Source organism: Rhinolophus sinicus, chromosome 11, assembly GCF_057876585.1.
Source record: "Rhinolophus sinicus isolate RSI-liver-muscle chromosome 11, RSI-T2T, whole genome shotgun sequence".
Classification (NCBI taxonomy): domain Eukaryota; kingdom Metazoa; phylum Chordata; class Mammalia; order Chiroptera; family Rhinolophidae; genus Rhinolophus; species Rhinolophus sinicus.
Window position 1 is genome coordinate 27563279 of NC_142511.1, and position 69102 is coordinate 27632380.

Genomic DNA, 69102 nt, shown 5'->3' on the forward strand with positions numbered 1-69102 from the left:
GGTTGGTATGATGGTTAGGGTGAGGGAGAGAAATGGGTCAGGCTTTGCCTTTTATTTACAGCCTTGTGTACCTCTAGACTCGCAACACTGTTAGGGCCACGGTTACCTGGAGGGTAGGGGAAAGGATTGAACGTTCCTTAGTGTCAGTCTGAGGGATGGGAGAGTGTTCCGCTACTGCCTGTATCCAGGTACACGTTAATGTTCTGTTGAGGGTTAGGAACTCGGTTAACCCGAGGGTGAACAGGGTTGGTGTGTTAGTTAAAATGACGGTGAGGGTATGGACAGTGTGGACTTTCGGATAACAGCCACGTAGGTTCGGAGCTGTATTTGAAACTTGGTCAGCGTGAGGGAAGTTAAAGTTTGGTATGTTGGTTAGGGTGAGGGTGAGTGACAGGACAGTGTTCAGGTTCTCCTTACACCCCGGTGCTTCATTAGGCTCGGAAGACTCTTAGGGCCACGGTAGGCGGGAGGTTGTAGGAAAGGATTGAACGTTGGTTAGTTGAGGCTGAGGGATGGGACATGTTTCAGCTACAGCGTGCATCCACGTATACATTAAAGTTCAGGTGAGGGTTAAGAAATCGGTAGCCAGAGTGTGAGACAGGGTTGGCGTGTTAGTTAAAGTGACGGTGTAGGTTTGGACAGTGTAGGGTTTTGGATAATGGCCATGTACGTTCGAAACAGTATTTAAACTTTGGTCAGCGTGAGGGAAGTTAAAGGTTGGTGTGCTGTTTAGGGTGAGGGTGAGTGTTGGGACAGTGTTCAGGTTCGGCAGTGTTCAGGTTCGGCTTACAGCACGGTGCACGTTCAGGCTCCTAAGACCCTCAGGTCCACGGTTAGCGTGAGGTTATGGGAAAGGATTGAATGTTGGTTACTGTGAGGCTGAGGCATGGGACATGTTTCAGCTACTGCCTCCACACAGGTATACATTAAGGTTCGGGTTAGTGTTAGTGCCTTCGTTAGCCCGAGTGTGAGAGAGTGTTGGTGTGTTACAGAGAGTGTGAGGGTTCAGACATTGTACGGGTTTGGAAAACAGCCGAGTATACGTTTAGGATCGGAAGAGTGTTAGAGCCTCGGCACGGTAAGGAAAAGGTTGGTATGCTTGATATGCTGAGGGTGAGGGATGGAACTGTGTTCGGCTGCTGCCTACAGTCAGGTATACATTTAGGTTCGGAGCAGTGTTTGAGCCACGTTCACCCCAACGGAAGTTAAAGTTGGTATGTTGGTTAGGGTGAGGGTGAGGGATGGGTCAGTGTTCGGGTCCTGCTTACAACCAGGTGTACGATTAGGTTCAGAACACTGTTAGGATCACTGTTAGCTGGAGGTTATGGCAAAGGATTTTATGTTGGTTAGTGTGAGGATTAGGGAACGGACAGGGTTCGGCTACTGCCTTCAGACAGGTTTACTTAAGGTTCGGGTGAGTGTTAGCTCCTAGGTTAGCCCAAGGGTGAGACAGGGTTGGTGTGTGTTAAAGTGAGAGTGAGGGTTGAGACAGGCAGAGTTTAGTATAACAGCCAAGAGTACGTTCAGGGTCCGATGAGTGTTAGAGCCTTGGTTACCGGGAGGGTAGCGTAAAGTTCATATATTGGTTTAGTTGAAGGTGAGGAATGGAACTTGTTCAGAATTTGGCTACCACCAGGTATACATTTACATTCGGAACAGTGTATGAGCCGCAGTAACTGTGAGGCAACTCAAAGGTTGGTATGATGGTTAGGGTGATGGAGAGACATGGGACAGGCTTCGCCTTTTATTTACAGCCTTGTGTACCTCTAGACTCGCAACACTGTTAGGGCCACGGTAACCTGGAGGGTAGGGAAAAGGATTGAACGTTCCTTAGTGTCAGTCTGAGGGATGGGAGAGTGTTCCGCTACTGCCTGTAAGCAGGTACACGTTAATGTTCGGTTGAGGGTTAGGAACTCGGTTAACTCGAGGGTGAACAGGGTTGTTGTGTTAGTTCAAATGACGGTGAGGGTTTGGACAGTGTAGATTTCAGATAACAGCCACGTAGGTTCGGAGCAGTATTTGAAACTTGGTCAGCGTGAGGGAAGTTAAAGGATGGTATGTTGGTTAGGGTGAGGGTGAGTGATGGGACAGTGTTCAGGTTCTGCTTACAGCCAGGTGCAAGTTTAGGCTCCTAAGACTCTTAGGTCCACGGTTGGCGGGAGGTTGTGGGAAAAGATTGAATGTTGGTTAGTGTGAGGCTGAGGCATGGGACAGGTTTCATCTACTGCGTGCATCCACATATACATTAAGTTCAGGTATAATTTAGGAATTCGGTAGCCAGAGGGTGAGACAGGGTTGGTGCGTGTTAAACTGAGAGTGGGCGTTCGGACATGCAGAGTTTAGTATACCTGCCAAGTTTACGTTTAAGATCCGATGAGTGTTAGATCCTCGGTTACCGCGAGGGTAGGGTAAAGTTCATATGTTGGTTTAGTTGAGGGTGATGAATGGAACCTTGTTCGGACGTTGGCTACAACCAGGTATACATTTATGTTCGGAACAGTGTTTGAGCTGCAGTAACCGTGAGGCAACTTAATGGTTGGTATGATGGTTAGGGTGAGGGAGAGAAATGGGTCAGGCTTTGCCTTTTATTTACAGCCTTGTGTACCTCTAGACTCGCAACACTGTTAGGGCCACGGTTACCTGGAGGGTAGGGGAAAGGATTGAACGTTCCTTAGTGTCAGTCTGAGGGATGGGAGAGTGTTCCGCTACTGCCTGTATCCAGGTACACGTTAATGTTCGGTTGAGGGTTAGGAACTCGGTTAACCCGAGGGTGAACAGGGTTGGTGTGTTAGTTAAAATGACGGTGAGGGTATGGACAGTGTGGACTTTCGGATAACAGCCACGTAGATTCTGAGCGGTATTTGAAACTTGGTCAGCGTGAGGGAAGTTATAGGATGGTATGTTGGTTAGGGTGAGGGTGAGTGACGGGACAGTGTTCAGGTTTTGCTTACAGCCAGATGCACGTTTAGGCTCCTAAGATTCTTAGGTCCACGGTTGGCGGGTGGTTGTGAGAAAACATTGAATGTTGGTTAGTGTGAGGCTGAGGCATGGTACAGGTTTCAGCTACTGCCCCAGACAGGTATACATTAAGGTTCGGGTCAATGTTAGGGCCTTGGTTAGCCCGAGTGTGAGAGAGTGTTGATGTGTTACAGAGAGGGTGAGGGTTCAGACATTGTACGGGTTTGGGAAACAGCCGAGTATAAGTTTAGGATCGGAAGAGTGTTAGAGCCTCGGTTATCACCACGGTAAGGAAAAGGTTGGTATGCTTGATATGCTGAGGGTGAGGGATGGAACTGTGTTCGGCTGCTGCCTACAGTCAGGTATACATTTAGGTTCGGAGCAGTGTTTGAGCCACGTTCACCCCAACGGAAGTTAAAGTTGGTATGTTGGTTAGGGTGAGGGTGAGGGATGGGTCAGTGTTCGGGTCCTGCTTACAACCAGGTATACGATTAGGTTCAGAACACTGTTAGGATGACTGTTAGCTGGAGGTTATGGCAAAGGATTTTATGTTGGTTAGTGTGAGGATTAGGGAACGGACAGGGTTCGGCTACTGCCTTCAGACAGGTTTACTTAAGGTTCGGGTGAGTGTTAGCTCCTAGGGTAGCCCAAGGGTGAGACAGGGTTGGTGTGTGTTAAAGTGAGAGTGAGGGTTGGGACAGGCAGAGTTTAGTATAACAGCCAAGAGTACGTTTAGAGTCCGATGAGTGTTAGAGCCTCGGTTACCGCGAAGTTAGCGTAAAGTTCATATATTGGTTTAGTTGAAGGTGAGGAATGGAACTTGTTCAGAATTTGGCTACCACCAGGTATACATTTACATTCGGAACAGTGTATGAGCCGCAGTAACCGTGAGGCAACTTAAAGGTTGGTATGATGGTTAGGGTGATGGAGAGACATGGGACAGGCTTCGCCTTTTATTTACAGCCTTGTGTACCTCTAGACTCGCAACACTGTTAGGGCCACGGTAACCTGGAGGGTATAGGAAAGGATTGAACGTTCCTTAGTGTCAGTCTGAGGGATGGGAGAGTTTCGGCTACTGCCTGTAAGCAGGTACACATTAATGTTCGGTTGAGGGTTAGGAACTCGGTTAACCCGAAGGTGAACAGGGTTGTTGTGTTAGATCAAATGACGGTGAGGGTTTGGACAGTGTAGATTTCAGAAACAGCCACGTAGGTTCGGAGCAGTATTTGAAACTTGGTCAGCGTGAGGGAAGTTAAAGGATGGTATGTTGGTTAGGGTGAGGGTGAGTGATGGGACAGTGTTCAGGTTCTGCTTACAGCCAGGTGCAAGTTTAGGCTCCTAAGACTCTTAGGTCCACGGTTGGCGGGAGGTTGTGGGAAAAGATTGAATGTTGGTTAGTGTGAGGCTGAGGCATGGGACAGGTTTCATCTACTGCGTGCATCCACATATACATTAAGTTCAGGTATAATTTAGGAATTCGGTAGCCAGAGGGTGAGACAGGGTTGGTGCGTGTTAAACTGAGAGTGGGCGTTCGGACATGCAGAGTTTAGTATACCTGCCAAGTTTACGTTTAAGATCCGATGAGTGTTAGATCCTCGGTTACCGCGAGGGTAGGGTAAAGTTCATATGTTGGTTTAGTTGAGGGTGATGAATGGAACCTTGTTCGGACGTTGGCTACAACCAGGTATACATTTATGTTCGGAACAGTGTTTGAGCTGCAGTAACCGTGAGGCAACTTAATGGTTGGTATGATGGTTAGGGTGAGGGAGAGAAATGGGTCAGGCTTTGCCTTTTATTTACAGCCTTGTGTACCTCTAGACTCGCAACACTGTTAGGGCCACGGTTACCTGGAGGGTAGGGGAAAGGATTGAACGTTCCTTAGTGTCAGTCTGAGGGATGGGAGAGTGTTCCGCTACTGCCTGTATCCAGGTACACGTTAATGTTCGGTTGAGGGTTAGGAACTCGGTTAACCCGAGGGTGAACAGGGTTGGTGTGTTAGTTAAAATGACGGTGAGGGTATGGACAGTGTGGACTTTCGGATAACAGCCACGTAGGTTCGGAGCTGTATTTGAAACTTGGTCAGCGTGAGGGAAGTTAAAGTTTGGTATGTTGGTTAGGGTGAGGGTGAGTGACAGGACAGTGTTCAGGTTCTCCTTACACCCCGGTGCTTCATTAGGCTCGGAAGACTCTTAGGGCCACGGTAGGCGGGAGGTTGTAGGAAAGGATTGAACGTTGGTTAGTTGAGGCTGAGGGATGGGACATGTTTCAGCTACTGCGTGCATCCACGTATACATTAAAGTTCAGGTGAGGGTTAAGAAATCGGTAGCCAGAGTGTGAGACAGGGTTGGCGTGTTAGTTAAAGTGACGGTGTAGGTTTGGACAGTGTAGGGTTTTGGATAATGGCCATGTACGTTCGAAACAGTATTTAAACTTTGGTCAGCGTGAGGGAAGTTAAAGGTTGGTGTGCTGTTTAGGGTGAGGGTGAGTGTTGGGACAGTGTTCAGGTTCGGCAGTGTTCAGGTTCGGCTTACAGCACGGTGCACGTTCAGGCTCCTAAGACCCTCAGGTCCACGGTTAGCGTGAGGTTATGGGAAAGGATTGAATGTTGGTTACTGTGAGGCTGAGGCATGGGACATGTTTCAGCTACTGCCTCCACACAGGTATACATTAAGGTTCGGGTTAGTGTTAGTGCCTTCGTTAGCCCGAGTGTGAGAGAGTGTTGGTGTGTTACAGAGAGTGTGAGGGTTCAGACATTGTACGGGTTTGGAAAACAGCCGAGTATACGTTTAGGATCGGAAGAGTGTTAGAGCCTCGGCACGGTAAGGAAAAGGTTGGTATGCTTGATATGCTGAGGGTGAGGGATGGAACTGTGTTCGGCTGCTGCCTACAGTCAGGTATACATTTAGGTTCGGAGCAGTGTTTGAGCCACGTTCACCCCAACGGAAGTTAAAGTTGGTATGTTGGTTAGGGTGAGGGTGAGGGATGGGTCAGTGTTCGGGTCCTGCTTACAACCAGGTGTACGATTAGGTTCAGAACACTGTTAGGATCACTGTTAGCTGGAGGTTATGGCAAAGGATTTTATGTTGGTTAGTGTGAGGATTAGGGAACGGACAGGGTTCGGCTACTGCCTTCAGACAGGTTTACTTAAGGTTCGGGTGAGTGTTAGCTCCTAGGGTAGCCCAAGGGTGAGACAGGGTTGGTGTGTGTTAAAGTGAGAGTGAGGGTTGGGACAGGCAGAGTTTAGTATAACAGCCAAGAGTACGTTTAGAGTCCGATGAGTGTTAGAGCCTCGGTTACCGCGAGGGTAGCGTAAAGTTCATATATTGGTTTAGTTGAAGGTGAGGAATGGAACTTGTTCAGAATTTGGCTACCACCAGGTATACATTTACATTCGGAACAGTGTATGAGCCGCAGTAACCGTGAGGCAACTTAAAGGTTGGTATGATGGTTAGGGTGATGGAGAGACACGGGACAGGCTTCGCCTTTTATTTACAGCCTTGTGTACCTCTAGACTCGCAACACTGTTAGGGCCACGGTAACCTGGAGGGTATAGGAAAGGATTGAACGTTCCTTAGTGTCAGTCTGAGGGATGTGAGAGTGTTCGGCTACTGCCTGTAAGCAGGTACACGTTAATGTTCGGTTGAGGGTTAGGAACTCGGTTACACCGAGGGTGAACAGGGTTGGTGTGTTAGTTAAAATGACGGTGAGGGTATGGACAGTGTGGACTTTCGGATAACAGCCACGTAGATTCGGAGCGGTATTTGAAACTTGGTCAGCGTGAGGGAAGTTATAGGATGGTATGTTGGTTAGGGTGAGGGTGAGTGACGGGACAGTGTTCAGGTTCTGCTTACAGCCAGATGCACGTTTAGGCTCCTAAGATTCTTAGGTCCACGGTTGGCGGGAGGTTGTGAGAAAACATTGAATGTTGGTTAGTGTGAGGCTGAGGCATGGTACAGGTTTCAGCTACTGCCTCCAGAAAGGTATACATTAAGGTTCGGGTCAATGTTAGGGCCTTGGTTAGCCCGAGTGTGAGAGAGTGTTGGTGTGTTACAGAGAGTGTGAGGGTTCAGACATTGTACGGGTTTGGAAAACAGCCGAGTATACGTTTAGGATCGGAAGAGTGTTAGAGCCTCGGTTATCACCACGGTAAGGAAAAGGTTGGTATGCTTGATATGCTGAGGGTGAGGGATGGAACTGTGTTCGGCTGCTGCCTACAGTCAGGTATACATTTAGGTTCGGAGCAGTGTTTGAGCCACGTTCACCCCAACGGAAGTTAAAGTTGGTATGTTGGTTAGGGTGAGGGTGAGGGATGGGTCAGTGTTCGGGTCCTGCTTACAACCAGGTGTACGATTAGGTTCAGAACACTGTTAGGATCACTGTTAGCTGGAGGTTATGGCAAAGGATTTTATGTTGGTTAGTGTGAGGATTAGGGAACGGACAGGGTTCGGCTACTGCCTTCAGACAGGTTTACTTAAGGTTCGGGTGAGTGTTAGCTCCTAGGTTAGCCCAAGGGTGAGACAGGGTTGGTGTGTGTTAAAGTGAGAGTGAGGGTTGAGACAGGCAGAGTTTAGTATAACAGCCAAGAGTACGTTCAGGGTCCGATGAGTGTTAGAGCCTTGGTTACCGCGAGGGTAGCGTAAAGTTCATATATTGGTTTAGTTGAAGGTGAGGAATGGAACTTGTTCAGAATTTGGCTACCACCAGGTATACATTTACATTCGGAACAGTGTATGAGCCGCAGTAACTGTGAGGCAACTTAAAGGTTGGTATGATGGTTAGGGTGATGGAGAGACATGGGACAGGCTTCGCCTTTTATTTACAGCCTTGTGTACCTCTAGACTCGCAACACTGTTAGGGCCACGGTAACCTGGAGGGTAGGGAAAAGGATTGAACGTTCCTTAGTGTCAGTCTGAGGGATGGGAGAGTGTTCCGCTACTGCCTGTAAGCAGGTACACGTTAATGTTCGGTTGAGGGTTAGGAACTCGGTTAACTCGAGGGTGAACAGGGTTGTTGTGTTAGTTCAAATGACGGTGAGGGTTTGGACAGTGTAGATTTCAGATAACAGCCACGTAGGTTCGGAGCAGTATTTGAAACTTGGTCAGCGTGAGGGAAGTTAAAGGATGGTATGTTGGTTAGGGTGAGGGTGAGTGATGGGACAGTGTTCAGGTTCTGCTTACAGCCAGGTGCAAGTTTAGGCTCCTAAGACTCTTAGGTCCACGGTTGGCGGGAGGTTGTGGGAAAAGATTGAATGTTGGTTAGTGTGAGGCTGAGGCATGGGACAGGTTTCATCTACTGCGTGCATCCACATATACATTAAGTTCAGGTATAATTTAGGAATTCGGTAGCCAGAGGGTGAGACAGGGTTGGTGCGTGTTAAACTGAGAGTGGGCGTTCGGACATGCAGAGTTTAGTATACCTGCCAAGTTTACGTTTAAGATCCGATGAGTGTTAGATCCTCGGTTACCGCGAGGGTAGGGTAAAGTTCATATGTTGGTTTAGTTGAGGGTGATGAATGGAACCTTGTTCGGACGTTGGCTACAACCAGGTATACATTTATGTTCGGAACAGTGTTTGAGCTGCAGTAACCGTGAGGCAACTTAATGGTTGGTATGATGGTTAGGGTGAGGGAGAGAAATGGGTCAGGCTTTGCCTTTTATTTACAGCCTTGTGTACCTCTAGACTCGCAACACTGTTAGGGCCACGGTTACCTGGAGGGTAGGGGAAAGGATTGAACGTTCCTTAGTGTCAGTCTGAGGGATGGGAGAGTGTTCCGCTACTGCCTGTATCCAGGTACACGTTAATGTTCTGTTGAGGGTTAGGAACTCGGTTAACCCGAGGGTGAACAGGGTTGGTGTGTTAGTTAAAATGACGGTGAGGGTATGGACAGTGTGGACTTTCGGATAACAGCCACGTAGGTTCGGAGCTGTATTTGAAACTTGGTCAGCGTGAGGGAAGTTAAAGTTTGGTATGTTGGTTAGGGTGAGGGTGAGTGACAGGACAGTGTTCAGGTTCTCCTTACACCCCGGTGCTTCATTAGGCTCGGAAGACTCTTAGGGCCACGGTAGGCGGGAGGTTGTAGGAAAGGATTGAACGTTGGTTAGTTGAGGCTGAGGGATGGGACATGTTTCAGCTACAGCGTGCATCCACGTATACATTAAAGTTCAGGTGAGGGTTAAGAAATCGGTAGCCAGAGTGTGAGACAGGGTTGGCGTGTTAGTTAAAGTGACGGTGTAGGTTTGGACAGTGTAGGGTTTTGGATAATGGCCATGTACGTTCGAAACAGTATTTAAACTTTGGTCAGCGTGAGGGAAGTTAAAGGTTGGTGTGCTGTTTAGGGTGAGGGTGAGTGTTGGGACAGTGTTCAGGTTCGGCAGTGTTCAGGTTCGGCTTACAGCACGGTGCACGTTCAGGTTCCTAAGACCCTCAGGTCCACGGTTAGCGTGAGGTTATGGGAAAGGATTGAATGTTGGTTACTGTGAGGCTGAGGCATGGGACAGGTTTCAGCTACTGCCTCCACACAGGTATACATTAAGGTTCGGGTTAGTGTTAGTGCCTTCGTTAGCCCGAGTGTGAGAGAGTGTTGGTGTGTTACAGAGAGTGTGAGGGTTCAGACATTGTACGGGTTTGGAAAACAGCCGAGTATACGTTTAGGATCGGAAGAGTGTTAGAGCCTCGGCACGGTAAGGAAAAGGTTGGTATGCTTGATATGCTGAGGGTGAGGGATGGAACTGTGTTCGGCTGCTGCCTACAGTCAGGTATACATTTAGGTTCGGAGCAGTGTTTGAGCCACGTTCACCCCAACGGAAGTTAAAGTTGGTATGTTGGTTAGGGTGAGGGTGAGGGATGGGTCAGTGTTCGGGTCCTGCTTACAACCAGGTGTACGATTAGGTTCAGAACACTGTTAGGATCACTGTTAGCTGGAGGTTATGGCAAAGGATTTTATGTTGGTTAGTGTGAGGATTAGGGAACGGACAGGGTTCGGCTACTGCCTTCAGACAGGTTTACTTAAGGTTCGGGTGAGTGTTAGCTCCTAGGTTAGCCCAAGGGTGAGACAGGGTTGGTGTGTGTTAAAGTGAGAGTGACGGTTGAGACAGGCAGAGTTTAGTATAACAGCCAAGAGTACGTTCAGGGTCCGATGAGTGTTAGAGCCTTGGTTACCGCGAGGGTAGCGTAAAGTTCATATATTGGTTTAGTTGAAGGTGAGGAATGGAACTTGTTCAGAATTTGGCTACCACCAGGTATACATTTACATTCGGAACAGTGTATGAGCCGCAGTAACTGTGAGGCAACTTAAAGGTTGGTATGATGGTTAGGGTGATGGAGAGACATGGGACAGGCTTCGCCTTTTATTTACAGCCTTGTGTACCTCTAGACTCGCAACACTGTTAGGGCCACGGTAACCTGGAGGGTAGGGAAAAGGATTGAACGTTCCTTAGTGTCAGTCTGAGGGATGGGAGAGTGTTCCGCTACTGCCTGTAAGCAGGTACACGTTAATGTTCGGTTGAGGGTTAGGAACTCGGTTAACTCGAGGGTGAACAGGGTTGTTGTGTTAGTTCAAATGACGGTGAGGGTTTGGACAGTGTAGATTTCAGATAACAGCCACGTAGGTTCGGAGCAGTATTTGAAACTTGGTCAGCGTGAGGGAAGTTAAAGGATGGTATGTTGGTTAGGGTGAGGGTGAGTGATGGGACAGTGTTCAGGTTCTGCTTACAGCCAGGTGCAAGTTTAGGCTCCTAAGACTCTTAGGTCCACGGTTGGCGGGAGGTTGTGGGAAAAGATTGAATGTTGGTTAGTGTGAGGCTGAGGCATGGGACAGGTTTCATCTACTGCGTGCATCCACATATACATTAAGTTCAGGTATAATTTAGGAATTCGGTAGCCAGAGGGTGAGACAGGGTTGGTGCGTGTTAAACTGAGAGTGGGCGTTCGGACATGCAGAGTTTAGTATACCTGCCAAGTTTACGTTTAAGATCCGATGAGTGTTAGATCCTCGGTTACCGCGAGGGTAGGGTAAAGTTCATATGTTGGTTTAGTTGAGGGTGATGAATGGAACCTTGTTCGGACGTTGGCTACAACCAGGTATACATTTATGTTCGGAACAGTGTTTGAGCTGCAGTAACCGTGAGGCAACTTAATGGTTGGTATGATGGTTAGGGTGAGGGAGAGAAATGGGTCAGGCTTTGCCTTTTATTTACAGCCTTGTGTACCTCTAGACTCGCAACACTGTTAGGGCCACGGTTACCTGGAGGGTAGGGGAAAGGATTGAACGTTCCTTAGTGTCAGTCTGAGGGATGGGAGAGTGTTCCGCTACTGCCTGTATCCAGGTACACGTTAATGTTCGGTTGAGGGTTAGGAACTCGGTTAACCCGAGGGTGAACAGGGTTGGTGTGTTAGTTAAAATGACGGTGAGGGTATGGACAGTGTGGACTTTCGGATAACAGCCACGTAGATTCTGAGCGGTATTTGAAACTTGGTCAGCGTGAGGGAAGTTATAGGATGGTATGTTGGTTAGGGTGAGGGTGAGTGACGGGACAGTGTTCAGGTTCTGCTTACAGCCAGATGCACGTTTAGGCTCCTAAGATTCTTAGGTCCACGGTTGGCGGGAGGTTGTGAGAAAACATTGAATGTTGGTTAGTGTGAGGCTGAGGCATGTTACAGGTTTCAGCTACTGCCCCAGACAGGTATACATTAAGGTTCGGGTCAATGTTAGGGCCTTGGTTAGCCCGAGTGTGAGAGAGTGTTGATGTGTTACAGAGAGGGTGAGGGTTCAGACATTGTACGGGTTTGGGAAACAGCCGAGTATAAGTTTAGGATCGGAAGAGTGTTAGAGCCTCGGTTATCACCACGGTAAGGAAAAGGTTGGTATGCTTGATATGCTGAGGGTGAGGGATGGAACTGTGTTCGGCTGCTGCCTACAGTCAGGTATACATTTAGGTTCGGAGCAGTGTTTGAGCCACGTTCACCCCAACGGAAGTTAAAGTTGGTATGTTGGTTAGGGTGAGGGTGAGGGATGGGTCAGTGTTCGGGTCCTGCTTACAACCAGGTATACGATTAGGTTCAGAACACTGTTAGGATGACTGTTAGCTGGAGGTTATGGCAAAGGATTTTATGTTGGTTAGTGTGAGGATTAGGGAACGGACAGGGTTCGGCTACTGCCTTCAGACAGGTTTACTTAAGGTTCGGGTGAGTGTTAGCTCCTAGGGTAGCCCAAGGGTGAGACAGGGTTGGTGTGTGTTAAAGTGAGAGTGAGGGTTGGGACAGGCAGAGTTTAGTATAACAGCCAAGAGTACGTTTAGAGTCCGATGAGTGTTAGAGCCTCGGTTACCGCGAAGGTAGCGTAAAGTTCATATATTGGTTTAGTTGAAGGTGAGGAATGGAACTTGTTCAGAATTTGGCTACCACCAGGTATACATTTACATTCGGAACAGTGTATGAGCCGCAGTAACCGTGAGGCAACTTAAAGGTTGGTATGATGGTTAGGGTGATGGAGAGACATGGGACAGGCTTCGCCTTTTATTTACAGCCTTGTGTACCTCTAGACTCGCAACACTGTTAGGGCCACGGTAACCTGGAGGGTATAGGAAAGGATTGAACGTTTTTTAGTGTCAGTCTGAGGGATGGGAGAGTTTCGGCTACTGCCTGTAAGCAGGTACACGTTAATGTTCGGTTGAGGGTTAGGAACTCGGTTAACCCGAAGGTGAACAGGGTTGTTGTGTTAGATCAAATGACGGTGAGGGTTTGGACAGTGTAGATTTCAGATAACAGCCACGTAGGTTCGGAGCAGTATTTGAAACTTGGTCAGCGTGAGGGAAGTTAAAGGATGGTATGTTGGTTAGGGTGAGGGTGAGTGATGGGACAGTGTTCAGGTTCTGCTTACAGCCAGGTGCAAGTTTAGGCTCCTAAGACTCTTAGGTCCACGGTTGGCGGGAGGTTGTGGGAAAAGATTGAATGTTGGTTAGTGTGAGGCTGAGGCATGGGACAGGTTTCATCTACTGCGTGCATCCACATATACATTAAGTTCAGGTATAATTTAGGAATTCGGTAGCCAGAGGGTGAGACAGGGTTGGTGCGTGTTAAACTGAGAGTGGGCGTTCGGACATGCAGAGTTTAGTATACCTGCCAAGTTTACGTTTAAGATCCGATGAGTGTTAGATCCTCGGTTACCGCGAGGGTAGGGTAAAGTTCATATGTTGGTTTAGTTGAGGGTGATGAATGGAACCTTGTTCGGACGTTGGCTACAACCAGGTATACATTTATGTTCGGAACAGTGTTTGAGCTGCAGTAACCGTGAGGCAACTTAATGGTTGGTATGATGGTTAGGGTGAGGGAGAGAAATGGGTCAGGCTTTGCCTTTTATTTACAGCCTTGTGTACCTCTAGACTCGCAACACTGTTAGGGCCACGGTTACCTGGAGGGTAGGGGAAAGGATTGAACGTTCCTTAGTGTCAGTCTGAGGGATGGGAGAGTGTTCCGCTACTGCCTGTATCCAGGTACACGTTAATGTTCGGTTGAGGGTTAGGAACTCGGTTAACCCGAGGGTGAACAGGGTTGGTGTGTTAGTTAAAATGACGGTGAGGGTATGGACAGTGTGGACTTTCGGATAACAGCCACGTAGGTTCGGAGCTGTATTTGAAACTTGGTCAGCGTGAGGGAAGTTAAAGTTTGGTATGTTGGTTAGGGTGAGGGTGAGTGACAGGACAGTGTTCAGGTTCTCCTTACACCCCGGTGCTTCATTAGGCTCGGAAGACTCTTAGGGCCACGGTAGGCGGGAGGTTGTAGGAAAGGATTGAACGTTGGTTAGTTGAGGCTGAGGGATGGGACATGTTTCAGCTACTGCGTGCATCCACGTATACATTAAAGTTCAGGTGAGGGTTAAGAAATCGGTAGCCAGAGTGTGAGACAGGGTTGGCGTGTTAGTTAAAGTGACGGTGTAGGTTTGGACAGTGTAGGGTTTTGGATAATGGCCATGTACGTTCGAAACAGTATTTAAACTTTGGTCAGCGTGAGGGAAGTTAAAGGTTGGTGTGCTGTTTAGGGTGAGGGTGAGTGTTGGGACAGTGTTCAGGTTCGGCTTACAGCACGGTGCACGTTCAGGCTCCTAAGACCCTCAGGTCCACGGTTAGCGTGAGGTTATGGGAAAGGATTGAATGTTGGTTACTGTGAGGCTGAGGCATGGGACATGTTTCAGCTACTGCCTCCACACAGGTATACATTAAGGTTCGGGTTAGTGTTAGTGCCTTCGTTAGCCCGAGTGTGAGAGAGTGTTGGTGTGTTACAGAGAGGGTGAGGGTTCAGACATTGTACGGGTTTGGAAAACAGCCGAGTATACGTTTAGGATCGGAAGAGTGTTAGAGCCTCGGTTATCACCACGGTAAGGAAAAGGTTGGTATGCTTGATATGCTGAGGGTGAGGGATGGAACTGTGTTCGGCTGCTGCCTACAGTCAGGTATACATTTAGGTTCGGAGCAGTGTTTGAGCCACGTTCACCCCAACGGAAGTTAAAGTTGGTATGTTGGTTAGGGTGAGGGTGAGGGATGGGTCAGTGTTCGGGTCCTGCTTACAACCAGGTATACGATTAGGTTCAGAACACTGTTAGGATCACTGTTAGCTGGAGGTTATGGCAAAGGATTTTATGTTGGTTAGTGTGAGGATTAGGGAACGGACAGGGTTCGGCTACTGCCTTCAGACAGGTTTACTTAAGGTTCGGGTGAGTGTTAGCTCCTAGGTTAGCCCAAGGGTGAGACAGGGTTGGTGTGTGTTAAAGTGAGAGTGAGGGTTGGGACAGGCAGAGTTTAGTATAACAGCCAAGAGTACGTTTAGAGTCCGATGAGTGTTAGAGCCTCGGTTACCGCGAGGGTAGCGTAAAGTTCATATATTGGTTTAGTTGAAGGTGAGGAATGGAACTTGTTCAGAATTTGGCTACCACCAGGTATACATTTACATTCGGAACAGTGTATGAGCCGCAGTAACCGTGAGGCAACTTAAAGGTTGGTATGATGGTTAGGGTGATGGAGAGACATGGGACAGGCTTCGCCTTTTATTTACAGCCTTGTGTACCTCTAGACTCGCAACACTGTTAGGGCCACGGTAACCTGGAGGGTATAGGAAAGGATTGAACGTTCCTTAGTGTCAGTCTGAGGGATGTGAGAGTGTTCGGCTACTGCCTGTAAGCAGGTACACGTTAATGTTCGGTTGAGGGTTAGGAACTCGGTTAACCCGAAGGTGAACAGGGTTGTTGTGTTAGATCAAATGACGGTGAGGGTTTGGACAGTGTAGATTTCAGAAACAGCCACGTAGGTTCGGAGCAGTATTTGAAACTTGGTCAGCGTGAGGGAAGTTAAAGGATGGTATGTTGGTTAGGGTGAGGGTGAGTGATGGGACAGTGTTCAGGTTCTGCTTACAGCCAGGTGCAAGTTTAGGCTCCTAAGACTCTTAGGTCCACGGTTGGCGGGAGGTTGTGGGAAAAGATTGAATGTTGGTTAGTGTGAGGCTGAGGCATGGGACAGGTTTCATCTACTGCGTGCATCCACATATACATTAAGTTCAGGTATAATTTAGGAATTCGGTAGCCAGAGGGTGAGACAGGGTTGGTGCGTGTTAAACTGAGAGTGGGCGTTCGGACATGCAGAGTTTAGTATACCTGCCAAGTTTACGTTTAAGATCCGATGAGTGTTAGATCCTCGGTTACCGCGAGGGTAGGGTAAAGTTCATATGTTGGTTTAGTTGAGGGTGATGAATGGAACCTTGTTCGGACGTTGGCTACAACCAGGTATACATTTATGTTCGGAACAGTGTTTGAGCTGCAGTAACCGTGAGGCAACTTAATGGTTGGTATGATGGTTAGGGTGAGGGAGAGAAATGGGTCAGGCTTTGCCTTTTATTTACAGCCTTGTGTACCTCTAGACTCGCAACACTGTTAGGGCCACGGTTACCTGGAGGGTAGGGGAAAGGATTGAACGTTCCTTAGTGTCAGTCTGAGGGATGGGAGAGTGTTCCGCTACTGCCTGTATCCAGGTACACGTTAATGTTCGGTTGAGGGTTAGGAACTCGGTTAACCCGAGGGTGAACAGGGTTGGTGTGTTAGTTAAAATGACGGTGAGGGTATGGACAGTGTGGACTTTCGGATAACAGCCACGTAGGTTCGGAGCTGTATTTGAAACTTGGTCAGCGTGAGGGAAGTTAAAGTTTGGTATGTTGGTTAGGGTGAGGGTGAGTGACAGGACAGTGTTCAGGTTCTCCTTACACCCCGGTGCTTCATTAGGCTCGGAAGACTCTTAGGGCCACGGTAGGCGGGAGGTTGTAGGAAAGGATTGAACGTTGGTTAGTTGAGGCTGAGGGATGGGACATGTTTCAGCTACTGCGTGCATCCACGTATACATTAAAGTTCAGGTGAGGGTTAAGAAATCGGTAGCCAGAGTGTGAGACAGGGTTGGCGTGTTAGTTAAAGTGACGGTGTAGGTTTGGACAGTGTAGGGTTTTGGATAATGGCCATGTACGTTCGAAACAGTATTTAAACTTTGGTCAGCGTGAGGGAAGTTAAAGGTTGGTGTGCTGTTTAGGGTGAGGGTGAGTGTTGGGACAGTGTTCAGGTTCGGCAGTGTTCAGGTTCGGCTTACAGCACGGTGCACGTTCAGGCTCCTAAGACCCTCAGGTCCACGGTTAGCGTGAGGTTATGGGAAAGGATTGAATGTTGGTTACTGTGAGGCTGAGGCATGGGACATGTTTCAGCTACTGCCTCCACACAGGTATACATTAAGGTTCGGGTTAGTGTTAGTGCCTTCGTTAGCCCGAGTGTGAGAGAGTGTTGGTGTGTTACAGAGAGTGTGAGGGTTCAGACATTGTACGGGTTTGGAAAACAGCCGAGTATACGTTTAGGATCGGAAGAGTGTTAGAGCCTCGGCACGGTAAGGAAAAGGTTGGTATGCTTGATATGCTGAGGGTGAGGGATGGAACTGTGTTCGGCTGCTGCCTACAGTCAGGTATACATTTAGGTTCGGAGCAGTGTTTGAGCCACGTTCACCCCAACGGAAGTTAAAGTTGGTATGTTGGTTAGGGTGAGGGTGAGGGATGGGTCAGTGTTCGGGTCCTGCTTACAACCAGGTGTACGATTAGGTTCAGAACACTGTTAGGATCACTGTTAGCTGGAGGTTATGGCAAAGGATTTTATGTTGGTTAGTGTGAGGATTAGGGAACGGACAGGGTTCGGCTACTGCCTTCAGACAGGTTTACTTAAGGTTCGGGTGAGTGTTAGCTCCTAGGTTAGCCCAAGGGTGAGACAGGGTTGGTGTGTGTTAAAGTGAGAGTGAGGGTTGAGACAGGCAGAGTTTAGTATAACAGCCAAGAGTACGTTCAGGGTCCGATGAGTGTTAGAGCCTTGGTTACCGCGAGGGTAGCGTAAAGTTCATATATTGGTTTAGTTGAAGGTGAGGAATGGAACTTGTTCAGAATTTGGCTACCACCAGGTATACATTTACATTCGGAACAGTGTATGAGCCGCAGTAACCGTGAGGCAACTTAAAGGTTGGTATGATGGTTAGGGTGATGGAGAGACACGGGACAGGCTTCGCCTTTTATTTACAGCCTTGTGTACCTCTAGACTCGCAACACTGTTAGGGCCACGGTAACCTGGAGGGTAGGGAAAAGGATTGAACGTTCCTTAGTGTCAGTCTGAGGGATGGGAGAGTGTTCCGCTACTGCCTGTAAGCAGGTACACGTTAATGTTCGGTTGAGGGTTAGGAACTCGGTTAACTCGAGGGTGAACAGGGTTGTTGTGTTAGTTCAAATGACGGTGAGGGTTTGGACAGTGTAGATTTCAGATAACAGCCACGTAGGTTCGGAGCAGTATTTGAAACTTGGTCAGCGTGAGGGAAGTTAAAGGATGGTATGTTGGTTAGGGTGAGGGTGAGTGATGGGACAGTGTTCAGGTTCTGCTTACAGCCAGGTGCAAGTTTAGGCTCCTAAGACTCTTAGGTCCACGGTTGGCGGGAGGTTGTGGGAAAAGATTGAATGTTGGTTAGTGTGAGGCTGAGGCATGGGACAGGTTTCATCTACTGCGTGCATCCACATATACATTAAGTTCAGGTATAATTTAGGAATTCGGTAGCCAGAGGGTGAGACAGGGTTGGTGCGTGTTAAACTGAGAGTGGGCGTTCGGACATGCAGAGTTTAGTATACCTGCCAAGTTTACGTTTAAGATCCGATGAGTGTTAGATCCTCGGTTACCGCGAGGGTAGGGTAAAGTTCATATGTTGGTTTAGTTGAGGGTGATGAATGGAACCTTGTTCGGACGTTGGCTACAACCAGGTATACATTTATGTTCGGAACAGTGTTTGAGCTGCAGTAACCGTGAGGCAACTTAATGGTTGGTATGATGGTTAGGGTGAGGGAGAGAAATGGGTCAGGCTTTGCCTTTTATTTACAGCCTTGTGTACCTCTAGACTCGCAACACTGTTAGGGCCACGGTTACCTGGAGGGTAGGGGAAAGGATTGAACGTTCCTTAGTGTCAGTCTGAGGGATGGGAGAGTGTTCCGCTACTGCCTGTATCCAGGTACACGTTAATGTTCGGTTGAGGGTTAGGAACTCGGTTAACCCGAGGGTGAACAGGGTTGGTGTGTTAGTTAAAATGACGGTGAGGGTATGGACAGTGTGGACTTTCGGATAACAGCCACGTAGATTCTGAGCGGTATTTGAAACTTGGTCAGCGTGAGGGAAGTTATAGGATGGTATGTTGGTTAGGGTGAGGGTGAGTGACGGGACAGTGTTCAGGTTCTGCTTACAGCCAGATGCACGTTTAGGCTCCTAAGATTCTTAGGTCCACGGTTGGCGGGAGGTTGTGAGAAAACATTGAATGTTGGTTAGTGTGAGGCTGAGGCATGGTACAGGTTTCAGCTACTGCCTCCAGAAAGGTATACATTAAGGTTCGGGTCAATGTTAGGGCCTTGGTTAGCCCGAGTGTGAGAGAGTGTTGGTGTGTTACAGAGAGTGTGAGGGTTCAGACATTGTACGGGTTTGGAAAACAGCCGAGTATACGTTTAGGATCGGAAGAGTGTTAGAGCCTCGGTTATCACCACGGTAAGGAAAAGGTTGGTATGCTTGATATGCTGAGGGTGAGGGATGGAACTGTGTTCGGCTGCTGCCTACAGTCAGGTATACATTTAGGTTCGGAGCAGTGTTTGAGCCACGTTCACCCCAACGGAAGTTAAAGTTGGTATGTTGGTTAGGGTGAGGGTGAGGGATGGGTCAGTGTTCGGGTCCTGCTTACAACCAGGTGTACGATTAGGTTCAGAACACTGTTAGGATCACTGTTAGCTGGAGGTTATGGCAAAGGATTTTATGTTGGTTAGTGTGAGGATTAGGGAACGGACAGGGTTCGGCTACTGCCTTCAGACAGGTTTACTTAAGGTTCGGGTGAGTGTTAGCTCCTAGGTTAGCCCAAGGGTGAGACAGGGTTGGTGTGTGTTAAAGTGAGAGTGAGGGTTGGGACAGGCAGAGTTTAGTATAACAGCCAAGAGTACGTTCAGGGTCCGATGAGTGTTAGAGCCTTGGTTACCGCGAGCGTAGCGTAAAGTTCATATATTGGTTTAGTTGAAGGTGAGGAATGGAACTTGTTCAGAATTTGGCTACCACCAGGTATACATTTACATTCGGAACAGTGTATGAGCCGCAGTAACCGTGAGGCAACTTAAAGGTTGGTATGATGGTTAAGGTGATGGAGAGACATGGGACAGGCTTCGCCTTTTATTTACAGCCTTGTGTACCTCTAGACTCGCAACACTGTTAGGGCCACGGTAACCTGGAGGGTAGGGAAAAGGATTGAACGTTCCTTAGTGTCAGTCTGAGGGATGGGAGAGTGTTCCGCTACTGCCTGTAAGCAGGTACACGTTAATGTTCGGTTGAGGGTTAGGAACTCGGTTAACTCGAGGGTGAACAGGGTTGTTGTGTTAGTTCAAATGACGGTGAGGGTTTGGACAGTGTAGATTTCAGATAACAGCCACGTAGGTTCGGAGCAGTATTTGAAACATGGTCAGCGTGAGGGAAGTTAAAGGATGGTATGTTGGTTAGGGTGAGGGTGAGTGATGGGACAGTGTTCAGGTTCTGCTTACAGCCAGGTGCAAGTTTAGGCTCCTAAGACTCTTAGGTCCACGGTTGGCGGGAGGTTGTGGGAAAAGATTGAATGTTGGTTAGTGTGAGGCTGAGGCATGGGACAGGTTTCAGCTACTGCCTCCAGACAGGTATACATTAAGGTTCGGGTCAATGTTAGGGCCTTGGTTAGCCCGAGTGTGAGAGAGTGTTGATGTGTTACAGAGAGGGTGAGGGTTCAGACATTGTACGGGTTTGGGAAACAGCCGAGTATAAGTTTAGGATCGGAAGAGTGTTAGAGCCTCGGTTATCACCACGGTAAGGAAAAGGTTGGTATGCTTGATATGCTGAGGGTGAGGGATGGAACTGTGTTCGGCTGCTGCCTACAGTCAGGTATACATTTAGGTTCGGAGCAGTGTTTGAGCCACGTTCACCCCAACGGAAGTTAAAGTTGGTATGTTGGTTAGGGTGAGGGTGAGGGATGGGTCAGTGTTCGGGTCCTGCTTACAACCAGGTATACGATTAGGTTCAGAACACTGTTAGGATGACTGTTAGCTGGAGGTTATGGCAAAGGATTTTATGTTGGTTAGTGTGAGGATTAGGGAACGGACAGGGTTCGGCTACTGCCTTCAGACAGGTTTACTTAAGGTTCGGGTGAGTGTTAGCTCCTAGGGTAGCCCAAGGGTGAGACAGGGTTGGTGTGTGTTAAAGTGAGAGTGAGGGTTGGGACAGGCAGAGTTTAGTATAACAGCCAAGAGTACGTTTAGAGTCCGATGAGTGTTAGAGCCTCGGTTACCGCGAGGGTAGCGTAAAGTTCATATATTGGTTTAGTTGAAGGTGAGGAATGGAACTTGTTCAGAATTTGGCTACCACCAGGTATACATTTACATTCGGAACAGTGTATGAGCCGCAGTAACCGTGAGGCAACTTAAAGGTTGGTATGATGGTTAGGGTGATGGAGAGACATGGGACAGGCTTCGCCTTTTATTTACAGCCTTGTGTACCTCTAGACTCGCAACACTGTTAGGGCCACGGTAACCTGGAGGGTATAGGAAAGGATTGAACGTTCCTTAGTGTCAGTCTGAGGGATGGGAGAGTTTCGGCTACTGCCTGTAAGCAGGTACACGTTAATGTTCGGTTGAGGGTTAGGAACTCGGTTAACCCGAGGGTGAACAGGGTTGTTGTGTTAGTTCAAATGACGGTGAGGGTTTGGACAGTGTAGATTTCAGATAACAGCCACGTAGGTTCGGAGCAGTATTTGAAACTTGGTCAGCGTGAGGGAAGTTAAAGGATGGTATGTTGGTTAGGGTGAGGGTGAGTGATGGGACAGTGTTCAAGTTCTGCTTACAGCCAGGTGCAAGTTTAGGCTCCTAAGACTCTTAGGTCCACGGTTGGCTGGAGGTTGTGGGAAAAGATTGAATGTTGGTTAGTGTGAGGCTGAGGCATGGGACAGGTTTCATCTACTGCGTGCATCCACATATACATTAAGTTCAGGTATAATTTAGGAATTCGGTAGCCAGAGGGTGAGACAGGGTTGGTGCGTGTTAAACTGAGAGTGGGCGTTCGGACATGCAGAGTTTAGTATACCTGCCAAGTTTACGTTTAAGATCCGATGAGTGTTAGATCCTCGGTTACCGCGAGGGTAGGGTAAAGTTCATATGTTGGTTTAGTTGAGGGTGATGAATGGAACCTTGTTCGGACGTTGGCTACAACCAGGTATACATTTATGTTCGGAACAGTGTTTGAGCTGCAGTAACCGTGAGGCAACTTAATGGTTGGTATGATGGTTAGGGTGAGGGAGAGAAATGGGTCAGGCTTTGCCTTTTATTTACAGCCTTGTGTACCTCTAGACTCGCAACACTGTTAGGGCCACGGTTACCTGGAGGGTAGGGGAAAGGATTGAACGTTCCTTAGTGTCAGTCTGAGGGATGGGAGAGTGTTCCGCTACTGCCTGTATCCAGGTACACGTTAATGTTCGGTTGAGGGTTAGGAACTCGGTTAACCCGAGGGTGAACAGGGTTGGTGTGTTAGTTAAAATGACGGTGAGGGTATGGACAGTGTGGACTTTCGGATAACAGCCACGTAGGTTCGGAGCTGTATTTGAAACTTGGTCAGCGTGAGGGAAGTTAAAGTTTGGTATGTTGGTTAGGGTGAGGGTGAGTGACAGGACAGTGTTCAGGTTCTCCTTACACCCCGGTGCTTCATTAGGCTCGGAAGACTCTTAGGGCCACGGTAGGCGGGAGGTTGTAGGAAAGGATTGAACGTTGGTTAGTTGAGGCTGAGGGATGGGACATGTTTCAGCTACTGCGTGCATCCACGTATACATTAAAGTTCAGGTGAGGGTTAAGAAATCGGTAGCCAGAGTGTGAGACAGGGTTGGCGTGTTAGTTAAAGTGACGGTGTAGGTTTGGACAGTGTAGGGTTTTGGATAATGGCCATGTACGTTCGAAACAGTATTTAAACTTTGGTCAGCGTGAGGGAAGTTAAAGGTTGGTGTGCTGTTTAGGGTGAGGGTGAGTGTTGGGACAGTGTTCAGGTTCGGCAGTGTTCAGGTTCGGCTTACAGCACGGTGCACGTTCAGGCTCCTAAGACCCTCAGGTCCACGGTTAGCGTGAGGTTATGGGAAAGGATTGAATGTTGGTTACTGTGAGGCTGAGGCATGGGACATGTTTCAGCTACTGCCTCCACACAGGTATACATTAAGGTTCGGGTTAGTGTTAGTGCCTTCGTTAGCCCGAGTGTGAGAGAGTGTTGGTGTGTTACAGAGAGTGTGAGGGTTCAGACATTGTACGGGTTTGGAAAACAGCCGAGTATACGTTTAGGATCGGAAGAGTGTTAGAGCCTCGGCACGGTAAGGAAAAGGTTGGTATGCTTGATATGCTGAGGGTGAGGGATGGAACTGTGTTCGGCTGCTGCCTACAGTCAGGTATACATTTAGGTTCGGAGCAGTGTTTGAGCCACGTTCACCCCAACGGAAGTTAAAGTTGGTATGTTGGTTAGGGTGAGGGTGAGGGATGGGTCAGTGTTCGGGTCCTGCTTACAACCAGGTGTACGATTAGGTTCAGAACACTGTTAGGATCACTGTTAGCTGGAGGTTATGGCAAAGGATTTTATGTTGGTTAGTGTGAGGATTAGGGAACGGACAGGGTTCGGCTACTGCCTTCAGACAGGTTTACTTAAGGTTCGGGTGAGTGTTAGCTCCTAGGTTAGCCCAAGGGTGAGACAGGGTTGGTGTGTGTTAAAGTGAGAGTGAGGGTTGGGACAGGCAGAGTTTAGTATAACAGCCAAGAGTACGTTCAGGGTCCGATGAGTGTTAGAGCCTTGGTTACCGCGAGGGTAGCGTAAAGTTCATATATTGGTTTAGTTGAAGGTGAGGAATGGAACTTGTTCAGAATTTGGCTACCACCAGGTATACATTTACATTCGGAACAGTGTATGAGCCGCAGTAACCGTGAGGCAACTTAAAGGTTGGTATGATGGTTAGGGTGATGGAGAGACATGGGACAGGCTTCGCCTTTTACTTACAGCCTTGTGTACCTCTAGACTCGCAACACTGTTAGGGCCACGGTAACCTGGAGGGTATAGGAAAGGATTGAACGTTCCTTAGTGTCAGTCTGAGGGATGTGAGAGTGTTCGGCTACTGCCTGTAAGCAGGTACACGTTAATGTTCGGTTGAGGGTTAGGAACTCGGTTAACCCGAAGGTGAACAGGGTTGTTGTGTTAGATCAAATGACGGTGAGGGTTTGGACAGTGTAGATTTCAGAAACAGCCACGTAGGTTCGGAGCAGTATTTGAAACTTGGTCAGCGTGAGGGAAGTTAAAGGATGGTATGTTGGTTAGGGTGAGGGTGAGTGATGGGACAGTGTTCAGGTTCTGCTTACAGCCAGGTGCAAGTTTAGGCTCCTAAGACTCTTAGGTCCACGGTTGGCGGGAGGTTGTGGGAAAAGATTGAATGTTGGTTAGTGTGAGGCTGAGGCATGGGACAGGTTTCATCTACTGCGTGCATCCACATATACATTAAGTTCAGGTATAATTTAGGAATTCGGTAGCCAGAGGGTGAGACAGGGTTGGTGCGTGTTAAACTGAGTGGGCGTTCGGACATGCAGAGTTTAGTATACCTGCCAAGTTTACGTTTAAGATCCGATGAGTGTTAGATCCTCGGTTACCGCGAGGGTAGGGTAAAGTTCATATGTTGGTTTAGTTGAGGGTGATGAATGGAACCTTGTTCGGACGTTGGCTACAACCAGGTATACATTTATGTTCGGAACAGTGTTTGAGCTGCAGTAACCGTGAGGCAACTTAATGGTTGGTATGATGGTTAGGGTGAGGGAGAGAAATGGGTCAGGCTTTGCCTTTTATTTACAGCCTTGTGTACCTCTAGACTCGCAACACTGTTAGGGCCACGGTTACCTGGAGGGTAGGGGAAAGGATTGAACGTTCCTTAGTGTCAGTCTGAGGGATGGGAGAGTGTTCCGCTACTGCCTGTATCCAGGTACACGTTAATGTTCGGTTGAGGGTTAGGAACTCGGTTAACCCGAGGGTGAACAGGGTTGGTGTGTTAGTTAAAATGACGGTGAGGGTATGGACAGTGTGGACTTTCGGATAACAGCCACGTAGATTCTGAGCGGTATTTGAAACTTGGTCAGCGTGAGGGAAGTTATAGGATGGTATGTTGGTTAGGGTGAGGGTGAGTGACGGGACAGTGTTCAGGTTCTGCTTACAGCCAGATGCACGTTTAGGCTCCTAAGATTCTTAGGTCCACGGTTGGCGGGAGGTTGTGAGAAAACATTGAATGTTGGTTAGTGTGAGGCTGAGGCATGGTACAGGTTTCAGCTACTGCCTCCAGACAGGTATACATTAAGGTTCGGGTCAATGTTAGGGCCTTGGTTAGCCCGAGTGTGAGAGAGTGTTGATGTGTTACAGAAAGGGTGAGGGTTCAGACATTGTACGGGTTTGGGAAACAGCCGAGTATAAGTTTAGGATCGGAAGAGTGTTAGAGCCTCGGTTATCACCACGGTAAGGAAAAGGTTGGTATGCTTGATATGCTGAGGGTGAGGGATGGAACTGTGTTCGGCTGCTGCCTACAGTCAGGTATACATTTAGGTTCGGAGCAGTGTTTGAGCCACGTTCACCCCAACGGAAGTTAAAGTTGGTATGTTGGTTAGGGTGAGGGTGAGGGATGGGTCAGTGTTCGGGTCCTGCTTACAACCAGGTATACGATTAGGTTCAGAACACTGTTAGGATGACTGTTAGCTGGAGGTTATGGCAAAGGATTTTATGTTGGTTAGTGTGAGGATTAGGGAACGGACAGGGTTCGGCTACTGCCTTCAGACAGGTTTACTTAAGGTTCGGGTGAGTGTTAGCTCCTAGGGTAGCCCAAGGGTGAGACAGGGTTGGTGTGTGTTAAAGTGAGAGTGAGGGTTGGGACAGGCAGAGTTTAGTATAACAGCCAAGAGTACGTTTAGAGTCCGATGAGTGTTAGAGCCTCGGTTACCGCGAAGGTAGCGTAAAGTTCATATATTGGTTTAGTTGAAGGTGAGGAATGGAACTTGTTCAGAATTTGGCTACCACCAGGTATACATTTACATTCGGAACAGTGTATGAGCCGCAGTAACCGTGAGGCAACTTAAAGGTTGGTATGATGGTTAGGGTGATGGAGAGACATGGGACAGGCTTCGCCTTTTATTTACAGCCTTGTGTACCTCTAGACTCGCAACACTGTTAGGGCCACGGTAACCTGGAGGGTATAGGAAAGGATTGAACGTTCCTTAGTGTCAGTCTGAGGGATGGGAGAGTTTCGGCTACTGCCTGTAAGCAGGTACACGTTAATGTTCGGTTGAGGGTTAGGAACTCGGTTAACCCGAAGGTGAACAGGGTTGTTGTGTTAGATCAAATGACGGTGAGGGTTTGGACAGTGTAGATTTCAGAAACAGCCACGTAGGTTCGGAGCAGTATTTGAAACTTGGTCAGCGTGAGGGAAGTTAAAGGATGGTATGTTGGTTAGGGTGAGGGTGAGTGATGGGACAGTGTTCAGGTTCTGCTTACAGCCAGGTGCAAGTTTAGGCTCCTAAGACTCTTAGGTCCACGGTTGGCGGGAGGTTGTGGGAAAAGATTGAATGTTGGTTAGTGTGAGGCTGAGGCATGGGACAGGTTTCATCTACTGCGTGCATCCACATATACATTAAGTTCAGGTATAATTTAGGAATTCGGTAGCCAGAGGGTGAGACAGGGTTGGTGCGTGTTAAACTGAGAGTGGGCGTTCGGACATGCAGAGTTTAGTATACCTGCCAAGTTTACGTTTAAGATCCGATGAGTGTTAGATCCTCGGTTACCGCGAGGGTAGGGTAAAGTTCATATGTTGGTTTAGTTGAGGGTGATGAATGGAACCTTGTTCGGACGTTGGCTACAACCAGGTATACATTTATGTTCGGAACAGTGTTTGAGCTGCAGTAACCGTGAGGCAACTTAATGGTTGGTATGATGGTTAGGGTGAGGGAGAGAAATGGGTCAGGCTTTGCCTTTTATTTACAGCCTTGTGTACCTCTAGACTCGCAACACTGTTAGGGCCACGGTTACCTGGAGGGTAGGGGAAAGGATTGAACGTTCCTTAGTGTCAGTCTGAGGGATGGGAGAGTGTTCCGCTACTGCCTGTATCCAGGTACACGTTAATGTTCGGTTGAGGGTTAGGAACTCGGTTAACCCGAGGGTGAACAGGGTTGGTGTGTTAGTTAAAATGACGGTGAGGGTATGGACAGTGTGGACTTTCGGATAACAGCCACGTAGGTTCGGAGCTGTATTTGAAACTTGGTCAGCGTGAGGGAAGTTAAAGTTTGGTATGTTGGTTAGGGTGAGGGTGAGTGACAGGACAGTGTTCAGGTTCTCCTTACACCCCGGTGCTTCATTAGGCTCGGAAGACTCTTAGGGCCACGGTAGGCGGGAGGTTGTAGGAAAGGATTGAACGTTGGTTAGTTGAGGCTGAGGGATGGGACATGTTTCAGCTACTGCGTGCATCCACGTATACATTAAAGTTCAGGTGAGGGTTAAGAAATCGGTAGCCAGAGTGTGAGACAGGGTTGGCGTGTTAGTTAAAGTGACGGTGTAGGTTTGGACAGTGTAGGGTTTTGGATAATGGCCATGTACGTTCGAAACAGTATTTAAACTTTGGTCAGCGTGAGGGAAGTTAAAGGTTGGTGTGCTGTTTAGGGTGAGGGTGAGTGTTGGGACAGTGTTCAGGTTCGGCAGTGTTCAGGTTCGGCTTACAGCACGGTGCACGTTCAGGCTCCTAAGACCCTCAGGTCCACGGTTAGCGTGAGGTTATGGGAAAGGATTGAATGTTGGTTACTGTGAGGCTGAGGCATGGGACATGTTTCAGCTACTGCCTCCACACAGGTATACATTAAGGTTCGGGTTAGTGTTAGTGCCTTCGTTAGCCCGAGTGTGAGAGAGTGTTGGTGTGTTACAGAGAGTGTGAGGGTTCAGACATTGTACGGGTTTGGAAAACAGCCGAGTATACGTTTAGGATCGGAAGAGTGTTAGAGCCTCGGCACGGTAAGGAAAAGGTTGGTATGCTTGATATGCTGAGGGTGAGGGATGGAACTGTGTTCGGCTGCTGCCTACAGTCAGGTATACATTTAGGTTCGGAGCAGTGTTTGAGCCACGTTCACCCCAACGGAAGTTAAAGTTGGTATGTTGGTTAGGGTGAGGGTGAGGGATGGGTCAGTGTTCGGGTCCTGCTTACAACCAGGTGTACGATTAGGTTCAGAACACTGTTAGGATCACTGTTAGCTGGAGGTTATGGCAAAGGATTTTATGTTGGTTAGTGTGAGGATTAGGGAACGGACAGGGTTCGGCTACTGCCTTCAGACAGGTTTACTTAAGGTTCGGGTGAGTGTTAGCTCCTAGGTTAGCCCAAGGGTGAGACAGGGTTGGTGTGTGTTAAAGTGAGAGTGAGGGTTGGGACAGGCAGAGTTTAGTATAACAGCCAAGAGTACGTTCAGGGTCCGATGAGTGTTAGAGCCTTGGTTACCGCGAGGGTAGCGTAAAGTTCATATATTGGTTTAGTTGAAGGTGAGGAATGGAACTTGTTCAGAATTTGGCTACCACCAGGTATACATTTACATTCGGAACAGTGTATGAGCCGCAGTAACCGTGAGGCAACTTAAAGGTTGGTATGATGGTTAGGGTGATGGAGAGACATGGGACAGGCTTCGCCTTTTATTTACAGCCTTGTGTACCTCTAGACTCGCAACACTGTTAGGGCCACGGTAACCTGGAGGGTAGGGAAAAGGATTGAACGTTCCTTAGTGTCAGTCTGAGGGATGGGAGAGTGTTCCGCTACTGCCTGTAAGCAGGTACACGTTAATGTTCGGTTGAGGGTTAGGAACTCGGTTAACTCGAGGGTGAACAGGGTTGTTGTGTTAGTTCAAATGACGGTGAGGGTTTGGACAGTGTAGATTTCAGATAACAGCCACGTAGGTTCGGAGCAGTATTTGAAACTTGGTCAGCGTGAGGGAAGTTAAAGGATGGTATGTTGGTTAGGGTGAGGGTGAGTGATGGGACAGTGTTCAGGTTCTGCTTACAGCCAGGTGCAAGTTTAGGCTCCTAAGACTCTTAGGTCCACGGTTGGCGGGAGGTTGTGGGAAAAGATTGAATGTTGGTTAGTGTGAGGCTGAGGCATGGGACAGGTTTCATCTACTGCGTGCATCCACATATACATTAAGTTCAGGTATAATTTAGGAATTCGGTAGCCAGAGGGTGAGACAGGGTTGGTGCGTGTTAAACTGAGAGTGGGCGTTCGGACATGCAGAGTTTAGTATACCTGCCAAGTTTACGTTTAAGATCCGATGAGTGTTAGATCCTCGGTTACCGCGAGGGTAGGGTAAAGTTCATATGTTGGTTTAGTTGAGGGTGATGAATGGAACCTTGTTCGGACGTTGGCTACAACCAGGTATACATTTATGTTCGGAACAGTGTTTGAGCTGCAGTAACCGTGAGGCAACTTAATGGTTGGTATGATGGTTAGGGTGAGGGAGAGAAATGGGTCAGGCTTTGCCTTTTATTTACAGCCTTGTGTACCTCTAGACTCGCAACACTGTTAGGGCCACGGTTACCTGGAGGGTAGGGGAAAGGATTGAACGTTCCTTAGTGTCAGTCTGAGGGATGGGAGAGTGTTCCGCTACTGCCTGTATCCAGGTACACGTTAATGTTCGGTTGAGGGTTAGGAACTCGGTTAACCCGAGGGTGAACAGGGTTGGTGTGTTAGTTAAAATGACGGTGAGGGTATGGACAGTGTGGACTTTCGGATAACAGCCACGTAGATTCTGAGCGGTATTTGAAACTTGGTCAGCGTGAGGGAAGTTATAGGATGGTATGTTGGTTAGGGTGAGGGTGAGTGACGGGACAGTGTTCAGGTTCTGCTTACAACCAGATGCACGTTTAGGCTCCTAAGATTCTTAGGTCCACGGTTGGCGGGAGGTTGTGAGAAAACATTGAATGTTGGTTAGTGTGAGGCTGAGGCATGGTACAGGTTTCAGCTACTGCCTCCAGACAGGTATACATTAAGGTTCGGGTCAATGTTAGGGCCTTGGTTAGCCCGAGTGTGAGAGAGTGTTGATGTGTTACAGAGAGGGTGAGGGTTCAGACATTGTACGGGTTTGGGAAACAGCCGAGTATAAGTTTAGGATCGGAAGAGTGTTAGAGCCTCGGTTATCACCACGGTAAGGAAAAGGTTGGTATGCTTGATATGCTGAGGGTGAGGGATGGAACTGTGTTCGGCTGCTGCCTACAGTCAGGTATACATTTAGGTTCGGAGCAGTGTTTGAGCCACGTTCACCCCAACGGAAGTTAAAGTTGGTATGTTGGTTAGGGTGAGGGTGAGGGATGGTTCAGTGTTCGGGTCCTGCTTACAACCAGGTATACGATTAGGTTCAGAACACTGTTAGGATGACTGTTAGCTGGAGGTTATGGCAAAGGATTTTATGTTGGTTAGTGTGAGGATTAGGGAACGGACAGGGTTCGGCTACTGCCTTCAGACAGGTTTACTTAAGGTTCGGGTGAGTGTTAGCTCCTAGGGTAGCCCAAGGGTGAGACAGGGTTGGTGTGTGTTAAAGTGAGAGTGAGGGTTGGGACAGGCAGAGTTTAGTATAACAGCCAAGAGTACGTTTAGAGTCCGATGAGTGTTAGAGCCTCGGTTACCGCGAGGGTAGCGTAAAGTTCATATATTGGTTTAGTTGAAGGTGAGGAATGGAACTTGTTCAGAATTTGGCTACCACCAGGTGTACATTTACATTCGGAACAGTGTATGAGCTGCAGTAACCGTGAGGCAACTTAAAGGTTGGTATGATGGTTAGGGTGATGGAGAGACATGGGACAGGCTTCGCCTTTTATTTACAGCCTTGTGTACCTCTAGACTCGCAATACTGTTAGGGCCACGGTTACCTGGAGGGTAGGGGAAAGGATTGAACGTTCCTTAGTGTCAGTCTGAGGGATGGGAGAGTGTTCCGCTACTGCCTGTAAGCAGGTACAAGTTAATGTTTGGTTGAGGGTTAGGAACTCGGTTAACCCGAGGGTGAACAGGGTTGTTGTGTTAGTTCAAATGACGGTGAGGGTTTGGACAGTGTGGACTTTCGGATAACAGCCACGTAGTTTCGGAGCGGTATTTGAAACTTGGTCAGCGTGAGGGAAGTTAAAGGATGGTATGTTGGTTAGGGTGAGGGTGAGTGATGGGACACTGTTCAGGTTCTGCTTACCCTGCTGTGCTTCGTTAGGCTCGGAAGACTCTTAAAGCCACGGTAGTAGGGAGGTTATAGGAAACGATTGAACCTTGGTTAGTTGAGGCTGAGGGATGGGACATGTTTCAGCTACTGCGTGCATTCACATATACATTAAAGTTCAGCTGAGGGTTAGGAATTCGGTAGCCATAGGGTGAGACAGGGTTGGTGTGTTAGTTAAAGTGACGGTGAGGGTTTGGACAGTGTAGGGATTCGGATAACGGCCAAGTACGTTCGAAACAGTTTTCAAACTTTGGTCAGCGTGAGGGAAGTTAAAGGTTGGTATGTTGTTTAGGGTGAGGGTGAGTGTTGGGACAGTGTTCAGGTTCTGCTTACAGCCAGGTGCACGTTTAGGCTCCTAAGACTCTTAGGTCAACGGCTAGCGGGATGTTATGGGGAAGGATTGAATATTGGTTAGTGTGAGGTTGAAGCAAGGGACATGTTTCAGCTACTGCCTCCAGCCATGTATACATTAAGCTTCGGGTCAGGGTTAGGGCCCCGGTTAGCCCGAGTGTGAGAGAATGTTGGTGTTTTAGTTACACAGCGTGAGGGTTCAGACATTGTACGGGTTCGGAAAACAGCCAAGTATACGTTTAGAGTGCGATGAGTGTTAGAGTCTCGGTTACCGCGAGGGTAGGGAAAAGGTCAATTATTGGTTTAGTTGAGGGTGAGGAATGGAACTTGTTCGGATGGTGCCTACAACCAGGTATACATTTATGTTCGGAACAGTGTTTGAGCCACTGTAACCTTGATGCAACTTAGGGTCGGTATGATGGTTAGGGTGAGGGAGAGAAATGGGACAGGCTTGCCTTTTATTTACAGCCTTGTGTACCTCTCGACTCGCAACACGTTTAGGGCCACGGTAACCTGGAGGGTATGGGAAAGGATTGAACGTTCCTTAGTGTCAGTCTGATGGATGGGAGTGTGTTCGGCTACTGCCTGTATCCAGGTACACGTTAATGTTCAGTTGAGGGTTAGGAACTCGGTTAACCCGAGGGTGAACAGGGTTGGTGTGTTAGTTCAAATGACGGTGAGGGTTTGGACAGTGTGGACTTTCGGATAACAGCCACGTAGGTTCGGAGCGGTATTTGAAACTTGGTCAGCGTGAGGGAAGTTAAAGTTTGGTATGTTGGTTAGGGTGAGGGTGAGTGACGGGACAGTGTTCAGGTTCTGCTTACAGCCAGATGCACGTTTAGCCTCCTAAGACTCTTAGGTCCAAGGTTGGCGGGAGGTTGTGGGAAAAGATTGAATGTTGGTTAGTGTGAGGCTGAGGCATGGGACAGGTTTCAGCTACTGCGTGCATCCACGTATACATTAAAGTTCAGGTTAGGGTTAGGAATTCGGTAGCCACAGGGTGAGACTGGGTTGGTGTGTTAGTTCAAGTGACGGCGAGGGTTTGTACAGTGTAGGGTTTCGGATAACAGCTAGGTAGATGCGGAACAGTTTTCAAACTTTGGTAACGTGAGGGAAGTTAAAGCTTGGTATGTTGTTTAGGGTGAGGGTGAGTGTTGGGACAGTGTTCAGGTTCTGCTTACAGCCAGATGCACGTTTAGCCTCCTAAGACTCTTAGGTCCAAGGTTGGCGGGAGGTTGTGGGAAAAGATTGAATGTTGGTTAGTGTGAGGCTGAGGCATGGGACAGGTTTCACCTACTGCCTCCAGCCAGGTATACATACAGGTTCGGGTCATTGTAGGGCCCCGGTTAGCCCGAGTGTGAGAGAGTGTTGGTGTGTTAGTTACAGAGAGGGTGAGGTTTCCGACATTGTACGGGTTCGGAAAACAGCCAAGAATACGTTTAGGATCAGAAGAGTGTAGAGCCACGGTTATCGCCACGGTAAGGAAAAGGTTGGTATGCTTGATATGTTGAGGGTGATCGATGGAACTGTGTTTAGCTGCTGCCTACAGTCAGGTATACATTTAGGTTCGGAGCAATGTTTGAGCCACGTTCACCCCAACGGAATTAAAGTTGGAATGTTGGTTAGGGTGAGGGTGAGGGATGGGTCAGTGTTCGGGTTCTGCTTACAACCAGGTGTACGTTTAGTTTCAGAACACTGTTAGGATCAATGTTAGCTGGAGGTTATGGCAAAGGATTTTATGTTGGTTAGTGGGAGGATTAGGGAACGGACATGGTTCGGTTACTGCCTTCAGACAGGTTTACATTAAGGTTCGGGTGAGTGTTAGCGCCTAGGTTAGCCCAAGGCTGAGACAGGGATGGTGGGTGTTAAAGTGAGAGTGAGGGTTCGGACCGGCAGACTTTAGTATAACAGCCAAGTTTAGAGTCCGATGAGTGTTAGAGCTTCGGTTACCACGAGGATAGGGAAAATTCATATATTTCTTTAGTTGAAGGTGAAGAATGGAACCTTGTTCAGACGTTGGCTACAACCATGTATACATTTATGTTCGGAACAGTGTTTGAGCCGCTGTAATCTTGATGCTACTTAAGGTCGGTATGATGGTTAGGGTGAGGGAGAGAAATAGGACAGGCTTGCCTTTGATTTACAGCCTTGTGTACCTCTAGACTCGCAACACTGTTAGGGCCACGGTTACCTGGAGGGTAGGGGAAAGGATTGAACGTTCCTTAGTGTCAGTCTGAGGGATGGGAGAGTGTTCCGCTACTGCCTGTATCCAGGTACACGTTAATGTTCGGTTGAGGGTTAGGAACTCGGTTACACCGAGGGAGAACAGGGTTGGTGTGTTAGTTAAAATAACGGTGAGGGTATGGACAGTGTGGACTTTCGGATAACAGCCACGTAGGTTCGGAGCGGTATTTGAAACTTGGTCAGCGTGAGGGAAGTTATAGGATGGTATGTTGGTTAGGGTGAGGGTGAGTGACGGGACAGTGTTCAGGTTCTGCTTACAGCCAGATGCACGTTTATGCTCCTAAGATTCTTAGGTCCACGGTTGGCGGGAGGTTGTGAGAAAACATTGAATGTTGGTTAGTGTGAGGCTGAGGCATGGTACAGGTTTCAGCTACTGCCTCCAGACAGGTATACATTAAGGTTCGGGTCAGTGTTAGGGCCTTGGTTAGCCCGAGTGTGAGAGAGTGTTGATGTGTTACAGAGAGGGTGAGGGTTCAGACATTGTACGGGTTTGGGAAACAGCCGAGTATACGTTTAGGATCGGAAGAGTGTTAGAGCCTCGGTTATCACCACGGTAAGGAAAAGGTTGGTATGCTTGATATGCTGAGGGTGAGGGATGGAACTGTGTTCGGCTGCTGCCTACAGTCAGGTATACAATTAGGTTCGGAGCAGTGTTTGAGCCACGTTCACCCCAACGGAAGTTAAAGTTGGTATGTTGGTTAGGGTGAGGGTGAGGGATGGGTCAGTGTTCGGGTTCTGCTTACAACCAGGTGTACGTTTAGGTTCAGAACACTGTTAGGATCACTGTTAGCTGGAGGTTATGGCAAAGGATTTTATGTTGGTTAGTGTGAGGATTAGGGAACGGACAGGGTTCCGCTACTGCCTTCAGACAGGTTTACTTAAGGTTCGGGTGAGTGTTAGCTCCTAGGTTAGCCCAAGGGTGAGACAGGGTTGGTGTGTGTTAAAGTGAGAGTGAGGGTTGGGACAGGCAGAGTTTAGTATAACAGCCAAGAGTACGTTTAGAGTCCGATGAGTGTTAGAGCCTCGGTTACCGCGAGGGTAGCGAAAAGTTCATATATTGGTTTAGTTGAAGGTGAGGAATGGAACTTGTTCAGAATTTGGCTACCACCAGGTGTACATTTACATTCGGAACAGTGTATGAGCCGCAGTAACCGTGAGGCAACTTAAAGGTTGGTATGATGGTTAGGGTGATGGAGAGACATGGGACAGGCTTCCCCTTTTATTTACAGCCTTGTGTACCTCTAGTCTCGCAACACTGTTAGGGCCACGGTTACCTGGATGGTAGGGAAAGGATTGAACGTTCCGTAGTGTCAGTCTGAGGGATGTGGGACTGTTCGGCTACTGCCTGTATGCAGGTACACGTTAATGTTCGGTTGAGGGTTAGGAACTCGGTTACACCGAGCGTGAACAGGGTTGTTGTGTTAGTTCAAATGACAGTGAGGGTATGGACAGTGTAGATTTCAGATAACAGCCACATAGGTTCGGAGCAGTATTTGAACCTTGGTCCGCATGAGGGAAGTTAAAGGTTGGTATGTTGGTTAGGGTGAGGGTGAGTGATGGGACAGTATTCAGGTTCTGGTTACAGCCAGATGCGTGTTTAGGCTCCTAAGACTTTACGTCCACGGTTGGCGGGAGGATGTGGGAAGGATTGAATGTTGGTGAGGGTGAGGCTATGGGATGCGAAATGTTTCAGCTACTGCGTGCATCCACGTACACATTAAGTTCTGGTAAGTGTTAGGAATTCGGTAGCCTAAGTGTGGGACAGGGTTGGTGTGTGTTAAAGTGATAGTGACGGTTCGGACAGGCAGAGTTTAGTATACTAGCCAAATTATGTTTAAGGTCCGATGAGTGTTAGAACCTCGGTAACCGCGAGGGTAGGGTAAAGTTCATATGTTGGTTTAGTTGAGGGTGATGAATGGAACGTTGTTCGGACGTTGGCTACAACCATGTATACATTTATGTTCGGAACAGTGTTTGAGCTGCAGTAACCGTGAGGCAACTTAATGGTTGGTATGATGGTTAGGGTGAGGGAGAGAAATGGGAAGGGTGAGGGTTCGCCTTTTATTTACAGCCTTGTGTACCTCTGGACTCCCAGCATTGTTAGGGCCATGGTTACCAGGAGGGTATGGCAAAGGATTGAATGTTGGTTAGTGTCAGTGTGAGGGTTCGACTACTGCCTGTATCCAGGTACACGTTATTGTTCGGTTGAGTGTAGGAACTCGGTTAACCCGAGGGTGAACAGGGTTGGTGTGTTACTTCATATGACGTTGAGTGTTTGTACAGTGTAGAGTTTTGGATAACAGCCAAGTAGGTTACGAACAGTATTTGAAACTTGGTCAGCGTTAGGGAAGTTAACGGATGGTATGTTGGTTAGGTGAGGGTGAGTGATGGGACAGTGTTCAGGTTCTGCTTACAGCCAGTGCATCTTTAGTCTCGGAAGACTCTTAGGGCCACGGTTAGCTGGAGGTTATGGAAAAGGATTGAATGTTGGTTAGTGTGAGGCTGAGGGATGGGACATTTTTCAGCTATTGCGTGCATCCAGATATACATTATAGTTTAGGTGAGGATTAGGAATTCGGTAGCCAGAGTGTGAGACAGGTTTGGTGTGTTAGTTAAAGTGGCGGTGAGTGTTTGGACAGTGTTGGGTTTCGGATAACAGCCAAGTAGGTGCGGAACAGTATTTAAACTTTGGTCAGCGTGAGGGAAGTTAAAGGTTGGTATTTTGTTTAGGGTGAGGGTGAGTGTTGGGAGAGTTTTCAGGTTCTGCTTACAGACAGGTGCACGTTTAGGCTCCTAAGACTCTTAGATCCACGCTTAGAGGGAGGTTATGGGGAAGGATTGAATATTGGTTAGTGTGAGGTTGAGGCATGGTACATGTTTCAGCTACTGCCTCCAGCCCGGTATACATTTAGTTTCGGAGCAGTGTTAGAGCCACATTCACCCCAACGGAAGTTAAAGGTAGGTGTGTTGGTTAGGGTGAGGGTGAGGCATGCGACAGTGTCCAGGGTCTGTTTACAGGCAGCTGTACATTTAGGGTCAGAACACTCTAGGGCCACGGTTACTGGGATGGTATGGTACAGGTTTTTATGTTGGTTAGTATGAGGCTGGGGGACAGGACATGGTTCGGCTACTGCCTGCAGCCAGGTGTAGATTAATCTTCGGTTCCGTGTTAGGGCCTCGGTTAGCCCGAAGTTGGGGACAGTGTTGACGTGTTAGTTAAAGTGAGGATGAGTGTTCAGACGCGGTACGGTTTGGATAACAGCCAAGCATACGTTTAGGTTCAGAACTGTTTTAGAGCCTCAGTTACTGCGACGGTAGGTTAAGGTTCTTATGTTCGTTAAGTGTAGGGTGAGGAATGGAACTGTGTTCGGATGTTGCCTACAGCCTGGTATACATTTAGGTTCGGAACAGTGTTTGAGCCATGGTAACCGTGAGAGAAGTAAAAGGTTGGTATGATGCTTAGGGTTAGGGTGAGAAATGGGACAGGGTTCGCCTTTTGCTTACAGCCTTGTGTACGTCTAGGCTCAGAACACTGTTATGGCCATGGTTAGCTGGAGGGTATGGGAAAGGATTGAATGTTGGTTAGTGCCAGTCTGAAGGATGGGAGAGTGTTCGGTTACTGCCAGTATCCAGGTATACATTAAGGTTTGGGTGAGGGTTAGGAACTCTAACCCGAGGGTGAACAGAGTTGGCGTGTTAGGTAAAGTAACGTCGAGTGTTTGGACAGTGTAGAGTTTTGGATAACCTCCAAGTAGTTTCAGAACAATACTTGAACCTTGGTCAGCGTGAGGGAAGTAAAAGTTTAGTATGTTGGTTAGGGTGAGGGTGAGTGATGGGACAGGGTTCTGGTTCTTCTTACAGCCATGTGTACGTTTAAGCTCGGAAGACATTTAGGGTCACGCATAGCGGGAGGTTATGGGAAAGGATTGTACGTTGGTTAGTGTGAGTCTGAGACATGGGTCATGTTTCGACTACTGCCTGTAGCCATGGATACATTAAGTTTCAGTTCAGTGTCAAGGCCTCGGTTAGCCCTAATTTGGGGATAGTGTTGACTTGTTAAAGTGAGCATGATGGTTTGGACAAGGTATGGATTCAGAAATCAACCAAGTATAACTTTAGGGTTGGAAATGTGTTAGAGCCACGGTTACCGTGAGGGTAGGGAAAAGGTTCATATGTTGTTTAAGTTGACGGTGAGGGATGGATCTGAGTTCGGCTTTTGCCTACAACAAGATACACATTTAGGTTCAGAACAGTGTTTGAGCCATGGTAACCGTGAGGGAAGCACAAGGTTGGTATGATGGTTAGGGTGCGGGTGAGGAAAGGGACGGTGTTCCCCAGTAGCAGCACACCACCCACGCCAGAGACATGGCGTGCGGAGAAGGCGGTGAGCAGGCGGGAGGCGCAGCGCTGGCGGAGCCGGCCAGCGGGGAGATGCTCGCCTCCCGAGCAGATCACGTGAAGGGCATGCGCTCACGGGGCAGGCCAGGAGCATGCTCTTGGGGTGCTTTGAGACGGGTCCCAGCATCTAAGGCCATATCACTCTGAATGCGCCAGATCTCGTCTGATCTCAGAAGCTAAGTAGGGTTGAGCCTGGTTAGTACTTGGATGCGAGACCGCCTGAGAATACCAGGTGCTGTAGGCGTTTGCTCGACTCTCCCTTTGCGCTGCCGCTGAAGCTTGGCTCCCTGTGAACACCTGCTGACCCTTCCCCTCTGCAGCTGCCCAGCCAACCGAAGGTCCCCCTGGGCAGGGGCGGGTCAGCTGCCCTGTACTACAAGCTCGCAGCCCGGCTCGCACGCCAGGCCTTTCGTCCACGTCTCTCGCCAAACCCAGTCCTCAGTCCTCTTCGCTACCGCCATCCGACAGCCCGCCGCCCTTCGCTGTACCTCGGTTGCCGCCGCCGCACCATCACCGCGCTCCCCACACCCGCCACCAGCGCTGCCCTTGCCCCCGCCCCCGCGTCCGCCATCGCTGCACTCCCTCACCTCCAGCCTCTGATATCCCCGACTCCACCGCCAACACTGCCTTCTTCTCCGATACCGCCGCAACTGGCGACATCACCGCCACGCGCCCAGCGGCCGGCGACACAGCCACCAACGCCGCCGCCGCCATCGCCGACCTCACAACCATTCTGCGCTGCTGCCGCTGCCGCCATCGCTGCTCTCGATCTGCCCCAATTCTGCCGCCGCCACCACCATCACTGTGCTTCCTATCCACGCCGTCAGCGCTGCCCTCGCCCCCAGCCCCGCCACCACCATTACCACACTCCCACAATGTCCCGCCTCAGCGGTCCCGCCTCCGCCTCAAGCACCACCTGATTCCCCGCTACCACCGCAGCAGGCTCCATCATCGCCGCCCTGCGCACCAGCGCCCACCATCAAAGCCTCCATTGTCACTGCCACAATTGACGACCACGCCACCCTCCACTGTCGCCACCGCCACTGCCGCCGTGGGCTCCTCCCACAACTCCCAGTCGCAGGGCTGCCTGCTGGTGCAGTCCTCAAGCAGTCTTCGGGGTGAGGTTGGGGGTGAGCCTGGTGGCAGTAGTGGGGCAGGGAGTACAGCGGTCTGGGTCTGGGGAGTCCCAGAATGCCAGAATTCCACGACTTCTGGAACCATCAGGGAAGTGGCCGTGTCCCGTGGAGCCACGGGTGTCATGAAGGGGCCTCACTGCCAGCCAGGATTAGTCCGCCGCCCACGCCAGTGGAATTTGGAGGAGGCGGGGAGCAGGACATGGGGTGAGGGGCTGGCGTGGGGCCCAGGATTGTGATGAAGGGCAGCTGCAGACTGGAGCTGCTGCACCCTGGTGGCGAGAGTGGCTCTCCCTGGCTTTGGGCCAGTGTGTGGGGTCGGCCAGGGCCAGGGCCAGGGTACGGCATGCCTAGGGCTGGAGGGGATGCAGAAGACCCTGCCACCCCCTAGGTGGTCCTGAGAGGGGGGGACAGCACAGCAGCAAGGGGGGTGTGCGGTTGCGGTGATGGGGGTGGGGATGAGAGGAGTTGGGGTGGGGGGAGGGATAAAATCCATTCGGGGACGGGGGAGTCCCAGGATGCCAGGGCGCCCAAGCATCTGTCCCAGTCAGGGAAGTGACTGAGGCCACTGGAGCCACAGGGGGGCAAAGGGGCCTCTCTCCGGGCCAGGAGTAACCCTTCGCCCTCCTCAGCGGCATGCGGAGAAGGCGGGGAGCAGGAAGGAGGCGCGCAGGGAGACATGCTCGCCACCCCAGCAGCCCAGGAGCACGGCGCGCGCTCAGGAGGCAGGCCAGGAGCAGGCTCTTGGAGAGCCAGGAGCCGGGTCCCAGCGTGTAAGGCCATACCACCCTGCACAAGCCAGATCTCATCTGATCTCGGAAGCTAAGCAGGGTCGGGCCTGGTTAGTACTTGGATGGGAGACCGCCTGGGAACTCCTGAAGGCCTTTGCTCGCCTCTCCTTTTGCATCGCCGCCCCGGAGTGGCTCCCTCCGAACCCCTGCCGCCCCTTGCCCCTCTGCAGCCGCACAGCCAGCCGAAGGTCCCCCAGGCCAGAAGCCGGTCAGCCGCCCGGCACTGCAAGCTCGCAGTCACGGCTGCAAACCAGGCCCAGCGGTCAGGGCGCCCCCCCACACCCTCTTCTTAGTCCTGTTCACTGTGGCAGGCCGTCAGCCTGCAGCAGTTAGCCGAGCCTGTGTCTCTGCCGGCAGGCATCTCTCCCCACACTCCCGCGCGCACCCTCCCTTATCTCTCAAGAGCCAAGAGCCTTCCCTCCCGCTGTTCCAGGTCGCCCCAACAAAGAGCACAAAGAGCCAGCCGGGACAAACCAGGGAACGGAGGGAGCAGCACTCCAACACACCGCACGCCCTCGGACTAGAGGAGAGACCACCACAAGGGGAAGTGCAGGCACACAGACACAACCCTCACAACCAGGGTGACTAGGGGCTGCGACTCTCCTCGGGCGGGGGGTGTTCCCTGGGAGAGGCTCAGAGCCCACTGGCCCTCCCGCCCGGCCCGGGGGCTTCAAGGGTGACTTTCAATGCCCAGGCACTGCCTCCTTAGTGGAGCCCAGCCTCGGGCACTACCACACTTCAGTTGAGAAGCTGCCACTTCAAAACAGCCTCAGTGGGTCTGTCCCAGCCCGTGTGCCACTTGTGCGTCCCTCCCGCCCTCCCGCACCCCATGTCTCTCTGACTCTGTGACGTGCCTGTTGGGCTCTGGCTCTCGCTCAGGAGCTCTCTCCCCACGTGCCAGCCCCCTCTTTCTCTGTCTCTGTCCATGTCTCTCTGTATGTCCAGTTACATACATGTACAAATACGTGTATGTTTCCATCTCGCTCCCTTTCTCCTCCTCTCGTTCTGTCTGTGGGTCCCTGTCCTGCGGGGACTCTAGTCCCTCTACCCGCACAAGAACGCAGGATATGGCGAGGCCAAGAAGGAACACCCACAGAGCCACAGATAGGGGGCTCATAGCACCATGTCTCACGGGAGGCTGGCTCAGAGTATACCGGTCCACCGGTCCCCCTTCTCCCAGTCCCCGGTCCCCCAATCCCCACGTCCCACCATCAGCCCGGTCGCCCCGTCCCCCTGTCTCCCAGATCACCGGTCCGCCAGTCCCACGGTACCCCGGTCCGCTGGTCTCCTGTCTCCCGGTCCCCTGTCCCCTGTTCCCCCGGTCCCCTGGTTCCCCATGCCCCTGTCTCCTGGTCCCTCCATCCCCCAGTTACCATCCCCAGATCCCCCTTTTTCCCGGTCACCCAGGTCGCCGCATCCCCCCATCCCGACGGTCCGCCTCTCCCCCTTCCCCCGGTCCCCCCGACACACCGGTCCCCTCATCCAACCGTACCACAATCTCCCCGACACCCGGTCCCCCGTCTCCCGTTCCCCCAGTCCCCCGGTTACCCTGCCACTCGTCTCCCGGTCCCTCCGACACCGGTGCCCCAGTCCCCCCGTCTCCAGGTTCCTCGCTCTCCTGGTCCCCCCATCCTCCCGTCCACCGGTCTCGCGGTCCCCCGGTCTCAGGGTCCCCCCGTCCCCCCTTCCCCCGGTCTCCCATTCCCCCGGTCTCCCGGTCCCCCCGTCCCCCGGTCTCCCCGTCTCCCCGTCTACCCGTCCCACCGGTCCCCCCATCCCCCAGTCCCCCGGTGTATCCGTCCCCCGATCCCCGGTCCCCCATTCCCCGGGTCTCTCCGACCCCCGTCCACACGTTCCCTCCGGTCTCCCCGTCTACCCGTCCCCCGTCCCCCCAGTCTCCCCGTCCAACGGTCCCCCGGTCCCCCCGTCCCCCGATCCCCCGGTCTCCACGTCCCCCGGTCTCCCCGTCTCTCCATCCCCCCGTCCCCCCGGTCCCCCGGTCCCCCCGTCCCCCTTCCCCCGGTCACCCCATCTCCCCATCCCCCCGTCCCCCAATCACCCCGGTCCCCCGTCCCCCCAGTACCACCGTCCCCCCGTCCCCCCATCCCCCGGTCTCCCCGTCCCCTGGTCCCCCGTTCCCCCTGTCCCCTGGTCTCCCCATCCCCCCGTCCCCCCGGTCTCCCCATCTACCCGTCCCCCGATCCCCCGGTCTGCCCATCCCCCGGTACCCCAGTCCCCCGGTCCCCCCGTTCCCCCTGTCCCCCGGTCTCCCCGTCCCCCCAACCCCCGGTCTCCCCGTCTACCCGTCCCCCGATCCCCCGGTCTGCCCGTCCCCCGGTACCCCAGTCCCCCGGTCCCCCCGTTCCCCCGGGCCCCCGGGCCCCCCGGTCCCCCGGTCCCCCCGTCCCCCTTCCCCCGGTCTCCCCGTCTCCCCATCTCCCCGTCCCCCCGGTCCACCAGTCCCCCGGTCCCCCCGTGCCCAGGTCTCCCCGTCTCCCCGTCTCCTCGTCCCCTGGGTACCCCCAACCACCGGTCCCCCAGTGTCCCCGTCCCCCAGTCCCCCAGTCTCTCTGTCTCCCGGTCCCAGTTCCCCCCGTCCCCCCGTCCCCCGGTCTCCCCGTCTCACGGTCCCCCCTGTCCCCCTGTCCCCTCGGTCTCTCTGTCTCCCCGTCCCCCCATCCCTCGGACTCCCCATCTCCCCGTCCCCCCGTCCCCCCATCCCTCGGTCTCCCCGTTTCCCCGTCCCCCCGGTCCCCCATTCCTCCGGTCCCCCGGTCTCCCCGTCCCCCAGTCCCCCGGTCCCCCGTTCCCACCGTCCACCGGTCCCCCCGTCCACCCGTCCTCAAGTCCCCCCGGTCTCCCCGCCTCCCCGTCCCCCGGTTCCCCCGTCCACCGGTCCCCCCGTCCCCCGGTCTCCCCGTCTCCCCGTCTCACCGTACCCCCCGTCCCTCCGTCCCCCGGTCCCCAGGTATCCCCGTCCGCCCGGTCCCCTGTCCCCTGGTCTCCCGGTCCCCTGGTCCCCCGGTCCCCCAGTCCCCCGGTCTCCCCATCTCCCCGTCTTCCCGTCCCCTCGTCCCCCAGATCCCCCGGTCCCCCTGTCCCCGGGACCCCTGACTCCCCATTTCCCCTTCTCCCAGTCCCCCCGATCTCCCCGTCCCCCAGTGCCCCCGTCCCCCGGTCTCCCAGTCTCCCCGTCTCCCCGTCCCCCCAATCCCCACGTCCCCCGGTCCCGCTGTCCCCCCTACACCGGTCTCTCCGTCTCCTAGTCTCCCCGTCTCCCTGGTCCCCCCGTCCCTGGTCACCCGGTCTCCATGTCTCCCTGGTACCCCGTCCCATGGTCCCTCGGTTCCCCCGTCCCCCCTTCCCCCGGTCTCCACGTCCCCCCGTCCCCTGGTGGTCCCCCGATCTCCTTGTCCCCCGTTCCCCAAAGTCCCCCCGTCCTCCCGGTCCCCCTTCCCCCCCGTCCCCCCGTCCCCCGGTCCCCCGGTCCCCCCGTCCCCGGGTCTCCCCGTCACCCTGTCCCCCCGTGCCACAGTTCCCCGGTACCCCAATCCCCCGGTCCCCCCGTCCCCTGTCCCCCCGTCCGCCGTCCCAAGGTACCCCCGTCCCCCGGTCCCCCGGTCTCCACGTCCCCCTGGTCCCCCGTACCATGGTCCCTCGTTTCCCACATCCCCCCTTCCCCCCGGTTTCCCGGTCTCCCTGTCCACCCGTCCCCACGTTCTCCCCTTCCCCCGGTCCACCGGTCCCCCCGTCACCCGGTCCCCATGTCCTCCCTACCCTGGTCTCTCCGTCTCCCAGTTTCCCCGTACCCCTGGTCCCCCCGTCCCCTGGTCCCCCGGTCTCCACGTCCCCCTGGTCCCCCGTACCATGGTCCCTCGTTTGCCACATCCCCCCTTCCCCCGGTCTCCCCGTCTCCCCGTCTCCCTGTCTCACCGGTCCACCCATCCCCCAGTCCCCCGGTGTACCCGTCCCCCGATCCCCGATCCCCCATTCCCTGGTCTCCCAGTCCCCCCGTCCCCCCATCCCCCGGGTTCCCCGTCTCCCCGTCTCGCCGTCCCCCCGTCCCCCCGTCCCCCGGTGGTACCCGGTCCGCCCGTCCCCCAGGCCTCCGGTCTCCCCATCCCCCGGTCACCCGATCCCCCTTCCCCCGTCTCCCCATCTCCCCGTGTCCCCGTACCTCCAATCCCCCTATCCCCCGGTCTCCCCGTTACCCCATCTCCCCGTCCCACCGGTCTCTCCGTCTACACGTCCCCCGATCCCCCGGTCTGCCCATCCCCCGGGACCCCAGTCCCCCGGTCCCCCCGTCCCCCGGTCTCCCCGTCTCCCAGTCCCTGCGTCCCCCCGTCCCCCGGTCCCCCCGTCCCCATTCCCCCGGTCTCCCCGTCTCCCCATGTACCCGTCCCCCCGGTCACCCAGTGCCCCGGTCACCCCTTCTCCCGGTCCCCCCTTCTCCCCGTCCCCCGGTCCCCCCGTCTCCCCGTCCCTGGTCCCCCCGTCCCCCGGTGGTCCCCCGGTCTCCCCGGCTACCGGTCCCCCGTTCTCCCCGTCCACCGGTCTCCCCGTCTCCCCGTGTCCCCGTCCCCCCAGTCCCCCCGTCCCCCCGTTCCCCCGGTGCCCCGGTCCCCCCGTCCCCCGGTCCCCCTTTCTCCCCGTCCCCCGGTCCCCTCGGTCTGCCCGTCCCACGGTCCCCAGCTCCACCCATTCCCCCGTCTCCCGGTCTCCCCGTCCCCCCGTCCCCTGGTGGTCCCCCGATCTCCCTGTCCCCCGTTCCCCACAGTCCCCCCGTCCTCCCGGTCCCCCTACCCTCCTGTCCACCCGTCCCCCGGTACCCCAGTCCCCCTGTTCCCCGGTCTCCCCGTCTCTCCGTGTCCCCATACCCTCGTTCCACCGTTCCCCCGGTTCCCCCGTCCTCCGGTCTCCCCGTGCCCCCATACCCCGTCCCCCGGTCCCCGGTCTCCCCCTGTCCTCGTCTCGCCGTCCCCCCGGGCTCCCAGTCCCCCCATCCCCCTGGTCCCCCTTCCCCCCGGTCCACACATACCCAGGTACCCCAGTCCCCCCGTCCCCCCGGTCTCCACGTCTCTCCGTCTCCCCGTCCCCCCGGTCCCCCCGTCACCCGGTCCCCCCGTCCTCCGGTCTCCCCATCCCCCGGTCCCCCGGTCCCCCGTCCCCTGGTCTCCCCATCTCCCCGTTTCCCCCTCCCCTGGTCCCCCCGTCCCCAGGTGGTCCCCCGGTCTCCCCGTCCCCCGGTCCTCCGTTCCCCCCCATCCACCGGTCGCCCCGTCTCCCCGTCTCCCCGTCCCCCCGTCTCCCGTTCTCCACGTCTCCCCATCTCCCCGTGCCCCCGGTCTCCCCGTCCCCCCGGTTCCCCCAGTCCCCCCATCCTCCCTGTCCCCCTTCCCCCCGTCCACACGTCCCCCGGTCCCCCAGTCGCCCCGTCACCCAGTCTCTCCGTCTCTCCATCTCCCGTCCCCGCGGTCCCCCCGTCCCCCGGTCTCACTGTCCCCCTGTCCCCCCGTCCTCCGGTCTCCCCATCCCCCGGTCCCCCGGTCCCCCCGTCCCCTGGTCTCCCCATCTCCCCGTCTCCCCATCCCCCGGTCCCCCCGTCCCCAGTTGGTACCCCGGTCACCCGTTCCCCCCATCCACCTGTCGCCCCGACTCCCCGTCTCCCCATCCCCCCGGTCCCCCGGTCTCCAGGTTCCCCCGTCCCCCGGTCCCCCCGTTCCCCCTGTGCACCGGTTGCCCCGACTCCCCGTCTCCCCGTCCCCCCGGTCCCCCTGTCTCAGGTCCCTCGTTCCCCAGGTCCCCCCGTCCCCCGGTCTCCCCATCCCCCATTTGCCCCTTCCCCCCGGTCTCCCCGTCTCCCCATCCCCACGTCCCCCGGTCTCCCGTTCCCCCGGTCTCCCAGTCTCCCATTCTCCCCGTCCCCCGTCCCCCCGGTCCGCCGTCCCCCCCCCGTCCCTCTGTCCCCCGGTCCCCAGGTCTCCCCGTCCGCCTGGTCCCGCCGTCCCCTGATCTCACGGTCCCCCGGTCCCCCGGTCCCCCGGTCCCCCCGTCTCCCCGTCTCCCCCTCTCCCCGTCCCCCCGTCCCCCAGATCCCCCGATCCCCCCCGTCTCCGAGTCCCCCTGACTCCCCGTTTCCCCTTCCCCCCTGTCCACCCGATCTCCCCGTCCCCCAGTCCCCCCGTCCCGCGGTCTCCCCGTCTCCCCGTCTCCCTGTCTCCCCGTACCCCCGGTCCCCCCGTCCCCCGGTCCCCCAGTCCCCCCGTCCCCCGGTCTCCCCATCTCCCCGTCCCCCCATCCCCCCGTCCCCCCGGTTTCCCCGTCTCCCTATCCCCCCGTACCACCGTCCCCCCCGGTCTCCCCGTCTCCCCGTCTCCCCGTCCCCCCGGTCCCCCCGTCCCCCGGTCCCCATGTCCTCCCTACCCCGGTCTCTCCGTCTCCCATCTCCCCGTACCCCTGGTCCCCCCGTCCCCTGGGCCCCCGGTCTCCACCTCCCCCTGGTCCCCCGTCCCATGGTCCCTCCTTTCCCCCGTCCCCCCTTCCCCCCGGTTTCCCCGTCTCCCCGTCCACCCGTCCCCGCGGTCTCCCCTTCCCCTGGTCCACCGGTCCCCTGGTCCATTCGTCCCCCAGTCTCCCCGTCTCCCGGTCTCCACATCCCCCCATCCCCCCTGTCTGCCCGTCCCCCCGTCCCCCCGGTCCCCCTGTCCTCCGGTCCCCCAGTCCCACCTTCCCCCGGTCTCCCCGTCCCCCGGTCTCCCGGTCCCCCCGTCCGCCGGTCTCCCCATTTCCCCGTCTCCCTGTCCCCCCGGCCCCCCGGCCCCGGGTCTCCCCGTCACCCTGTCCCCCCGTCCCACAGTTCCCCGGTCCCCCAATCCCCCGGTCCCCCCTTACCCTGTCCCCCCGTCCGCCGTCCCAAGGTACCCCCGTCCCCCGGTCCCCCCGTCCCCAGTCCCCCTGTCCCCCCGTACCCCCGGCCCCCGGTCTCCCCATCCCCCCGTCCCCCATCACCCCGTCCCCCGTCCTCCGGTCTCCCGGTCACCCCGTTCCACCGGTACCCCGTCACCTGTTCCTCTGTCGCCCGGTTCCCGGTCCCCCCGCCCCCTGGTCCCCCGTCCCCGCGTCCCACCGTCCCACGGTCCCTGGTCTCCCCGTCCCCCCGTCCCGCCTGTCTCCCCGTCCCCCTGTCCACCGGTCTCCCGGTCACCCCGTCCCACGGTCCCCTGTCCCCCGTCCCCCCATCCCCCCATCCCCCGGTCCCCCTGTCCCCCGGTCCGACCGACCCTCGTCCCCCCGTCCATTCCATCCCCTGGTTTCCCTGTCCCCCCGTCCCCGTCCCAAAGTCTCCCCGTACCCCCCTGTACCCCCGGTCCCCCGTCCCCACTGTCCACCCTTCCCCTGGTCCACTTGTCACCCTGTATCCCCGACCACCGTCCTTCTGTCCCCCCGTCCCCCGGTCCCCCCTTCTCCCGTCTCGCTGTCCCCCCGTCCCCCTGTCCCCTGGTGGTCCCCCGGTCTCCCCATCCCCCGTTCCCCACAGTCCCCCGGTCCTCTCGGTCCCCCTTCCCCCCTGTCCACCCGTCCCCCGGTACCCCAGTCCCCCTATCGCCCCGTCTCCCCGTCCCCCCGGTCCCCCGTCCCCCGGTCTCCCCTTCCCCCGTACCCCCGGTCGCTCGGTCCCCCGGTCCCCCCGTCCCCCGGTCCCCCGGTCTCCCCCTGTCCTCGTCTCCCCGTCCCCCCGGGCCCCCAGTCCCCCCATCCCCCCGGTCCCCCTTCCCCCCGGTCCACCCATACCCCGGTACCCCAGTCCCCCCGTCCCCCCGGTCTCCCCGTCTCCCCGTCTCCCCGTCCCCCCGGTCCCTCCGTCCCCCGGTCCCCATGTCCTCCCTACCCCGGTCTCTCCGTCTCCCAGTCTCCCCGTATCTCTGGTCCCCCGTCCACTGGTCCCCCGGTCTCCACGTCCCCCTGGTCCCCCGTCCCATGGTCCCTCATTTCCCCCATCCCCCCTTCCCCCCGGTTTCCCCGTCTCCCCATCCACCGGTCCCCGCGGTCTCCCCTTCCCCCGGTCCACCGGTCACCTGGTCCATTCGTCCCCCGGTCTCCCCATCTCCCCGTCTCTCCATCCCGCCGGTCCCCCCGTCTCCCGGTCTCCCCATCCCCCCATCCCCCCATCCCCCCTGTCTCCCCGTCCCCCTGTCCCCCTGGTCCCCCTGTCCCACCGTCCCCCGGTCTCCCCGTCTCCTGGTCCCACCTGTCCCCCGTCCCCTCAGTCTCTCCGTCTCCCCGTCCCCCATTCCCCCATCCCTCGGTCTCCCCGTCTCCCCGTCCGCACTTACCCCCGGCCCCCGTTATCCCTGTCTCCCCGTTTCCCCATCACCCCGGTCCCCCATTCCTCCGGTCCCCCGGTCTCCCCGTCCCCCAGTCCCCCGGTCCCCCGTTCCCCCCATCCTCCAGTCCCCCTGTCCACCCATCCCCACGTCCCCCCGGTCTCCCCGTCCCTTGGTCCCCCGGTTCCCCCGTCCCCCGTTCTCCACGTCTCCCCGCCTCCCCGTCCCCCAGGTCCCCCCGTACCCCGGTCTCCCCGTCTCCCAGTCTACCCGTCCCACGGTCTCCCCGTCCCCCCGTCCCCCCGGTCCCCTCGTCCCACGGTCCTCCGGTCCCCCCATCCCCCGGTATCCCCGTCTCCCGTATCCCCGTCCGCCCGGTCCCCCCGTCCCTTGGTCCCCCTTCTACCCTTCCCCCGGTCCGCCCCTTCTCCCCGTCTCCCCATCCCCCCGTCCCCCCTGTCTCCCCGTCTCCCATTCCCCACAGTCCCCCCGTCCTCCCGGTCCCCCTTCCCCCCTGTCCCCCGGTCTCCCCGTATCTCCGTCTCCCCATACCCCCGTTCCCCCGTTCCCCCGGTTCCCCCGTCCCCCGGTCCCCCTTCCCCCCGGTCCACCCATACCCCGGTACCCCAGTCCCCCGTCCCCCCGGTCTCCACGTCTCCCCGTCTCCCCGTCCCCCTGGACCCCCGTCCCCCGGTCCCCATGTCCTCCCTACCCCGGTCTCCCCGTCTCCCAGTCCCCCCTGTTCTCAAGTCCCCCCGGTCTCCCCGTCCCCCCGGTCCCCCCTTCCCCCGGTCTCCCCGTCTCCCCGTCTCTCCATCCTGCCAGTCCCCCCGTCTCCCGGTCTCCCCATCCCCCCATCCCCCTGTCCCCCCTGTCTCCCCGTTCCCCCGTCCCCCCGGTCCCCCTGTCCTCCGGTCCCCCAGTCCCACCGTCCCCCAGTCTCCCCGTCTCCCCGTCCTCCAGGTCCTCCCGTCACCCGGTCCCCCCGTCCCCCTGTCCTCCCGTCCACCGGTCTCTCCGTCCTATGTTCTCCCCGTCCCCCGGTCCCCCCCGTCCCCCGGTCTCCCCTTCTCCCCATCCCCCCGTCACCCCAGTCCCCCGTCCCCCGGTCTCCCCGCGTCCCCCGGTCTCCCCGTCTCCCCGTCTTCCAGTCCCCTCTGTTCTCAAGTCCCCCCTGTCTCCCCGTGCCCCCAGTCCCCCCTTCCCCCGGTCTCCCCTTCTCCCCATCCCTCCGTGACCGCAGTCTCCCCATCCCCCGGTCTCCCGTGTCCCCGTCTCCCCGTCCCCCCGTCCCCCGTCCCCCTGTGCCCGGTCTCCCCATGTCCCCGTCTCCCCGTCCCCCCAGTCCCCCCAGTCCCCCACGTCCCCCCGGTCCCCTTCCCCCGGTCCACCCATCCCCCCGGTCCCCCCGTCCCTCGGTCCCCTCATCTCCCCGTCTCACGTTCGCACGGTCCCCCGGTCCCCCTGTCCCCCAGTCTCCCCGACCCCCGTCTCCCCGTCCCCCCGGTCCCCCATACCCCCAGTCCCCCCATACCCCGGTTCCCCGGTCCCCTCGTCACCCGGTCTCCCCGACTCCCCGTCTCCCTGTCCCACCGGTCCCCCCATCCCCCAGTCCCCCGGTGTACCCGACCCCCGATCCCCGGTCCTCTGGTCTCCCCATCCCCCCTTCCCACCGGTCCCCCATCCAACCGCTCCCCCATTCCCCGGTCCCCTGGTCCTCCCTTCCCCCGGTATCCACGTCTCCCAGTCTCCCCGTCCCCCTGGTCCCCCCGTCCCCCGGTCCCCCGGACTCCCTGTGCCCCGGTCCCCCGATCCGCCCGTCCCCCGGTTTCCCGTTCCCCCGTCCCCCCGTCCCCTCGGTCTCCCCTTCTCCCCATCCCCCCATCACCCTTATATCCCCTTCCCCCGGTATCCCCGTGACCCCGTCTTCCCGACCCCCGGTCCCCCCGTCCCCTGGTCTCCCCGTTCCCCCTTTACGGAGGTGCTTAGGTTGAAGTTGAGGGATGTACAGGATTCGGGTTCACCCTACAAGCACGTATATATTTATGATCCGGTCTGTGTTAGGATCTCAGTTAGGGCTAGGTTTAGGGTATGGGTTAGGGATAGGGTTAGGGTTAGTGTTAGGACTAGGGTTAGGACTAGGGCTAGGGCTAGGGCTAGGGCTGGGGCCGGGGTCGGGGTCGGGGTCGGGGTCGGGTCGGGTTAGGGGTCGTGGTCAGGGTCAGGTTCAGGGTCAGGGTGACGGTCAGGGTCAGGGTTTAGGGTCAGGGTCAGGGACAGGGTAAGGGTCAGGCTTTAGGGTCAGGGTCAGGGTCAGGGTCAGGGTCGGGGTCGGGCTGGGAGTCCGGTCGGGGTCGGGTCGGGTTTGGGGTCGGGGTCGGGTTCGGGTTCGGGTTCGGGTTAGGGTTAGGGTTCGGGTTCGGGTTCGGGTTAGGGTTAAGGTTAGGGTTTGTGTTAGGGCTAGGGCTAGGGCTAGGGCTAGGGCTGGGGTCGGGGTCGGGGTCGCGGTTGGGATCGGTTCGCGTTAGGGGTCGGGTCAAGGTCAGGGTCAGGGTCAGGGTCAGGGTCAGGGTCATGGTCAGGGTCAGGGTTTAGGGTCAGGGTCGGGATCAGGTTCGGGGTCAGGGTCGGGGTCTGGGTCGGGGTCGGGGTCGGATCAGGGTCGGGGTTGTGGTCGGGGTCGGGGTCGGGTCGGGATCAGGGTCAGGGTTTAGGGTCAGGGTCAGGGTCAGGGTCAGGGTCAGGGTTCGGGTTCAGGTTAGGGTTAGGGTTAGGATTAGGGTTAAGGTTCGGGTTAGGGATAGGGTGAGGGTTAGGGTTAGGTTTAGGGTTAGGGCTAGGGCTAGGGCTAGGGCTTGGGCTGGGGTCGGGGTCCGGGTCGGGGGCGGGGGCGGGGTCGGGGTCGGGGTCGGGTCGGGTTAGGGGTCGGGGTCAGGGTCAGGGTCAGGGTCAGAGTCAGCATCAGGGTCAGGGTTTAGGGTCAGGGTCAGGGTCAGGGTCCGGGTTTAGGGTCAGGGTCGGGTTCGGGGTTGGGGTAGGGGTCCTGTTCGGGGTCTCGGTCGGGGTCAGGGTTCGGGTTCGGATTCGGGTTAGGGTTAGGGTTCGGGTTCGGTTTCGGGTTAGGGTTAGAGTTAGGGTTTGGGTTAGGGCTAGGGCTAGGGCTAGGGCTAGGGCTAGGGCTAGGTCCGGGGCCTGGGTCGGGATTGGGGTCGATTCGCGTTAGGGGTCGGGGTCAAGGTCAGGGTCAGGGTCAGGGTCAGGGTCAGGGTCAGGGTCAGGGTTTAGGGTCAGGGTGGGGATCAGGGTCAGGGTCAGGGTCGGGGTCGGATCGGGGTCGGGGTTGTGGTCGGGGTCGGGTCGGGATCAGGGTCAGGGTTTAGGGTCAAGGTCAGGGTCAGGGTCAGGTTCAGGGTTCGGGTTCGGGTTAGGGTTAGGGTTAGGGTTAGGGTTGGGTTTAGGGATAGGGTTAGGGTTAGGGTTAGGTTTAGGGTTAGGGCAAGGGCTAGGGCTAGGGCTTGGGATGGGTTCGGGGTCCGGGTCGGGGTCGGGGTCGGGGTCGGGGTCGGGGCCGGGTCGGGTTAGGGGTCACGGTCAGGTTCGGGGTCAGAGTCTGGGTCGGGGTCGCGTTCGGGTTCGGGTTAGGGTTAGGGTTCGGTTTAGGGTTCAGGTTCGGGTTCGGGTTAGGGTTAGAGTTAGGGTTTGTGTTAGGGCTTGGGCTAGGGCTAGGGCTAGGGCTTGGGTCGGGGTCGGGGTCGGGGTTGGGGTCGGTTCGCGTTAGGGGTCGGGGTCAAGGTCAGGGTCAGGGTCAGGGTCAGGGTCAGGGTCATGGTCAGGGTCAGGGTTTAGGGTCAGGGTCGGGATCAGGGTCGGGGTCAGGGTCGGGGTCGGGGTCCGGGTCGGTGTCGGATCGGGGTCGGGGTTGTGGTCGGGGTCGGGGTCGGGTCGGGATCAGGGTCAGGGTTTAGGGTCAGGGTCAGGGTCAGGGTCAGGGTCAGGGTTCGGGTTCAGGTTAGGGTTAGGGTTAGGGTTAGGGTTAAGGTTCGGGTTAGGGATAGGGTGAGGGTTAGGGTTAGGTTTAGGGTTAGGGCTAGGGCTAGGGCTAGGGCTTGGGCTGGGGTCGGGGTCCGGGTCGGTGGCGGGGGCGGGGGCGGGGTCGGGGTCGGGGTCGGGTCGGGTTAGGGGTCGGGGTCAGGGTCAGGGTCAGGGTCAGGTTTAGGGTCAGGGTTAGGGTCAGGGTCAGGGTTTAGGGTGAGGGTCGGGGTCGGGGTCGGGGTCGGAGTCCTGTTCGGGGTCGCGGTCGGGGTCGGGGTCGGGTCGGGGTCAGGGTCAGGGTTTAGGGTCAGGGTCAGGGTCAGCGTCAGGATCAGGGTCAGGGTCAGGGTCAGGGTTTGGGTTCGGGTTCGGGTTCGGGTTCGGGTTCTGGTTACGGTTAGGGTTAGGGTTCGGGTTAGGGTTCAGGTTAGGGTTAGGGTTAGGGTTAGGGTTAGAACAAGGATCGGGTTAGGTTTAGGGTTCGGTTTGGAACCAGGATAGGGTTAGGGTTAGGGTTAGGTTTAGGGTTGGAACAAGGATAGTTTTAGGGTTAGGGTTAGGATGGAATCACGTTAGGGTTAGTGTTTGGGTTAGGGTTGGAAGCAGGATAGTGGTAGAGTTAGTGTCATGGTTAGGGTTGGAACTAGGGTAGGTTTAGGGTTAGGGTTAGGGTTAAGTTTGATACCAGGATAGGGTTAGGGTTAGGGTTGGAACCAGGATAGGTTTTGTGTTAGTGTTAGGGTTAGTGTTGGGACCAGGATAGGGTAGGATTAGGGTTAGTTTTGGAACCAGGATAGGTTTAGTGTTAGGGTTAGAGTTGGAACCAGCCTCCAGTTGATGACCAGTGCTGGTGGAGCCTTTGGCCTGGAGCGTTCCCCTTTGCTTAGGGTGAATGCCACAGTCCTTTGCGGGAGACTAGGACTGGGTGGGAGTGGGGTCAAGGTTTGTGCAGCCATCATTTGCTGGCCAGTGGTATGGCAGCCTTGTGCGTCTGGCAACCGCCTGGCTGACGGTGAGTGCCCAAGGCCTGCGTGCGGGACCAGGAGTGGGTGGGGGTGTGGATGAGGTTTGCGCAGCCTTCAGGTGCTGGCCAGTGCTGCGGCAGCCTTGCGCCTGAGGTAAGCGCCTGGCTGAGGGTGAGTACCCAAGGCTTTCGTGGGGGACGAGTAGCGGGTGTGGGTGTTTCAAGGTTTGTTCAGCCTCATTTGCCACCAAGTGCGGGGAGATTGCTGCTCCTGGGGTCATAGCATGACTGAGTGTCCAAGAGCTGCGTGGGGGACCTGGTCGGGTGGGGGTGGGGGTGAAGTTTGCCCAGCTATCAGGGCCACGGTTAGTTCAAGTGTTGGATTAAGTTTGGGATGGGTAACTGTGAGGGTTCATGGTTCAGACTCTGGCTCCTGCCAGGTTTAGAGTTAAGGTAGTATGGTATTTGGGTCATGGTTAGAGTTAGCGTAGGGACAACTTTTAGGGTGCGGGTGAGTGTTGGTACAGGTGTTGGCGTAAGGATTCAGTCAGTTTTAGATTTAAGGTGCGACCAGTGTCAGAGCCTCGTTTAACGTGAGGGTTGGTACAAGTTTGGGTTGGTGGTTAGGGTGAGGGTGAGGATTCGGACAGGATTCGGGATCTGCCTACAGCCACATATACATTTAGGGTCAGAACAGTGTTAGGGCCACGGTTACCCCAAGGGTAGGGACAAGGTTGGTGTGGTGGTGAGGGTGAGGGTGAGGGATGGCACCAGGTTCGTGTTCTGTCTACACCCATGTCAATATTTAGAGTTCAGGGACAGTGTTAGTGCCCACGGTTTGAGTCAGGGTGGGGATAAGTTTAGGTAGGTGGTTAGGGTGAGTTTGAGGGATGGGACAGGTTTTGGGTTCTGCCTACTGCCTGGTAAACATTAACGTTCGGGTCAGTGTTAGGGCCACGGTTAGCGCGAGGGTGGGGTCAAGGTTAGGGAAGTGTGTAGCGTGCAAGTGAGTGATGGGCCAGGGTTCGGTTTCTGCGAACAGCAGGTATACATTATGGTTCAGGTCAGTGCTAGGTCCTTAGTTAGCGCGAGCGTGGAGACAGGTTTGGGGTGGTAGTTAGGGTGATGGTGTTCTGAAGACAGCAATGTACATATTTAATGTTGGGTCACTGTTAGTGCCATGGTTAGCGCGAGAGTGGGTACAATGTTAGGGAAGTGGGTAGTGGTTAGGGTGCGGGTGAGCGATGGGACAGAGTTCCACTTCGGACTACAGCCAGGTATTCATTATGGTTTGGGTCAGTGTTAGGGCCGCGGTTAGCGCAAGGGTGAGGACAAGGTTAGGGAAGTGTTTAGGGTGCAGGTGAGTGATGGGACAGGGTTCGGCTTCTGCCTACAGCCAGGTGTGCATTTTGGTTCGGGTAAGTGTTAGGGCCACGGTTAGCGTGAGTGTGGGGCAAGGTTATGGAAGTGGTTAGATTGCGTGTGAGGGATGGGACCGGGTTCGGTTTCTGCCCACACCCATGTAGATATTTAGGATAGGTTCAGTGATAGTGCCCACGGTTTGAGCGAGGGTGGGACAATATTAAGGAGGTGGTTAGGGTGAGGTGGAGGGATGGGACAGGATTCGGGTTCTGCCTCGAGACACGTATACATTTATGGTTGGGTCAGTTTTAGGGTCTCGGTTAATGCGATGGTTGGCACAACGCTGTGCTGGCGCATTAGGATGAGCATGAGTGTTGGCACATGGTTTGTCCTGAGGCTTCACCCAGGTTTCGAGTTAGGTTCCAACCAGTGTTAGGGCCTCTGTTAGCACCAAAGATGGGAAAAGTTTTGGGTGGTGTTCAGCGTGAGGATGAGTGATGGAAAGGGTTCGGCTTCTGCGTACAGCCAGGTATACATTAATGGACGGGTCACTTTTTGGGTCTCGGTTTGCGCGAGGGTTGGCACAACGTTGAGGAGGGCATTAGGGTGAGCACATGGTTCAGGCTGAGGTTTCACCCAGGTTTCGAGTTTGGGTCCGACCAGTGTTAGGACCTGGGTTAGCACGAGGGATGGGAAAAGTTTGGGGTGGTTGTTAGGGTGAGGGTGAGGGATGTTATAGGTTTCGGGCACTGCCTACAGCCAGGTATACATTTAGGGTCGAAAGAGTGTTAGGACGTTGGTAGCCTCGAGGGTAGGGACAAGTTTGGTATGTTGGTTACGGTGAGGGTAATGGAATGGCCAGGGTTTGGCTACACCTACAGCCAGGTACACATTAAGTTTCACGTCAGGGTTAGGGCTACTGTTAGCTCGAGTGTGAGGACAGTGTTAGGGAAGTGGTTAGGGTATGCATGAGGGATTGGACAGGGTTCGGCTCCTGCTGACAGCCAGGTATGAATTAAGGTTCGGGACAGAACTAGGGCCTCAGTTAGAGCGCAATTGAGGACAAGGTGAGGGAGGTGGTTATGGTGTGGTGTAGGGACGGGACCGGGTTCGGGTTCTGCCTAAACCCATGTTGATATTTATGTTAGGGTCAATGATAGTGCCGACGGTTCGAGCGAGGGTGGGAAAATATTACGGAGGTGGTTAGGTTGAGTTGAGAAATGTACAGGATTCGGGGTCAGCCTACATGCACGTATATATTTATGGTCCGGTCCGTGTTAGGATCCAAGTTAGGGTTAGGTTTAGGGATGGGTTAGGGATAGGGTTAGGGTTAGGGTTAGGGTTAGGGCTAGGGCTAGGGCTAGGGCTGGGGCTGGGGTCGGGGTCGGGGTCGGGGTCGGGGTCGGGTCGGGTTAGGGGTCGCGGTCAGGGTCAGGATCAGGGTCAGGGTAAGGGTCAGGCTTTAGGGTCAGGGTCAGGGTCAGGGTCAGGGTCGGGGTCGGGCTGGGAGTCCGGTCGGGGTCGGGTCGGGTTTGGGGTCGGGGTCGGGTTCGGGTTCGGGTTCGGGTTAGGGTTAGGGTTCGGGTTCGGGTTCGGGTTAGGGTTAAGGTTAGGGTTTGTGTTAGGGCTAGGGCTAGGGCTAGGGCTGGGGTCGGGGTCGGGGTCGCGGTTGGGGTCGGTTCGCGTTAGGGGTAGGGTCAAGGTCAGGGTCAGGGTCAGGGTCAGGGTCAGGGTCATGGTCAGGGTCAGGGTTTAGGGTCAGGGTCGGGATCAGGTTCGGGGTCAGGGTCGGGGTCTGGGTCGGGGTCGGGGTCGGATCAGGGTCGGGGTTGTGGTCGGGGTCGGGGTCGGGTCGGGATCAGGGTCAGGGTTTAGGGTCAGGGTCAGGGTCAGGGTCAGGGTCAGGGTTCGGGTTCAGGTTAGGGTTAGGGTTAGGATTAGGGTTAAGGTTCGGGTTAGGGATAGGGTGAGGGTTAGGGTTAGGTTTAGGGTTAGGGCTAGGGCTAGGGCTAGGGCTTGGGCTGGGGTCGGGGTCCGGGTCGGGGGCGGGGGCGGGGTCGGGGTCGGGGTCGGGTCGGGTTAGGGGTCGGGGTCAGGGTCAGGGTCAGGGTCAGAGTCAGCATCAGGGTCAGGGTTTAGGGTCAGGGTCAGGGTCAGGGTCCGGGTTTAGGGTCAGGGTCGTGTTCGGGGTTGGGGTAGGGGTCCTGTTCGGGGTCTCGGTCGGGGTCAGGGTTCGGGTTCGGATTCGGGTTAGGGTTAGGGTTCGGGTTCGGTTTCGGGTTAGGGTTAGAGTTAGGGTTTGGGTTAGGGCTAGGGCTAGGGCTAGGGCTAGGGCTAGGGCTAGGTCTGGGGCCTGGGTCGGGATTGGGGTCGATTCGCGTTAGGGGTCGGGGTCAAGGTCAGGGTCAGGGTCAGGGTCAGGGTCAGGGTCAGGGTCAGGGTTTAGGGTCAGGGTGGGGATCAGGGTCAGGGTCAGGGTCGGGGTCGGATCGGGGTCGGGGTTGTGGTCGGGGTCGGGTCGGGATCAGGGTCAGGGTTTAGGGTCAAGGTCAGGGTCAGGGTCAGGTTCAGGGTTCGGGTTCGGGTTAGGGTTAGGGTTAGGGTTAGGGTTGGGTTTAGGGATAGGGTTAGGGTTAGGGTTAGGTTTAGGGTTAGGGCAAGGGCTAGGGCTAGGGCTTGGGATGGGTTCGGGGTCCGGGTCGGGGTCGGGGTCTGGGTCGGGGTCGGGGCCGGGTCGGGTTAGGGGTCACGGTCAGGTTCGGGGTCAGAGTCTGGGTCGGGGTCGCGTTCGGGTTCGGGTTAGGATTAGGGTTCGGTTTAGGGTTCAGGTTCGGGTTCGGGTTAGGGTTAGAGTTAGGGTTTGTGTTAGGGCTTGGGCTAGGGCTAGGGCTAGGGTTTGGGTCGGGGTCGGGGTCGGGGTTGGGGTCGGTTCGCGTTAGGGGTCGGGGTCAAGGTCAGGGTCAGGGTCAGGGTCAGGGTCAGGGTCATGGTCAGGGTCAGGGTTTAGGGTCAGGGTCGGGATCAGGGTCGGGGTCAGGGTCGGGGTCGGGGTCCGGGTCGGGGTCGGATCGGGGTCGGGGTTGTGGTCGGGGTCGGGGTCGGGTCGGGATCAGGGTCAGGGTTTAGGGTCAGGGTCAGGGTCAGGGTCAGGGTCAGGGTTCGGGTTCAGGTTAGGGTTAGGGTTAGGGTTAGGGTTAAGGTTCGGGTTAGGGATAGGGTGAGGGTTAGGGTTAGGTTTAGGGTTAGGGCTAGGGCTAGGGCTAGGGCTTGGGCTGGGGTCGGGGTCCGGGTCGGTGGCGGGGGCGGGGGCGGGGTCGGGGTCGGGGTCGGGTCGGGTTAGGGGTCGGGGTCAGGGTCAGGGTCAGGGTCAGGTTTAGGGTCAGGGTTAGGGTCAGGGTCAGGGTTTAGGGTGAGGGTCGGGGTCGGGGTCGGGGTCGGAGTCCTGTTCGGGGTCGCGGTCGGGGTCGGGGTCGGGTCGGGGTCAGGGTCAGGGTTTAGGGTCAGGGTCAGGGTCAGCGTCAGGATCAGGGTCAGGGTCAGGGTCAGGGTTTGGGTTCGGGTTCGGGTTCGGGTTCTGGTTACGGTTAGGGATAGGGTTCGGGTTAGGGTTCAGGTTAGGGTTAGGGTTAGGGTTAGGGTTAGAACAAGGATCGGGTTAGGTTTAGGGTTCGGTTTGGAACCAGGATAGGGTTAGGGTTAGGGTTAGGTTTAGGGTTGGAACAAGGATAGTTTTAGGGTTAGGGTTAGGATGGAATCACGTTAGGGTTAGTGTTTGGGTTAGGGTTGGAAGCAGGATAGTGGTAGAGTTAGTGTCATGGTTAGGGTTGGAACTAGGGTAGGTTTAGGGTTAGGGTTAGGGTTAAGTTTGATACCAGGATAGGGTTAGGGTTAGGGTTGGAACCAGGATAGGTTTTGTGTTAGTGTTAGGGTTAGTGTTGGGACCAGGATAGGGTAGGATTAGGGTTAGTTTTGGAACCAGGATAGGTTTAGTGTTAGGGTTAGAGTTGGAACCAGCCTCCAGTTGATGACCAGTGCTGGTGGAGCCTTTGGCCTGGAGCGTTCCCCTTTGCTTAGGGTGAATGCCACAGTCCTTTGCGGGAGACTAGGACTGGGTGGGAGTGGGGTCAAGGTTTGTGCAGCCATCATTTGCTGGCCAGTGGTATGGCAGCCTTGTGCGTCTGGCAACCGCCTGGCTGACGGTGAGTGCCCAAGGCCTGCGTGCGGGACCAGGAGTGGGTGGGGGTGTGGATGAGGTTTGCGCAGCCTTCAGGTGCTGGCCAGTGCTGCGGCAGCCTTGCGCCTGAGGTAAGCGCCTGGCTGAGGGTGAGTACCCAAGGCTTTCGTGGGGGACGAGTAGCGGGTGTGGGTGTTTCAAGGTTTGTTCAGCCTCATTTGCCACCAAGTGCGGGGAGATTCCTGCTCCTGGGGTCATAGCATGACTGAGTGTCCAAGAGCTGCGTGGGGGACCTGGTCGGGTGGGGGTGGGGGTGAAGTTTGCCCAGCTATCAGGGCCACGGTTAGTTCAAGTGTTGGATTAAGTTTGGGATGGGTAACTGTGAGGGTTCATGGTTCAGACTCTGGCTCCTGCCAGGTTTAGAGTTAAGGTAGTATGGTATTTGGGTCATGGTTAGAGTTAGCGTAGGGACAACTTTTAGGGTGCGGGTGAGTGTTGGTACAGGTGTTGGCGTAAGGATTCAGTCAGTTTTAGATTTAAGGTGCGACCAGTGTCAGAGCCTCGTTTAACGTGAGGGTTGGTACAAGTTTGGGTTGGTGGTTAGGGTGAGGGTGAGGATTCGGACAGGATTCGGGATCTGCCTACAGCCACATATACATTTAGGGTCAGAACAGTGTTAGGGCCACGGTTACCCCAAGGGTAGGGACAAGGTTGGTGTGGTGGTGAGGGTGAGGGTGAGGGATGGCACCAGGTTCGTGTTCTGTCTACACCCATGTCAATATTTAGAGTTCAGGGACAGTGTTAGTGCCCACGGTTTGAGTCAGGGTGGGGATAAGTTTAGGTAGGTGGTTAGGGTGAGTTTGAGGGATGGGACAGGTTTTGGGTTCTGCCTACTGCCTGGTAAACATTAACGTTCGGGTCAGTGTTAGGGCCACGGTTAGCGCGAGGGTGGGGTCAAGGTTAGGGAAGTGTGTAGCGTGCAAGTGAGTGATGGGCCAGGGTTCGGTTTCTGCGAACAGCAGGTATACATTATGGTTCAGGTCAGTGCTAGGTCCTTAGTTAGCGCGAGCGTGGAGACAGGTTTGGGGTGGTAGTTAGGGTGATGGTGTTCTGAAGACAGCAATGTACATATTTAATGTTGGGTCACTGTTAGTGCCATGGTTAGCGCGAGAGTGGGTACAATGTTAGGGAAGTGGGTAGTGGTTAGGGTGCGGGTGAGCGATGGGACAGAGTTCCACTTCGGACTACAGCCAGGTATTCATTATGGTTTGGGTCAGTGTTAGGGCCGCGGTTAGCGCAAGGGTGAGGACAAGGTTAGGGAAGTGTTTAGGGTGCAGGTGAGTGATGGGACAGGGTTCGGCTTCTGCCTACAGCCAGGTGTGCATTTTGGTTCGGGTAAGTGTTAGGGCCACGGTTAGCGTGAGTGTGGGGCAAGGTTATGGAAGTGGTTAGATTGCGTGTGAGGGATGGGACCGGGTTCGGTTTCTGCCCACACCCATGTAGATATTTAGGATAGGTTCAGTGATAGTGCCCACGGTTTGAGCGAGGGTGGGACAATATTAAGGAGGTGGTTAGGGTGAGGTGGAGGGATGGGACAGGATTCGGGTTCTGCCTCGAGACACGTATACATTTATGGTTGGGTCAGTTTTAGGGTCTCGGTTAATGCGATGGTTGGCACAACGCTGTGCTGGCGCATTAGGATGAGCATGAGTGTTGGCACATGGTTTGTCCTGAGGCTTCACCCAGGTTTCGAGTTAGGTTCCAACCAGTGTTAGGGCCTCTGTTAGCACCAAAGATGGGAAAAGTTTTGGGTGGTGTTCAGCGTGAGGATGAGTGATAGAAAGGGTTCGGCTTCTGCGTACAGCCAGGTATACATTAATGGACGGGTCACTTTTTGGGTCTCGGTTTGCGCGAGGGTTGGCACAACGTTGAGGAGGGCATTAGGGTGAGCACATGGTTCAGGCTGAGGTTTCACCCAGGTTTCGAGTTTGGGTCCGACCAGTGTTAGGACCTGGGTTAGCACGAGGGATGGGAAAAGTTTGGGGTGGTTGTTAGGGTGAGGGTGAGGGATGTTATAGGTTTCGGGCACTGCCTACAGCCAGGTATACATTTAGGGTCGAAAGAGTGTTAGGACGTTGGTAGCCTCGAGGGTAGGGACAAGTTTGGTATGTTGGTTACGGTGAGGGTAATGGAATGGCCAGGGTTTGGCTACACCTACAGCCAGGTACACATTAAGTTTCACGTCAGGGTTAGGGCTACTGTTAGCTCGAGTGTGAGGACAGTGTTAGGGAAGTGGTTAGGGTATGCATGAGGGATTGGACAGGGTTCGGCTCCTGCTGACAGCCAGGTATGAATTAAGGTTCGGGACAGAACTAGGGCCTCAGTTAGAGCGCAATTGAGGACAAGGTGAGGGAGGTGGTTATGGTGTGGTGTAGGGACGGGACCGGGTTCGGGTTCTGCCTAAACCCATGTTGATATTTATGTTAGGGTCAATGATAGTGCCGACGGTTCGAGCGAGGGTGGGAAAATATTACGGAGGTGGTTAGGTTGAGTTGAGAAATGTACAGGATTCGGGGTCAGCCTACATGCACGTATATATTTATGGTCCGGTCCGTGTTAGGATCCAAGTTAGGGTTAGGTTTAGGGATGGGTTAGGGATAGGGTTAGGGTTAGGGTTAGGGTTAGGGCTAGGGCTAGGGCTAGGGCTGGGGCTGGGGTCGGGGTCGGGGTCGGGGTCGGGGTCGGGTCGGGTTAGGGGTCGCGGTCAGGGTCAGGATCAGGGTCAGGGTAAGGGTCAGGCTTTAGGGTCAGGGTCAGGGTCAGGGTCAGGGTCGGGGTCGGGCTGGGAGTCCGGTCGGGGTCGGGTCGGGTTTGGGGTCGGGGTCGGGTTCGGGTTCGGGTTCGGGTTAGGGTTAGGGTTCGGGTTCGGGTTCGGGTTAGGGTTAAGGTTAGGGTTTGTGTTAGGGCTAGGGCTAGGGCTAGGGCTGGGGTCGGGGTCGGGGTCGCGGTTGGGGTCGGTTCGCGTTAGGGGTAGGGTCAAGGTCAGGGTCAGGGTCAGGGTCAGGGTCAGGGTCATGGTCAGGGTCAGGGTTTAGGGTCAGGGTCGGGATCAGGTTCGGGGTCAGGGTCGGGGTCTGGGTCGGGGTCGGGGTCGGATCAGGGTCGGGGTTGTGGTCGGGGTCGGGGTCGGGTCGGGATCAGGGTCAGGGTTTAGGGTCAGGGTCAGGGTCAGGGTCAGGGTCAGGGTTCGGGTTCAGGTTAGGGTTAGGGTTAGGATTAGGGTTAAGGTTCGGGTTAGGGATAGGGTGAGGGTTAGGGTTAGGTTTAGGGTTAGGGCTAGGGCTAGGGCTAGGGCTTGGGCTGGGGTCGGGGTCCGGGGCGGGGGCGGGGGCGGGGTCGGGGTCGGGGTCGGGTCGGGTTAGGGGTCGGGGTCAGGGTCAGGGTCAGGGTCAGAGTCAGCATCAGGGTCAGGGTTTAGGGTCAGGGTCAGGGTCAGGGTCCGGGTTTAGGGTCAGGGTCGTGTTCGGGGTTGGGGTAGGGGTCCTGTTCGGGGTCTCGGTCGGGGTCAGGGTTCGGGTTCGGATTCGGGTTAGGGTTAGGGTTCGGGTTCGGTTTCGGGTTAGGGTTAGAGTTAGGGTTTGGGTTAGGGCTAGGGCTAGGGCTAGGGCTAGGGCTAGGGCTAGGTCTGGGGCCTGGGTCGGGATTGGGGTCGATTCGCGTTAGGGGTCGGGGTCAAGGTCAGGGTCAGGGTCAGGGTCAGGGTCAGGGTCAGGGTTTAGGGTCAGGGTGGGGATCAGGGTCAGGGTCAGGGTCGGGGTCGGATCGGGGTCGGGGTTGTGGTCGGGGTCGGGTCGGGATCAGGGTCAGGGTTTAGGGTCAAGGTCAGGGTCAGGGTCAGGTTCAGGGTTCGGGTTCGGGTTAGGGTTAGGGTTAGGGTTAGGGTTGGGTTTAGGGATAGGGTTAGGGTTAGGGTTAGGTTTAGGGTTAGGGCAAGGGCTAGGGCTAGGGCTTGGGATGGGTTCGGGGTCCGGGTCGGGGTCGGGGTCTGGGTCGGGGTCGGGGCCGGGTCGGGTTAGGGGTCACGGTCAGGTTCGGGGTCAGAGTCTGGGTCGGGGTCGCGTTCGGGTTCGGGTTAGGATTAGGGTTCGGTTTAGGGTTCAGGTTCGGGTTCGGGTTAGGGTTAGAGTTAGGGTTTGTGTTAGGGCTTGGGCTAGGGCTAGGGCTAGGGTTTGGGTCGGGGTCGGGGTCGGGGTTGGGGTCGGTTCGCGTTAGGGGTCGGGGTCAAGGTCAGGGTCAGGGTCAGGGTCAGGGTCAGGGTCATGGTCAGGGTCAGGGTTTAGGGTCAGGGTCGGGATCAGGGTCGGGGTCAGGGTCGGGGTCGGGGTCCGGGTCGGGGTCGGATCGGGGTCGGGGTTGTGGTCGGGGTCGGGGTCGGGTCGGGATCAGGGTCAGGGTTTAGGGTCAGGGTCAGGGTCAGGGTCAGGGTCAGGGTTCGGGTTCAGGTTAGGGTTAGGGTTAGGGTTAGGGTTAAGGTTCGGGTTAGGGATAGGGTGAGGGTTAGGGTTAGGTTTAGGGTTAGGGCTAGGGCTAGGGCTAGGGCTTGGGCTGGGGTCGGGGTCCGGGTCGGTGGCGGGGGCGGGGGCGGGGTCGGGGTCGGGGTCGGGTCGGGTTAGGGGTCGGGGTCAGGGTCAGGGTCAGGGTCAGGTTTAGGGTCAGGGTTAGGGTCAGGGTCAGGGTTTAGGGTGAGGGTCGGGGTCGGGGTCGGGGTCGGAGTCCTGTTCGGGGTCGCGGTCGGGGTCGGGGTCGGGTCGGGGTCAGGGTCAGGGTTTAGGGTCAGGGTCAGGGTCAGCGTCAGGATCAGGGTCAGGGTCAGGGTCAGGGTTTGGGTTCGGGTTCGGGTTCGGGTTCTGGTTACGGTTAGGGATAGGGTTCGGGTTAGGGTTCAGGTTAGGGTTAGGGTTAGGGTTAGGGTTAGAACAAGGATCGGGTTAGGTTTAGGGTTCGGTTTGGAACCAGGATAGGGTTAGGGTTAGGGTTAGGTTTAGGGTTGGAACAAGGATAGTTTTAGGGTTAGGGTTAGGATGGAATCACGTTAGGGTTAGTGTTTGGGTTAGGGTTGGAAGCAGGATAGTGGTAGAGTTAGTGTCATGGTTAGGGTTGGAACTAGGGTAGGTTTAGGGTTAGGGTTAGGGTTAAGTTTGATACCAGGATAGGGTTAGGGTTAGGGTTGGAACCAGGATAGGTTTTGTGTTAGTGTTAGGGTTAGTGTTGGGACCAGGATAGGGTAGGATTAGGGTTAGTTTTGGAACCAGGATAGGTTTAGTGTTAGGGTTAGAGTTGGAACCAGCCTCCAGTTGATGACCAGTGCTGGTGGAGCCTTTGGCCTGGAGCGTTCCCCTTTGCTTAGGGTGAATGCCACAGTCCTTTGCGGGAGACTAGGACTGGGTGGGAGTGGGGTCAAGGTTTGTGCAGCCATCATTTGCTGGCCAGTGGTATGGCAGCCTTGTGCGTCTGGCAACCGCCTGGCTGACGGTGAGTGCCCAAGGCCTGCGTGCGGGACCAGGAGTGGGTGGGGGTGTGGATGAGGTTTGCGCAGCCTTCAGGTGCTGGCCAGTGCTGCGGCAGCCTTGCGCCTGAGGTAAGCGCCTGGCTGAGGGTGAGTACCCAAGGCTTTCGTGGGGGACGAGTAGCGGGTGTGGGTGTTTCAAGGTTTGTTCAGCCTCATTTGCCACCAAGTGCGGGGAGATTCCTGCTCCTGGGGTCATAGCATGACTGAGTGTCCAAGAGCTGCGTGGGGGACCTGGTCGGGTGGGGGTGGGGGTGAAGTTTGCCCAGCTATCAGGGCCACGGTTAGTTCAAGTGTTGGATTAAGTTTGGGATGGGTAACTGTGAGGGTTCATGGTTCAGACTCTGGCTCCTGCCAGGTTTAGAGTTAAGGTAGTATGGTATTTGGGTCATGGTTAGAGTTAGCGTAGGGACAACTTTTAGGGTGCGGGTGAGTGTTGGTACAGGTGTTGGCGTAAGGATTCAGTCAGTTTTAGATTTAAGGTGCGACCAGTGTCAGAGCCTCGTTTAACGTGAGGGTTGGTACAAGTTTGGGTTGGTGGTTAGGGTGAGGGTGAGGATTCGGACAGGATTCGGGATCTGCCTACAGCCACATATACATTTAGGGTCAGAACAGTGTTAGGGCCACGGTTACCCCAAGGGTAGGGACAAGGTTGGTGTGGTGGTGAGGGTGAGGGTGAGGGATGGCACCAGGTTCGTGTTCTGTCTACACCCATGTCAATATTTAGAGTTCAGGGACAGTGTTAGTGCCCACGGTTTGAGTCAGGGTGGGGATAAGTTTAGGTAGGTGGTTAGGGTGAGTTTGAGGGATGGGACAGGTTTTGGGTTCTGCCTACTGCCTGGTAAACATTAACGTTCGGGTCAGTGTTAGGGCCACGGTTAGCGCGAGGGTGGGGTCAAGGTTAGGGAAGTGTGTAGCGTGCAAGTGAGTGATGGGCCAGGGTTCGGTTTCTGCGAACAGCAGGTATACATTATGGTTCAGGTCAGTGCTAGGTCCTTAGTTAGCGCGAGCGTGGAGACAGGTTTGGGGTGGTAGTTAGGGTGATGGTGTTCTGAAGACAGCAATGTACATATTTAATGTTGGGTCACTGTTAGTGCCATGGTTAGCGCGAGAGTGGGTACAATGTTAGGGAAGTGGGTAGTGGTTAGGGTGCGGGTGAGCGATGGGACAGAGTTCCACTTCGGACTACAGCCAGGTATTCATTATGGTTTGGGTCAGTGTTAGGGCCGCGGTTAGCGCAAGGGTGAGGACAAGGTTAGGGAAGTGTTTAGGGTGCAGGTGAGTGATGGGACAGGGTTCGGCTTCTGCCTACAGCCAGGTGTGCATTTTGGTTCGGGTAAGTGTTAGGGCCACGGTTAGCGTGAGTGTGGGGCAAGGTTATGGAAGTGGTTAGATTGCGTGTGAGGGATGGGACCGGGTTCGGTTTCTGCCCACACCCATGTAGATATTTAGGATAGGTTCAGTGATAGTGCCCACGGTTTGAGCGAGGGTGGGACAATATTAAGGAGGTGGTTAGGGTGAGGTGGAGGGATGGGACAGGATTCGGGTTCTGCCTCGAGACACGTATACATTTATGGTTGGGTCAGTTTTAGGGTCTCGGTTAATGCGATGGTTGGCACAACGCTGTGCTGGCGCATTAGGATGAGCATGAGTGTTGGCACATGGTTTGTCCTGAGGCTTCACCCAGGTTTCGAGTTAGGTTCCAACCAGTGTTAGGGCCTCTGTTAGCACCAAAGATGGGAAAAGTTTTGGGTGGTGTTCAGCGTGAGGATGAGTGATAGAAAGGGTTCGGCTTCTGCGTACAGCCAGGTATACATTAATGGACGGGTCACTTTTTGGGTCTCGGTTTGCGCGAGGGTTGGCACAACGTTGAGGAGGGCATTAGGGTGAGCACATGGTTCAGGCTGAGGTTTCACCCAGGTTTCGAGTTTGGGTCCGACCAGTGTTAGGACCTGGGTTAGCACGAGGGATGGGAAAAGTTTGGGGTGGTTGTTAGGGTGAGGGTGAGGGATGTTATAGGTTTCGGGCACTGCCTACAGCCAGGTATACATTTAGGGTCGAAAGAGTGTTAGGACGTTGGTAGCCTCGAGGGTAGGGACAAGTTTGGTATGTTGGTTACGGTGAGGGTAATGGAATGGCCAGGGTTTGGCTACACCTACAGCCAGGTACACATTAAGTTTCACGTCAGGGTTAGGGCTACTGTTAGCTCGAGTGTGAGGACAGTGTTAGGGAAGTGGTTAGGGTATGCATGAGGGATTGGACAGGGTTCGGCTCCTGCTGACAGCCAGGTATGAATTAAGGTTCGGGACAGAACTAGGGCCTCAGTTAGAGCGCAATTGAGGACAAGGTGAGGGAGGTGGTTATGGTGTGGTGTAGGGACGGGACCGGGTTCGGGTTCTGCCTAAACCCATGTTGATATTTATGTTAGGGTCAATGATAGTGCCGACGGTTCGAGCGAGGGTGGGAAAATATTACGGAGGTGGTTAGGTTGAGTTGAGAAATGTACAGGATTCGGGGTCAGCCTACATGCACGTATATATTTATGGTCCGGTCCGTGTTAGGATCCAAGTTAGGGTTAGGTTTAGGGATGGGTTAGGGATAGGGTTAGGGTTAGGGTTAGGGTTAGGGCTAGGGCTAGGGCTAGGGCTGGGGCTGGGGTCGGGGTCGGGGTCGGGGTCGGGGTCGGGTCGGGTTAGGGGTCGCGGTCAGGGTCAGGATCAGGGTCAGGGTAAGGGTCAGGCTTTAGGGTCAGGGTCAGGGTCAGGGTCAGGGTCGGGGTCGGGCTGGGAGTCCGGTCGGGGTCGGGTCGGGTTTGGGGTCGGGGTCGGGTTCGGGTTCGGGTTCGGGTTAGGGTTAGGGTTCGGGTTCGGGTTCGGGTTAGGGTTAAGGTTAGGGTTTGTGTTAGGGCTAGGGCTAGGGCTAGGGCTAGGGCTGGGGTCGGGGTCGGGGTCGCGGTTGGGATCGGTTCGCGTTAGGGGTCGGGTCAAGGTCAGGGTCAGGGTCAGGGTCAGGGTCAGGGTCATGGTCAGGGTCAGGGTTTAGGGTCAGGGTCGGGATCAGGTTCGGGGTCAGGGTCGGGGTCTGGGTCGGGGTCGGGGTCGGATCAGGGTCGGGGTTGTGGTCGGGGTCGGGGTCGGGTCGGGATCAGGGTCAGGGTTTAGGGTCAGGGTCAGGGTCAGGGTCAGGGTCAGGGTTCGGGTTCAGGTTAGGGTTAGGGTTAGGATTAGGGTTAAGGTTCGGGTTAGGGATAGGGTGAGGGTTAGGGTTAGGTTTAGGGTTAGGGCTAGGGCTAGGGCTAGGGCTTGGGCTGGGGTCGGGGTCCGGGTCGGGGGCGGGGGCGGGGTCGGGGTCGGGGTCGGGTCGGGTTAGGGGTCGGGGTCAGGGTCAGGGTCAGGGTCAGAGTCAGCATCAGGGTCAGGGTTTAGGGTCAGGGTCAGGGTCAGGGTCCGGGTTTAGGGTCAGGGTCGGGTTCGGGGTTGGGGTAGGGGTCCTGTTCGGGGTCTCGGTCGGGGTCAGGGTTCGGGTTCGGATTCGGGTTAGGGTTAGGGTTCGGGTTCGGTTTCGGGTTAGGGTTAGAGTTAGGGTTTGGGTTAGGGCTAGGGCTAGGGCTAGGGCTAGGGCTAGGGCTAGGTCCGGGGCCTGGGTCGGGATTGGGGTCGATTCGCGTTAGGGGTCGGGGTCAAGGTCAGGGTCAGGGTCAGGGTCAGGGTCAGGGTCAGGGTCAGGGTTTAGGGTCAGGGTGGGGATCAGGGTCAGGGTCAGGGTCGGGGTCGGATCGGGGTCGGGGTTGTGGTCGGGGTCGGGTCGGGATCAGGGTCAGGGTTTAGGGTCAAGGTCAGGGTCAGGGTCAGGTTCAGGGTTCGGGTTCGGGTTAGGGTTAGGGTTAGGGTTAGGGTTGGGTTTAGGGATAGGGTTAGGGTTAGGGTTAGGTTTAGGGTTAGGGCAAGGGCTAGGGCTAGGGCTTGGGATGGGTTCGGGGTCCGGGTCGGGGTCGGGGTCGGGGTCGGGGTCGGGGCCGGGTCGGGTTAGGGGTCACGGTCAGGTTCGGGGTCAGAGTCTGGGTCGGGGTCGCGTTCGGGTTCGGGTTAGGGTTAGGGTTCGGTTTAGGGTTCAGGTTCGGGTTCGGGTTAGGGTTAGAGTTAGGGTTTGTGTTAGGGCTTGGGCTAGGGCTAGGGCTAGGGCTTGGGTCGGGGTCGGGGTCGGGGTTGGGGTCGGTTCGCGTTAGGGGTCGGGGTCAAGGTCAGGGTCAGGGTCAGGGTCATGGTCAGGGTCAGGGTTTAGGGTCAGGGTCGGGATCAGGGTCGGGGTCAGGGTCGGGGTCGGGGTCCGGGTCGGTGTCGGATCGGGGTCGGGGTTGTGGTCGGGGTCGGGGTCGGGTCGGGATCAGGGTCAGGGTTTAGGGTCAGGGTCAGGGTCAGGGTCAGGGTCAGGGTTCGGGTTCAGGTTAGGGTTAGGGTTAGGGTTAGGGTTAAGGTTCGGGTTAGGGATAGGGTGAGGGTTAGGGTTAGGTTTAGGGTTAGGGCTAGGGCTAGGGCTAGGGCTTGGGCTGGGGTCGGGGTCCGGGTCGGTGGCGGGGGCGGGGGCGGGGTCGGGGTCGGGGTCGGGTCGGGTTAGGGGTCGGGGTCAGGGTCAGGGTCAGGGTCAGGTTTAGGGTCAGGGTTAGGGTCAGGGTCAGGGTTTAGGGTGAGGGTCGGGGTCGGGGTCGGGGTCGGAGTCCTGTTCGGGGTCGCGGTCGGGGTCGGGGTCGGGTCGGGGTCAGGGTCAGGGTTTAGGGTCAGGGTCAGGGTCAGCGTCAGGATCAGGGTCAGGGTCAGGGTCAGGGTTTGGGTTCGGGTTCGGGTTCGGGTTCTGGTTACGGTTAGGGTTAGGGTTCGGGTTAGGGTTCAGGTTAGGGTTAGGGTTAGGGTTAGGGTTAGAACAAGGATCGGGTTAGGTTTAGGGTTCGGTTTGGAA

General features: G+C 55.3%; 2 pseudogenes; both read left to right on the forward strand.

The window, feature by feature from the left end:
- Positions 1-37928: 37928 nt before the first annotated feature.
- LOC148756817 (5S ribosomal RNA) lies at positions 37929-38047 on the forward strand (annotated as a pseudogene).
- A 1660-nt stretch (positions 38048-39707) lies between these two features.
- LOC148756818 (5S ribosomal RNA) lies at positions 39708-39827 on the forward strand (annotated as a pseudogene).
- The last annotated feature ends 29275 nt before the right edge of the window (positions 39828-69102 follow it).